Raw genomic sequence first — 72,089 nt, 5'->3', positions numbered from 1 at the left:
TAATTGACCGCTCGCGGACATTCTAGGTAAAAGCTGACTCTTTTCTGGACATGAATATTTTCCACCCAAAAAAGTTCATTTTCAGATTATTGTCTCCAAAATATTAAGAGTCGAAAAATCTCAGCATTATTGGTCGTAAAATAACGGAATGGTACACGAAATATAAACGCAACCGGTCAATTTACCGCCAAAACGGTCATTATAGTGCTAAAAAATAAAATAACTCGCAATGGTAGCGACTGAAAAAATGAGTATTACGTTCGATGTGATTCAATTTCCAAAGATTCTAGAATTTGAGATAGAAGAAATTCAATGAAAAGCTAACTCCAAGTAACGCGAAGCTACGCAAAACAATTGAATGGGATTGTAAACAATAAAACGCTAAGGAAATGTGACAACCGTAACTGGTGACCATTATTTCATCTTTTGATGGCTGTACTGCGGACATCATTTTTTTCTGCCGAGACGTTATTCATGAAGTACGTCGTTCTACAAATAAAATTTGCATTTTTCATAGAATCTCAAAAAGTTCTATTGATTTCAATTAGCATTAACATCTCATTAATTTCCCGACCTCTCACTAAATTTCTTCAAACTGTACTCACAAAAAAAGAATATTTGTTAATTAAACGAAAAATATCCTTTTTCAATGAGTGGTCGCCCGCCTTTATTTAGCTGTTGGAGCACGGTGGTTCGTAAAACCATCGATGAGATAAAAGTTCGTTTTAAATAAAAAAATTACGACGAATTCCACGCTGAAATCTTGAATCTTCGGGTCATATTATTGGTCTCTACTACACGTTAACCACGACATTTTGTCATTTTTTGCGCGGAAAACGCAAGGACTGCATCCTCTAGAAGGGATAATTCAATGAATTATTAACGGTAGGGAGCGCTCAATAATAGAATGCAAGGGACAGCGCCCTTGAAATCTACGCTTGACGAGGTCAAGGGTAGCCCGGAATGACTCATAATAAATGAGCGCTCGGCAACAGTTGGCAACCATCATCTCCTTCAAGCAATGCGCTCCTTTTTTGCAAGGTAAAATTGATGAAAAACTATCAAAAACTAATAGACGCCAACCTACATTGCGATTCATAGAGGGAATACAACACACTCCACATATTTATTTAGAAAACTCGGCGGAATTACGGATGACTATTAGAAATAGAGATATGTAATTCTTCCTCCGCGTAATCGCTGACGCCAAAGATAATGAAAACTTTAGGTAAAAATATGTAGTAATTCATAAAATCTTAAATCACATATTGGAGCTTATTTCTTCATTTAATTTCGTTTTATCTCAAATTTTAGAATATTCGAAATTTGAAGCTCATTGAGCGTAATACATGTTTTATTGATGATTCTCCTTTTACGGATTATTTTCTTTTCCAAACGCATAGGCTGTACCGTGATTTATCTGTTTTTCACACATTTTAGGTACAATATTTGGTATAGACAAGAAAAATTACCATCCTATAAATTACTTTTTTTAATTACGCGCTCCTTCGCTAGTAAAAGAACAGCTTTTAAATTATGACATTTCCAAAACTAGTGAAGGAACCCGAAGAGAATAAACAGACAGTGAAATAAAAAACTTAAAGTTTTCAAGCTATGGGTGGTCTTTATTACATTTCGTTCTATCTCAAGCTTTAAAACATGTGAAAATGGAATCTCATTGAGCGTAATTTATACATTTCTTAGTTGCTTTCACAATTTTCAATTTCTTCATCATTCGCATCGTCTATGCCGTGGTATACCTGTCGTTCATACTTTGAACACACATCTTTTGATCGATATTGGTAATACTTTGAAGAGACAAACAGATGCGGTGAATAGTAGTTTAATTAGCTCATTAAATTCAAAAAAGTTGGACCGGTATTCGAAAAATCGGCTCTCCTCAAGTTTTGCGATATTTTGTCGAACATATGAAATGACGCAGCCATGACAAAACTAGCCAATTAAAAAATAAATGTGAAATTTCACTATAAGATGACGTCCAGACTATTCTCTTCACCGACCCAACGACAGCCGTCATCCCGTATTTCGTACCTATTCCCTTTTGTTCCACTTTTTCCGCCGTAGATGCAGATAGAAATACTTCGGCAATGAGTAGTTAAATGGAAAGCGAGAATATTGATACGGCAATTTTACCTCCTCACATTTTATTGCAACACTTTGCCCTTTTTGGAGAAAATTTAATTTTTAATAAAATTTCTCATTTGCTTAAAAATTGGATTACGCGCCGTTATCAATGTATCTAAACGCAATTTTCTTGTTATTTCTGAGGGAACTTCACTACCGTTAATTTCATACGCAGAAACAGATAAAGCCCTAATTGCAAAAGCTAGCCCAATAGTAAAGCCCTGGAAATAGTAAATAAACTACGTGAGCATCTTACCGTTTGAAGACGTCTCTCCGTCCGAATAGCATGAAGGACCATAGCGTTCCCGATGATCGTCAACAGGCTCAGCAGGTACATCCCGATTCCCATCGGCACGGCAAGTGACAGTGCTAGACCCTGAACCTTGTCTGCTGGACACTGTCGCAGGACGTTGATAGCTGGAGTCTGGTTGGACCAGGAGCATGGCGACCACGTGGAAGCGTCCAGACCTTCAAGAGCGTCAGGGAATATATCACCGGTTAGGCTGTCGTTGGACCAAGCCGTCTCTTTAGGGACTGGGGGCTTGCAAAGGCCCGGGCCCGCATGCCAGCTCATTATCGGAGCCAGCTTGCTTGATTTACTCTAGGGCCCTTCGGTCAAGCGGCGTACGAACGCCGCCAAGTTGACCACGCGCACCGCCCAGCAGCTATCGATGGATAGGAAAAGGTCGTGATGGGAGGCCTGGGAGGCAAGAGGTATGGGCCGCCAAAGAACTAGGGAATGGGGCAAGGGCGTGGGCATAGTCGTGAACGGATGATGGTGGATCAATCGGATTGGTACGAAAAAAGACGGGGTGTGCGAGAAAGTTGCGATTAAGGGCTCGCCTTGCGGCCCGAAGAAAACGACGTTGGCCTCGCTGAGGCCCCGTGGGTCTAGCCCACGGGGCTTGTGTTTGTCCGGATGTCTTAGTCGAAGACAAGGAAAGAAAATCAAGACGACGTCTTCCACAAGGCATTTCCCCCGATGGTCCAGGCTGCCCCCTCTTCTTCCGCCTCAGACGAAATGGACAGCAGGAGGTGTTTAGGAGAAAGAAGATTGATGAAGGCTAGTAGATCTCTGCTTCGATACTTCAAAGAACTCTCCAGAAGAAGAAGAGTTCAGCAGCGGCACGAAGACCGCAGGTGGATTTAGGGAAAATTTAGAAAGTGTCCATGATGCGGAAAGGAATGGTGATAATTCAGAAACGGTCCAAGAAAATGGGTTCAGATAGTAAGGATTGAGGAAAATTGGGGTGGTGGTCGCCAATGGCTGAGGGTACACTGCTCTTAAAAAACCAAGTAGGTGCCCTAAAACTTTAGCGGTCTGGGAGCGTCCAAGCTCGTCAGAAGGGTTGAAGGCACCCGCGTCGATCAGAGAAAGGTGAGGAGACGAGTGAGTGGAGAAGGGAGATGAGGACTTGTTGAATCTTCAGACTGGTGCAAAAGGGAGGAGAGAGAGGCTCTCGGCTAGGGGACTGGTCCCCTCGACCGGTCGCTCTAGACTGAGGAAAGCCGCGGAGGGTCGGCCGTTACCACTTGGGTTAACAGGAAAAGTAGGGGAAGAAGGTGGCTAGGTCGCGTGCGGATCGGGATGCGAGAGCGGCGGCGGCCTAGGCGCCACTGGAGGAGAGCGGCCTCGCTTCGGGAGTAAATACTCGACTGAGGGGCGCGGGGAGCGGCGCTTAGCGCGCAAGCCCGGGTATGGCCAATGGGAAACGCGCTGCAACGGGGAGAAGTATTCTTGACGGTGCAGTGGTGGGAGCGCAATGTTCCGCGGGAAGTTGAGAAGTGGGTGCGTAAGGCCTTCGGGACATTTTCATGGGTGGGAAGGTGTATATCAGGGGGTGGGTAATTAAGCAAGAAAAAAGTGTTGGACGATGGAAGGAGCTGTAGGGGAGGTAAATATGGGTGGGACTAAATGATGGAGGTGGGCAGTGCCATAAATATCCAGCACCCCATCCACTCTCCCACTGATGACTGCCTCGTGTCGCGTTTTCTGCGCTTGAATTCATATTGAATATATTGAAAAAAGGTAAAAAAAAAGTACACGTCGCACCACCCCCAGCCTCCCCTCGTGTGAGCTATAATACCAATCCTATCAGGGTACTAGTCAATATCAAATACTTAGAAATCCCTTCATTTTCAGGAGGAGCAGAATACTGCAAAAGACTTCCATTGGATGATTGGAGAGGAAAAGGGAAATGGAGAATAGTTGAACTGCGTTTCCAGGTATAGGCCGAAACAATGAGACTGATTGAGAGTTATGTTCCAATTTGATGATGAGGGAATAGAGGAGGAAATGCATCACTATAAATTAAGGAGTAATCTTCTCAAATGATTAGGCAAAGACTAGTTACTGAAATTATGTCAAGGAAAATCACTGCCTACTACTCCATCAGTACTTAGTCTAATTAATTTTTTTCCATGGCTCCTTTAGGAGATATTGACGCGCACGGGAAAGAGGAAATCTCACAAAGAGGCTTCAAGCATCAAATTTAGGGCAACTCAGTCATTGAGAAAAGTAATGCAATAACTATGCAATATAAATTAACTCTCTATCCATGAATTGCAGCGAAAATAAAATAATTAATAATTGATGTCTACCCATTCCTCTTTTGCTGAGATGACAATTTACATGTTGTCATTATGGTGTTTTAATAAAAGTTTTGGAATGTATTAAGCTTTTCATTCGAATTTTTCACGCAAAACGTGTATGAGATAGATGCACCTTGAGTCTCCTATAGATAGTCAGCCTGTATATCATGACCTCATTTCCTATGGAACCTGTGAAAAGATATTGATTAAAATTTCTCCTTTTTAGGGCATAGGTTACATCAGATTGTTTGGAAGGCAATTTAAACGACTTACTGCGAGAAAAGGTTACACTGAAATGGATGGATATACTATCGATGGCTTTCCACTGAGCATAAGGTATGCATTCATAATAGAAAAATACCGTAATTTCATTGGATTCACTGAGGGAGGAAAACAGTTGGATTCAATTCGTCGTTCACTCCCATTGGTTATTCGACGGTAGGACCTTCTCGTAAAGTTCGTAGAATTGTAGCTGTTGAAAATTTATTGGCTCAAGTTTTAGTGAAATTTTAAACAAGAAAATACTTTTTTTTAATTGTTATTTGAATTTTTAAGAGATTTAAAGTTACTACATATTCTTTCAGATACCTTTCAAACAACACTCAGTCTGTCATTTAGATAATTAGAAGTAAAAAACGGCTTACCGTTATTGAAATAACATTTATTTCTGGAAAATTCGTTCCGCAGCATTAGCGATAATACTCATGGTAGTTGAAGAAAAATATCGAACTGTGTTTACAAAATCTACCTAGAAAATTTTAAGGTAGTAACGTGAGTAATCCGTTCGCAAACGTAACAGGCCTTGAGGGAGGTACTTAAAATGCTCTCAACATCGACGCAAGCGCAAAGAACTAACGGCCTGGTTAATCATCGCCGATTAACTGGGCCATTTCACGCAACAATAGGTGTAGACACGAGGAAATAATATGTATATGATTAATTCTCCATAGTTCGACGCATGACCGCATAAATGACAAGCTTTCTGTACATGCTTGACTCTAATTGAAAACGATAAGAAGCTAAAATTTCAATGCAACGTGCGATGAACGGAGAAAACCTTTTCCAGCCTTTTAGCATTGAAATGTAGACTACTCTTTTGAAAACACTTGCATACTCCTCTGCAAGATTATCAAAAACATACATGTGATAATAACTGAAAACTCTGCTAGGGTTATGTGTGGTGTGGGAAAGGATGTCCGAAAAAGATCATTTTTAAACCTTAATGGAAGATATCGAAACTGAAGCAAGTGTCAGGGATGATATTCGCATAAGTAGCCGAGAGGACGAGATGGACTTGTCAGCGATGAAGGTCTACGTAACAGCATGATTTCATTATTCGCTAATTTCCGGACCTGCGGCTCACTCTTTTCCTTGAACAACCTCACGTACGACACGACGATAGTTTTTTTTACAGGTTCCTGAGAATCCCGACAACGAGGTGGAGCCTTTAGAGGCAAGAGGACGGTTTGATATTTCCAGGATAGGGTGCAGTCGTAAATGAAGTGAGATGAAGAACCTTGGTGACATATCGTCCGCATCTCTCGGGATTTCACCGATGGCGCCATTGAGATTATGGTAAATTGTATAATTGGATAAAGGGACACGTTTCCAAACCCGGAACGTGGAAGTGAAGGCACGGGTCTTTTAGGCTTAAGCCTCTGATCCAACTGCTCTTAAAAGGACAGATTCACCGGCTTTTCAGACGGTCACTAATGTGCTCATGTCACGTTAGGCCCTATCTCTCAGGCTTTTACACCAGGAAATGGTCGCTACCACAGTGAGGAGAGACCACGTCTTCAATGGAATTGAGTGAGATAATTCGCCTCAGCGGGAATATTGCAAGTTACGTGAAACAGATCAGAGAAAGGAACTATTCCCGGATTATAATTTTTGACGCCTTATACACTATTCTTACAGTTTAGATCACTCGTAATTAGCTGACAGTTTTTTGCCTTTTTGGCTTGAAACAGGATTCGATATATTGACAAGAGAATAGCTGTCCCCACCATTGAAATTGCCCTTATTCGCGATGATTTCCATGGCCTTACACATTACTTGGGAAAAATATTTTTTTGTTGCGAAAACCTGCTGCAATTATTAAATCATTAAATAGGAATATGACCAATTGCATAACGACAATTATATAAGTAGGAGATGTCAGGGTGAACATCAGTAATGATTTTTCATTCAATAACCACCCCATAGTATTATTTTTTATAATAATATTGCCAATTAGATCGTGGTTTATCGTATAATGTGAGAAGCGGACACGTTTCCAAACCCAGCACGTGGAAATGAAGGTACTGGTACCCAAGTTTAAGCTTCTTATGCACCTTTTTTTAAAAAAGGCACATTCGCCGGCTTTGCAGACGGTCACTGATGTGCTCATGTCACGTGAAGTCCCCATCTCCCAACATTCACACCGAGAAAAGGTCGCTACCACGAGGAGAATCCACTGCAGCGGAGTTCTTTGTCCTAATTCGCCTCAAGGGGAATATTACGAATGACGTGTGAAAGATCAGATTACCGGACCTTCCCAAGGTAATCCTCTATTCCGTCTCATATACCATACCTTTCGGTTTAGATCATTCGTAATTGGCCGTTACTTTCAGCCTCATTCCTTAAAATCAGGCTTAAATGAATTGTGAAGAGAATAGCCTTATTCACCATTGAGATGACCTTCATACTCATCGGTCAGCACGCCCATATGTATTGCTCGGAGGGAAATATAATTTTGTTTGAAAAAAACGGCAGCATCACAAACTTATAGTCAATCGCAGAAAAGTTATTAGGATGTTTGGAGAGGATAAAGTGTATAAAAAAGGCAGAGACCTACCAGTTGTTTTTAGAAAAGGCAGCAGATAAGAAAGACACGGATAAAGTCTAAAACTCCATACATTTTATAGATATTGGGTTGAGTTATAAGAACTCCAGCCAAGAAAGCTTTGTTTGATGAAAAATAAACATGCTAGCACTTAAAATTATTTTACATTCTTTCATATTTATTTTCGAAAACAAAACATTAATTTACTGTAAAAGTCGTGGCCATCCTTGTTAAAGGGCACTAAAAGACATGAGTTACATTATAGTGGTTAAATCAAGTGATCAATATTATTAATATCTGTACTCTACACTACATTAACAAAATTATAAAACAAGTTAACCGTGACACCTCTTTTCATGTATCAGGTTCATTTTCGGCTCACACGGCAGATGGAAAATGTCAAAATCATCTTAGGTTACCATTTTATACTTTATGTGAGATATTTGTATGCATTTTAGTGTGGCACATAATTCGTTGTTCCATCCGAAGATTATTACATAATTACGGGTGGACCGGCCACAGAGATTTCCGTGTTTTCACATACGATTGTAAAACCTACTCTGCTTCTTTTATTACAAGTAACTTTTGCTCGCATTTGTTCATGGTGTATTTGAGAATGTGCTTTCATTGTTTTAAAGTAGCTTTATACCATTTAAACTATAAATATATTAGTATTTTTTTAAATGAACGTTTAGAGATTATTAATGCGCAGGAATAAAATTTCACTAAGCCGTAGCGTGTGAAAAAACTTGATTAAACATTTACTTTTCTAAAGCAGCAATTTTATAAATTCTACAATGTTCTGAAATTTCTAATATTTTAGCTAATGAGAAAGAGTTTTGGTAGGATTTTTTCGGTTTTTTTCAATTGGCTCCACCACAAAATCTATTGTCAATAATTCTCTCATCGCCTAATGTATGGTGGCGCGAAGTGAATAATGTATATTTCACCTCTGGGTGCATATTTTCGGCTTTCCTTCACACGCGCCATGGTCTGGATTCTCACAAGACATCCTATCTTCAGCACTCAACCTAAACATATCAACGAGTCTCAAGGGCCAAGGAGGTCATTTCAGCGGGACCATATCTTTCGGTCCTCGATAGGAAAGGGCAAGATGGCCACAACGCTTATCTGGGTAAGTCTTTAATGTTTTACTTTGCTTAGAATGCATATTAATGTCTTTTGGGACGTTCTTGAGTTCTTTCCTCTCTTTGTTAGAGATCAGAAGTCACGTAGTTACGTAAGGAATCATTTACTTTGATGAAAATTAGCGTTTACTCTATGAGAGAGCATGTATACGTAGTCTACGTAAATTTCAATAATTTTCAGCAGTAATTCCTGCGTATATTGTCTACTGAAAAATTACTCCAATATCAATAGGACCTTATGTATAGTAATTGCGTCAACTAGCGGTGGTGCTTCCGGAATGACGGAGAAGGATATATACGAAGAACTTTGTGTTGATGCATTATCAGACTTGTCAGATGATTGTGTAGACGAGTGTAAGAGCTCAGATAGTGAAATTGGTTTTCATATTGGTGGAAGACAACCTATAAGAAAAGCTGCACAGTGAGTTTGCACTGATGATAGTGACGCGAATGCAAGTGATAGCGACGGATGCTTAGTAAAAGACACCTTGGTGACATGAAACTGAAGCAAGTGTCAGGAATGATATTCGCAGAAGTAGCCGAGAGGACAAGATGGACTTGTCAGCGATGAAGGTCTACGTAATAGCTTGAATTCATTATTCGTTGATTTCCGGACCTGCGACTCACTCTTTTCCCTTAACAACCTCACGTACGGCACCACTATGGCTTTTTTACAGGTTCCTGAGAATCTCGACAACGAGGTGGAGCCTTTAGAGGCAAGAGGACCGTTTGATATGTCTCGGATAGGGCGGAGTCGTAAATGAAGTGAGATGGAGAACCTTGGCGAAATATCGTCCGCATCTCTCGGGATTTCACCGATGGCGCCATTGAGATTATGGTAAATTGTATAATTTGATAAAGGGAGACGTTTCCAAACCCGGAACGTGGAAGTGAAGGCACGGGTCTTCCAGGCTTAAGCCTCTGATCCAACAGCTCTTAAAAGGACAGATTCACCGGCTTGATATAGAATAAAATTGATCTTCCAAGAATGTTGGAAGATGTTCAGGGAGTAACAGGAGTCATCAATGCCCCTGATAATTGTAAATGTGTTTTAGAAGTGGAAGAAATTTTTTGGGGGATGACCTTCTCGAAATGATGTGCAAGAGACCAATTTGGATGGAGTTTAGAGCGCAGGCTGATACAAGTCTTCGCAGAAAACTGGGAAGTGGAAAAATGTAACGGTGGAAGAGATGAAAATTTTCTTTGCAATTATTATTTTGATGGGAAAAGTCAGGAAAGATTCAACCTAGGAATATTATTGCACTGTTGAATTTATCAATACACCCATTTTTAGTAATTTTCTCAGCAGGAACAGATTTGAGCAAAGTTGGAATTCATGGCATTTCAGTGTTGACGAATCAAATTCTGAATCTTCCGATAGGTTACATAAAATTAGAACAATACTATTATATTTCTTAGAAAGATTTTAAATGGTGTATATGCCTAAACGTGATCTCTCCCTAAATGAAGGAGTAATACCTTGGAGGGGAAGATTGAGATTTAGAACATACAATCCAGGGAAATTAGTGAAGTACGGATTATTTGTGCGAATGGTGTGGGAGAGTCGAAGCGGTTATATTTGCAGCATAGGAATATACACAGCAGAAGCAAAAAAATAGAGGAAACCATACTAACGCTATTAGATTCGTATTTACTCCATTGGCATAGTGTGTTTCAAGATAATTATTGCAATAGCGTACACATTACTAAAAATATTCTAGCGAGAAAAAACTCGAGTTTGTGAAACTCTCCGTGTCAATAGGGGACCTCCCACTGAAATTAGTCATGAAATTAAAAGTATTAAGAAAGGTGACTAAACGTTCTGTAGAAGGGGGGGGATGTTCTGCTAATTACGTAGAAGGACAAGAAGGAGGTGAGGATGGTTTCCACAATCCATAACTCCAGTTAGGCCGAAGGAAAGCGAAACAGGTGGACGGGAGAGATGCAGAAAAAACCGAAATGTATTTTGGAGTACAATAAGTACACGAGAGGAGTAAATAAAGCAGATATGTACTTGACTTACTTTTCAGTACTAAGAAAACTATATAATAGAACCAGAAGAAAAACTAAGTAAGTGAAAAAAAAGTTGTGTTGTGCTAGATCAACTGTGCCCTATTTAAATCTTTTTTGGTATACAAAACGTTGAGCACATCTACCCGTGTGACCATCAAAAAAATACTTTGGAGTGAGCCAAGGGTTGGGCTTTAAGTGAGGAATGGAGAAGTGCGTCTTCAAACGATGATGACACGGACGGCGAGATAGAAAGGCAGACTCAACGAGCGCCTAAGCAGGATAACCCGCCAAGGCTAGCTGGGGGACTGATGAAACACACTCTAGAGAAGATAGTGGGGTATTGGAAGAAGAAATATCCATCATGGATGTGTCGAGTTTGTTCTACTAATGAAATTAGGAAGGAAACTCGGTATATCTGTGGATTCTATAAGGTTCCCCTGCACAAAGGAGCATGTTTAAACAAATAACATACAAAAACTACATGTACCAACATCTCGGGTGAGTAAAACGCTTTAAATTTTATTAAAACACGTTAAAAAGTAAACATACTATGAGGATTTTCGTGTCTCAGGCCCAGTTTCACCAACACGGATAATATTCTCTATTATCTCAGTTTTCAAAAACTCGGTTAAAATCATTATCTCAGAAATGTGAGGGCCGTGTTTCACCAACGACGTTTTATCCTAGTTTTCAAAAACCGAGATAATCAGAATAAATGATTTGGCTTGTACGTTTTTCATAACTCTGACGTGGGAAAAACAAATGACGGTAAGCAACCGTATGACATGGAATCAGCTTTAATAAGCCGGTAAGTGTACAATCAAGTACAGAGTGATAAAATGAACAGCAACAGTATTAATATAGACAATGAGAGTTCGAAAAGCTCAAATATTAAGTTTTCGTGTAAGGATTTATTAATTTGCCTTACGAAATACCACGCACGGGTAGTAAAAAATAAATAAAAAACAAATAGGGGAACCGCGTTTAGCAAGAGCAAGGAATGCGAGAATATTGCGGTAAAAAAACTTGTAGGCACCTTTGTTTAATGCATCGTTATTTAAAAATGAAAATTTTTAATTTACCGAGACTCCCACATTTAAACAAACACAGTTCTTGGTTATTTTGTGCTACAATAATTAATTACGTCTCACATTGGTAAAATTGCGATTTCGAAGATAACGATGCTGTTACATAGGTATTAATTCAGGAAGAGGACAGAGATAAAAGGTTTTTGTACATATATGTAAGAAAATTCAAAGAAAGGCTTATGACATTTATGAATACGAACATATTTTGGCAAGAGTTGTCGGAAATATTGGCTCAAGGGGAGCATAGGCATGGGAAAGCTCAAGTTTAAGAGAAAGAAACGTGAAATTTCTTTGACAAGGGGAGATCACGTACCCCATTATGATGATAAAAATTTTTCCTCATGTCTATGCTTGCTACAATTAAAATTATTCATATACTTGTCGCCGTATGATCAAAACGAAGACGAAAAAAAAGCTATTCAAAAGTTGCCACGGCGAAGGATCGAACCCTGGTCCCCTGGGTGAGAGTCGACGACGGTAATACTACAACAACTACCCGAGATATGAGATACCGCGCTATTTTAGCATTATAAATCATTATTAAATAAGGCTTGTTAAAAGTACCGCATGAAAATTAATTAATTACAGCCAAACAAAGGCCCATTCATTAGAATCACCACCAGTTTATAGATGTGTTCGCCATTCCGAATGCTATAAAATATACGGCATTGGAAACCTCCACTTCCCCTTGTTAGTAAAATTCGTCTTCTTCAATGAGATCGAGAACTGCCTTTGCAGTTTCATATGCCATTTTGGGATGAGTAAATAAATGTACTTCACCATATATATTAAAATAATCTGCACGCTCATTTATCTATAATGAACGTGGTCGCCGAATAGAATGTCGATATTCTTCATCGCTGTCATTCGTATTTTCCGAGAGCTGATGAAGCTGCATGCGCGCCATGCCATCTGCCCTCAGATTAACTCGGATAATAAGCTTTGAACTGCGGAATATCGTCAGTAAAAGTATAAACCGAGATAACAGCCCAAAACCGAGTTAATGCATCTGGTGAAACACGATTGTTGTAATATCTCGGTTTTTGAGAATATTATCCGAGTTAATTCAATTATCCTCGTTGGTGAAACTGGCCCTCAGTGTCATTTAGGTTATATCTCCTTCACATGCCCGGTCCTACCCGATGGGATTGGAATTTAATACCCGATCGGCAATGTGTTTGCAGGAAACTGGGTCACGTCGAACACGACACTGTTGCCGAAACCTTTCTCTAAGGCTCTCTAAACTCAATTACAATTACGGACCACGAAAGTTTCGGGTTTAAGGCTAGATGGGATGAGGGTTGACGCTAAATAAATGAATTAAACAGCGTCGTCGGGATGATTCGAGGATATTTCATTCTTTGGCTACCGCGGACGATGCCAAACAATCAATTTCCTCCCCTCAGACACTTCAGGAGCGTTCAGTGAATTCCCTCGGAAAATGAAATGAATATTCAAGTGAACAAACGTTGGTTGAATGAAAAGAGTTACGAAGGGCCGTACTAACTAGTGCTACATACGTAGTGAGTTTCATGTCAATAGAAAAATGTTCTTGTTGAAAATAAAGTGAGCTCGGATAAAAAAAACGTGAAGAAAAAAGTTACGGTAACACAGAAGTGATCATTTTCCTTTTAGGAAAGGAATAAAGTATCGAACTGTAAAATAGAGCACCAAACCACTAGAGTCATATCCAACCTTTTCTCGTGGATCATCTTCATTGTTCTATTCTTAAAATTATTTGGGTTTTTCTCTGACAGGCAGGGTCGCCTTTTGTTCAACGCTCTGAAGCATCTTTTCACCTTTCTAGCCATCATATGTTCATTATCAGAGCCATGCAATACGCTTCGCATTTTTGGCCTCAAACTTAACAGATGTAGCTTTCAAATTATAGAAAGTTACGTATGTTAAATTCTCCTTTTGTACAATAACATCCAGGTCATAATTTTTATAAATTACGCCCTACATAATTTAAAATGGAGTTTTTCGCAGAAAACGCTTTCGGACAGCATTATATTTAAATATTTTGCGGATAATTGGTTTGCAACATTGGCTAGAGTATAGGATTCAAATTCAAATAGCCCAGAACCGTACCCCGAAGGTGGGAGAAAGTTTCCGGAGAAAGCCAAATCCATACTTTAGTAATGTGAATTATTTTAATGAATTAGTTAAGTAATCCACCCGTTAGATATCGCATTTAATCGTGCCAAAAATTCGAACAGTTATTTTCTCCACCATTCCAACTATCACTTTTCTGCTTGGTCCTAAATATCTGACTACAAAAATGTGGGTGGTACAGCTCTGTTTTAAGTTCGTAAGATCAATTATCTGCTCAAAATCCCGTCATGCAGCCCCGTCAAGTCCATTCTGACAAATTGCAAGTTGAAAGGGGTGCGAATGAAAGTGATCCATCTCTTCCTAGAATTTCATGAGAAGGATTACACCCTCTGCTAACCATCCGGAATTTACTTCCTTAAGATGAATGGCTTAAAGTTACCTCCTTGTATTGTTCACCATAAAGACCTTACCTTCCAAAAAATATTTCCCCCATTTTCACTTTCCACACTTCTCTGTACTATTCTACGCTCCAGATGCCAGGAACTTCAAACACAGTTACATCCCTGATTTTTCATATCTTATCAACAACGTGTGAGTGACGGTATAAGCATTTTACTTTCGTCGATAATATCTTTACCCATCTAACTTATTCGAGGATCAATCTAATGAATGACATGATTTACACTTTATTAATCTTCAAGGATCATTCTTCCAATATAATTGGTAACAATTTTGGAAGGCAGTATGTGACGTATTTTGGTATATCTTTGAGTGATGCAGGCCTGGATTGGAATCACCCCGTATCAAATACCTTTGTGGTAGCGTGCACGGGACCTCGTAGATGATATCTTGATATCTAGGGCTCTTGCGGCGTCAAATTAGCACGTCTTGGAATTCTCGTCGCACCTCTCTCCCAGGTCTTCAATGTAGGCGTAGATTGGTCTTGAATGCACCCCTTCTGGTTCCATTTTTGCAGAAAATTTAGGATTCCTATCTCGCCTGTCACAGCAGGAATTCAACTCTATTTACCACAAACCCAGAAATTACTTTTTAATTATTTAGCGTTCTTGGGAAACAAAATTTTAAGTTAATAAAGCTAAATGAAGATACAGTATCTATTGAAGGCACTGTGCCAACTCTCATTTTGTCTCTTTTTAGTGTCACTTCTGTCTTATCTTTTCCTACTGTTCGTCGATTGAGCAGTTCTTCTTTCAAACTAGTAGCGATGGTTGAGGCTAACAAAGTTAATTAATTCTTTGGATATGTATTTTTTTTAAAATTCGCTTTTATTTTGCTTAGAACGATTTATTCTCTTAAGTTATTGTTTAACCCTTTTCTAACTAGAAGATCCTTCTTGAAGAAGTAATATTCAAGACTTCTTTTATTTAATTATAAAATCTTCTACTCAATCATAATTATTGTGGCAGCTGACTATTTCGCCATTAAATTTTACAAAGCGAAAGAATACGTAACTTAAATCTTTCATGAATAAAGCTGAAATTGTATGCATTTTTGATGTTACTTAAAGGTAACATTGGATCATAATGGGTTAACCGAACGCTTTTAGCATTTTTGCCAAAATGTGCTCATAACTATTTTCTTAAAGTTAAGGATGTGACGCCTACCCTTGGACAATGAGGTGTGATCTTTTCCAAAATGAAATTAGCTGAGTGCTTGTCTTTCCTTGAGTTGAACGAAAAAACCGTGGCCTTAGCATTGCACTTCTTATAAAAGACGCAAGCCGATCTATTTAGCCTATCATAAAATGAGAAGTTACAAGTAGCTCAAATTTCCTCGTCATTTCCGAATATAGACATATACTGCTCCTTAATGAGGAATAGAGACATCTTGCCTAAAGAACGAATCGAAGTTTCCCCTTCTAAATTTGCTTGAACTTTCTAAGTTTGAAAGTTGGCATTTAAAACAACAGAAATCCCTCTGGAAGCAATAATTCAATAGAGTCAAGGCAAGAATGTATTTAATAGTTAAATTATTTATTGCAAAATTGAAAGGCAAGAAATTTTTTTGCCTAATTTAGGGTGTTAAAGCAAAAAAGCCACGGTAAAAAAATAGTTAACAAAACTAAGGGATGGCTTTGCGTTGTAAAAACTATGATACGAAACATCGCAATCACAATACTAGGATCGGAGATAAAAAGGCCCGAATTAATATTAATATTCCATCTATTGACTAACCTCTTTTACGTATTTTAATTATATTCTACGAGATGTATCTCTAAGAAAAGGAATTTCGTAACTATTCCAATGTTTTTGTTAAAACTCATAGTATTCAAAGCATAAACTTAAGTTATTTTCAGTGCTGTTATTGAGTGGTAGTTAAAAACTAATAGATTGAGATTTTCAGGAAGTTATCCAAATAAATAGCAGTCGGATATATTATCGAGGAATTATGCTTCTGGTTTAGTAGATTTAAGTATTCGACATCTACATACCTGGTTAATGAATGAATCAGAGGGCTGTGTTTGTTTTTGCCTATGCCATCGTATCTAACTACGGCGAAAAAAAATACGGTCGTCTTTATTGATATCGGCCTAAATAGGAGTCTCAAAAACGTACAAATATTCAGAACGCTGAAAAACATTATTCAGAAAAGTTGCCTTTTATATTAATATTAATCATCAATGGATCATTGATGTCAAACAAACCAATCAGTAATATAATCGCAAATTGTGGAATACGTAGGGGATTATTGTTTCGTAAATGTTGTTAAATTAAATTTTTGTAAAGTATTGTTTCGTGACTTATGGCCAGAAATTGCAAAAGGGACTCAATTTATCTCTGAGACATGAATTTCTGATAAAATATGGTCCATCAAGAGGGTAAAGGTCACACTTGGTTCGGGGTGATGAAGAATAATGTTTGGGGGCGTAAAGACGTCTTCATGGTCAGAAAAACAGGAGTTTAAGGGCGAGGGGATCCAACCTATATCGGGGGTTTCAGGTCCACAAAAAGCGGAAGTAGGAGAAACAGTAAATGTTTCCACCGTGGCTTAATAATATGAGGTACACAAGCCCCCCCAATCTCCCGAATTGTCGATTGTCATTTTTCTTTCATTACCGGAGTTTTCTCCCACTTCACCCTCCCCCCTTCTCATCATGCACCCACCCCTCTTTTTCCACCTCCTCCGCCGGCACCTTGCCCTTCTCCGCCTCCACATCCTCCTTCGCCTTCCGCGTCTGTCTCCCACTCCTCTAATTCCTGTGGCAGGTCATTTTGTACCGTGGTGGTGGTGTCTGCCAAGAGTACAGGTAACGAGGGCGGGTTAGCTGCGGGAATTATAGTGGTTTGGGAGTCCGAGACACGTGGCCGTTTCCTGGACTTCTCCTCCACTTCCTGAAGGCACCGTTTGATTAGCTGGGCCTCCAACGTCTCCTTCGCATCTATGCTTGCCGTCGTGACCTACATCTGGGCGAGGACCCTGGCCCGTAGTCCAATAATTTTTTCATCAACTTCGACGTTGTCTAGAGTATTTGTGGCGTCTGTATGGCTTCGTGGTGCGTAGTTCCGGGGGCAATGGGGCCGCTCATGAGCTTCCTGATGAAAGCGAACCTCGCACATCACGATCTCTACGTACAGTTGCGGAAAAAAGTAACGCAAAACTCATTGGTGTCTGAAAGCGGCCAGTTCAGGGACTAGTTGTCTTTCAATATTTTGTCCTCGTAATACTCTCATACAACCGAGAGGACCCTGGCCCGTGGTCCCATAATTTTTTCATCAACTTCGACGTTGTCTAGAGTATTTGTGGCGTCTGTATGGCTTCGTGGTGCGTTTTTCCTGGGGCAATGGGGCCGCTCATGAACTTCCTGATGAAAATGAACCTCGCACATCACGATCTCCATGTACAGTGGTGGAAAATAATTAACGCAAAGCTCATTGGCGTCTGAAAGCGGCCAGTTCAGGGACTAGTTGTCTACAAATATTTTGTCCTCGTAATACTCTCATGCAACCGGGAATTTTAAAGCTATATACCCCTTATACCGGGGAAATTATCATATCCGCCGCATTATGACAACGTGCAAGAGATCCAGCTATGCTTCCTTCTCCATATTCACCAAAGTATGCTTCGCCCACGACTCAACTAGTTTACTCTCGTCGGGACCTGTGTGGACGAAGCCGACATATTGGGCATTGGGACTGCCTCAGAGCGCAATCGTTCCGGTAGTATAGTGGGTAATGTATCATTCAACGACTCAGAGGTTTCTCGGGTCAAGTCTCGGTGACGGATGATTTGATGCTGCACGCACACTGTGAACATTTTTCTGATCTTAAAAATTCGCAGAACCTATCAAAAGGTCCATAGGATGTTGCATGGATGTTGAATTCTTACGCCCTTATTTATTTGTTGAAATTGAAGGAAAAATTCCTGGGAAGTTCTGCAGAGCTGAGCGAAGGGAGAACATCGAGCACCCCAAACTCAGTAGTTCTCAATCGGGAAATTTTGGGCGTCTGCGTGTGTATTTCATCAGAAACATGGAGCAAATGATTAATTTAACAGAGGTTAGACTTTCCTTACATTTTCCAACAAAATGAGCACTACGCATACATTTTTTTAATATTCCATTATTATCATGGAACTAATGTTATATCGAAGTCATAGAAATATTTGACTGTTTGCGTTTTCCACGGTTCATAGTCCCTACTTGGAACCTTTAGAACACTAAATGCTGAGAAAAATTTATCATAACACACCGCCACGCGGAAAAAATATTTTGCAATAATATCAGATATTATGTCTTCCTTAATCGCATACAATCATACATAGTTCAAAATTATTAAAATTTGCCCTATTAATAAAGAAAATATTAAATATTATAATATAATTATAATAAATATATTATAATAAAAAGAAGGTAAAAAATCTACTGCAAGCAAACGACTTGTATCCAGTCACAAGAGAAGACACACTGAGACGCTGGGCACAATTGCAGGGTCTAGTAGAAGACGCGGAGGCAGATGGCGGGCCGAGAAACCTAACGGGACCGATGTCTTGTATTCAAGGCATCCGCGTCCTAGGCTAGCGCGGGATGCCTTGAATTCAAGGCATCCGCTTTGAGTGTGTTAATTAATTTTAGCACTCAACATAGGTTTAGGAATAGAATAGATCTCACAATTCGTGGTAATTTTGCGTCAGAAATGTGGTTGTAAGACATTTACGTTAATTTGCATACTAATTTTTAAAATCCCCTAATCCGATACTGATTTTTGTCGCTTTTAGTTCAAAAGACTTACTTACAAACATAAGCTGTATTTGCAATTTATCACGGCCTACATCTCTTCCCTGTGCAACGGATAATTCCTCGGAAGTTTCTCTGAGCTTATTGAAGGCAGAATATTGAGCCGCCCAAACTCAGTAGTTCTCAATCGGAAATTTTTGAGCGTCTGCGTATGTAATTCATCACATACTTTGAGGAAATGATTGGGATAACAATGTTAGGCTTGCCTATAATATTCTAACATAATGTACATAGTCACAAAGTCGAAATGATATGACTGATGGCGGAGTGTTTCTAGCTAAATCACATTCTCACTGTACCGCCCAAGAAATAACTGGCATTGATAGAAAAAGTATATGATGCACAACGAAACAAAAGGAGAATACATGTTTCCTTTTTTATAGAGCTCAAAACTCCGAAGTTGATATTATTTACCGATAAGGAAATCAAAGTGTTCATTTACATTGAGGAACAGCAAAAGCGTGGTCATTATTGCGGGAGATTTTAATTTCCCATCTTAAAGTGGAATTCTTATTCTGTATATCGTATTCAAGGAGTTAGGAATTCATCGAGATGTGACTAAAATCACTACCCAATCACTTACATTCACAAGTAGTTGACTAGCCTACATACTAAAATGAAATATAGCCCTAACTTAAAGTGATAAGCTTTCCTAAGTTGATAGAAAATCAATATTATTGACGGTATAAGTGATCATAGCGTAATTTTTTGCATCCTTATAAATTGGAATAAATAATAATTGTAACGTTAAAAACAAAAACGGAATATTTATTTATTTGAAGTATAGATTCAATAAATCGTACACGGACTTTGTATCAAAACCAAAGAATAAAAGCGCTGACGCATAATGGGAATACTTCTTATAAATTATAAGCCAAGGAATCGATTAGTATGTTCCATAAATACTGAAAAGTGCTAGTTAAGAACTTCGCCGGTAAAACAAAGATATTGGGAGGATAATCAGGGAACACAAAACTGCAAATCGCTCAATAAGTCCGTTGCGGCAGGTGAAAAATCGAAGAAACTTTAAGCGAAAGAAAGTTACGCTGAACAATGCTTAAAAAACAAAAAAAATCCATGCGCACTGCACTGAGAGTTCAAGAATAAAGTACTTGATTGATTTCTCGAAGAAAATCCGAAATTGTTTTGAACACATATGAGAGAGCTTTAGGTAAAATCTTCAACCGTAGATACTTCATTTGATAAAGATGGGAAACTTGTCACCGAAAATATTGACAAAGCTGACTCATTAAATTCCCACTTCAAAATAGTGTGCACTACCGACGATATTGAAAGTTATTTAGCCATTCCATTCACTGAGGAAATGATGAATGAAAATACTATTCATTTCGATGGCATGGCTAAATAACGGATTTTTATTGATAAAAATTGTAAATATTTGGGCAGGGAAGAAATATCCGCGCGTGTCCTCAAGGAGTTAGCACTACAGAGTTCACCGTTCCAAGAGATAATATTCTAGGAGTCATTGTCCAAAAGAAAGATGCCAATATACTGGGAAATTTATAACGTTACACCTATATTCAAAAAAGGAAAACAAACATGACCCAGGGAACTATCGAAGAATTTCATTAACATGATAGTTTATTTTTCCCCAGCACAGTAAAGGACGTTACTAAATTCTAGGTGTTATTTAATTAGAGCATATCCTTAATTATTCGTTAAAACTTTCGCGAGTACTCGTCATATTGCATACAAACTCTAGAACTACGTCTCCGCGTCAATTTTTGGGCGGCCCCAACATTTCCCGGCTGATGCTGGTCGCTTTCTCAAGGAAATCTTGGAATCTGATTCTTGGAAACCATGGGGCTACCCAAAAATTGAGGCGGCGACATGCCCCAAAAATTTTTATTTAACATGAGCATATCCTTTTTTGTGTAAACGATTGGTGTTCTAACACTCCCCGCCATACGCCCATTGCGGTGGCTTAGGTGCGGGATATTATGTAGATATATTAAAATGATGATATACTAAAAAAGCCATACACTCATGACCGAAAAAGATGTCTCCTAAATCTTCAAACTTATTATCACATTCACCCGTGATTTATAGTGATATATTTGGTCGGGTATTTTTGGGAGGGGTGAACGAGCCGGTCATGGTGTTTTCCCTTCGTTGCCATAGTTGCAATCATATGATCCCAATTTATCTCCACCTGGTCCTTAGAGATTATTGCAGTCTGCACAACCACTGAGAGGAAAGAACTGGTGCTTTAACAACGTAAATTTTCGTCATTATGTACTACTAAAAATTTGACAACAATGGCTATCGATCAAATTAAATTTATATTTATTACTTTAGGGGTATCAAAACGATTTCAACGCTAGTTTACCTCGCTATTTAATGAGAGTTGTAGTTACCATGAGTAAGAATTTTACTCAACAAAGATAGGTGGTAATTATACGAAATGACACTAGGATTCAAACACTGCCATCTCTCCTACTTATTTCCTCTCCGTAAATGAATCTGATTGGAGAGAAACTTGTTAACTTAGATAGTGCCATCATTTTCATAACATAAGTCGTTTTAAAAAACAGCAAATAATTTTTCTTGAGTCATCTGCATAAATTATGTTGATGTTTGGAATGCCCCTTTAAAATAATTAAATAGTAAATTTTCTTAAAACCTCCCAGGGGCAAATATTTATGTTTCTATTGAATAAATACAGTGTCTGTGGCATTAATTTTAACATGCTGAATTTCGAAGAAAAATTCAATTAGGGCAATTTTTGCGAAAATCGTTCAACTTTGAGGCCAAGTAATTTGTTTAAAAAATTTGCCTATGAAAAACGGTTTGCGTCAACAAATGCACTAGTGTGTTGAAAATAACTGTGCAAAGTTTCAATTTCCGCACTCAAAAAAATCGTATTCGAGGTTTTGTCCAGCTTTTTTCGATTTCAGCCCACTGTGCGACGGCCCAAGGTTAGGGTGGATGTGAGTTACCCCAGTGCATTCTATCTGCTGATATTAATTCGAATTAGGCTTTTTTCTGTAGAGTTTGACCCCAGCTTCGGTGCCTCAGTCTCGTTGGCTCTCGGTGCAGTGAGGGCAAAGAATACGAGTCGCCTTATGTTGATATTTAGTGATTTTTCCGGGTATTCTTCCGCGTTTATCCATTTTGTAGGACAATATATCGCCAACGTTCCAGTTGGCTCCCTCAGGTCTACTGAAGTGTCGATGCAGAAAGTTGTTCACCTTATATACACCCCGTTTGCCGCCTTATGTGCCAACCTTCCCAGTTTTCACCGACCCAGCCCCATCAGTTAAGTGGGGCTCGTCGATATTCACATACTATTGAAAATAGTAGTACATACGAGGGGATTTTCTTCTCTAAAGTCATCTGGGATATCCTTTTCCCCATCATAACCCTCATAAATCTCTCTATGCTCCAATCGGCATCCAAGCTACGATGCATTTTTCAGTATTTGTCGTGCTCGGCTTCGATGGCCGCCATGGATTTTCCCGTGGAAGGCATACGAGCGGAAACCGAGTGGCCATATTCCCAGAAGCGATTTTGATGGTGCAGTCCATGATCTGGTCCTCCTTTTTGGGAAATGGCAGCTAACGGATCCACGACTGGTTGATTATTTCAAGTATTTTGGCGGAGGCCATATCTTTAGACACACGAGCGTCGTTCAAGGAGTCCTTAGAATCTCCGATAACTTGCTCCGTTAGTGTAAAAAAATGGATGTAAACCAGAAAGAAGCACTCCTGACTTTTGATCTGTATCCATCCCATTGTGTCATTGTTGCTATCAATTGTAGTGAGAAAATTTCATTTGTTTATAATAATGCATGAAAGAAAGTTTCGTGCGGTGATCGAGCACTTGTTTTTGAAAGGGTTGACGCTGTAGGAAATCAGAGCTGAGTTGCATAAAGTTCATGGCACATGAGGGTGGTCCTTATTTTTCAATTTTTGGAATTTCTTTCGGGACGCCCCCTCGTTTTATGCCAAATGGTGTAAAAACATATCCTGTAAAATATTATTGCAATTGGATAACGGGAAAACGTGTCGCATCGCACTCAAAGTTGAGAAATTTTGGTATTTGCGGCTGTTTTTCGGATATGAATTGCGATAAGAAGGCGCTGGTATTTTTCAACTGATTTTCTATAGTAGATAACGATACACTGGACATTTTGCATGCATTACCTAAAATATTTACCAATTGTGACCAATGGTTCCCGCGATACGGCCACAAGAGTGAGCGCGCCCCACCCAAGGCAGACATTTTTGGTGGCACGCGGGTTGCATACGCTCAACATTTTTTGATCGTTCTCGCTCATCGTAAAACCACAAAATTCTTTAGATAAACTTTAAAATTCGTCAATATAACCTCTAATGATATATTTATCACTGTTTACAGCAAAAACGGGCTATTATTTGGACTTAGTGATATATTCTCCATAGGTTTTGAAATATTTAAAACAGAGGAACATTAGTATCCGACGATTTCCCGATCTAATGAATTATAAAATTGGGTTAATGAATTTAAATTCTGCCGTACATCTTTAAAAAATGAGCATTCTTCCGAATGCCCTGTGGAAGTGTCTACCACCGAAATGATTGACAAAATTCAAAATATAGAGGTAATTGATAGACGAATCAAAGCGCGCGATATAGGTAAGGCTATAGGCATATTGCAATGCACAACTACTTTAGTTTTGCACAAAAATATCGGTGTGAGGAAATTCTTGGCAGGATCACTGCCACGCTTGCTCAATGTGGAGAATAAACGCAATCTTGGGGTAAACTCAGAGGCTGCTTTGGCACTTTTCCTTCGCCATCCTGTAGATTTTCCGCATCGACATAACTATTAATGAAACATGGATTCATAACTAGGCAATAACGACCAAAATAGGGTAAAAGAATGGAATTTTGAAGATGAACTGGCTCCAATGCAGCCAAAGATGGTGAAATGGGCTGGTCAGGTCATGGAAACGGTATTTTGGGATGTATGCGGAATACTCTGAATCAATTACTTGGAAAAGGGAAAAACGATAACAGGCGAGTGTAACGCATCGATATTGGACTGGGTTATGACAGAAACCAAGAAAAACGTCTTTATTTGAAGCAGAAAATGTTCTTCCTTCAGCAAGAAAATGCACGGTCGCACAAATTTTCAGTTGCAATAGACAAAAACTGCAAAATTAAAGCTTAAATCATAACAAAAATCATCCTATTCACCATATTTGGCCTCCATTGATCTTTTATAATTTAAGAAATTGAATTAATGGCTTCACAGCCAAATTTTTGTGTCAAAGAAGGTGGTTATCACCCAAACTAATTCCTATTTTGAGGAGACCCAGAAATTCTTATTTTAGGACGGCTTAAAATATTTGGAAATATGCTCACAAATTTCATACCACTGAAAAGAGATCGTAATGAAAAGTTTAAAAACTTAACTCCGTAAAATACGTTTTTATACCTTTTTATAAAGAACAACCCATGCATTTTCTAATTCGTGTAACCAAACTGTATCATTATCATCTCATATTCGGTTACTCCCAATGTTTCCCATGTGAACCTTTGGCAATATAACGAATTAGGAACGTGATCATATTAGCCAGTGGTGACTATTAAGGTGTTCACCCTTTGCTATATAATTGTTAAACTCATTTACCATGGAGAACATGAAAAATATCCACTTGAAATCTCAAAATAAAAGTTCCTATTGCACACCATGGGTCAGATCGCACGAGTCACAAATAACTAAATAAATACTTTCATAAAGTAAAAAAAGTTATAACGATATGGGGTGCTGATAAAATGATAAAGGGGGGGGGGGGGGGTGCCCTAAAACAGGGCACAAGGATCGACCGCCTCTTGGCCAGCTGCCGCTAGGCTACCGCTATCCGACCGCTACGCTTTCCAAAACTGTTCAGCGAGACTGCATAATGAAGTGATGCCGAGGCACATCCGACCGCTAGGTAGCTATCCAAGTTCCTAGTTTCCCACGGCAAATACATCGAGCCTCATGCCACTAGATGTTAAGCCCTCTTGGTCCATCCAAGAAAGTGCAAGACGCTAAATGAACAGGGTTCGTCGAGGGGTCATCAGGGTCATTAAGATGCCAACAAAAGTCTTTTATTACTCTCGTTTTTTTCCATTCTGTACAACATACCAACCAAGACTCTCCCAAGTTCTTGAGCGCGCTCCACTGCTGCTCGGCGTCACCACGTGACTTCCCCGTTGGCCATCGCTCATTCGTCGTCTCCTAATAACCTCATACACAGGTGACTTGCGTTCACCGGCTGACCACGCGCTGACAACGTTTGGTGGGTAGATAGAACTGTGGGTAAGAGCTGATAAAGCGGTATGGGACAGGAAAGGAATGGGATAGATGTAATGGCAAATGAGACGAAAGATGCCAAGTTATTGGGAGCACTTACAATAGTAACGGGAGGGAGAAAGTACTTCAATGAAGCCATATGCAAATATGTGTAATATTTCAATCCGGCCGCGAGAATGGCGGTGAAATATACATTACTTCCATCAGTAAAAATTCGTCTGGACTGGTAATTGAACCATTTATTTGCTGCCGTTTCATTTAAAGCTTAATTCATTCAGTTTCTTAACTTTCCCGGGGATTGAAGCTGACTTAAAAGCAAATACGATAGCAAGACTACACGTCAACAGGGAGGAACGTTAGACGTGATTAGTCGTTAACTGTTTAAATAATTTAATTATTATATATTTATGTAATTAAAATTATCTATATAAATCTATTAAACACTTTCTTAGAATGAGAGAAAGTAATTTTAAACATTATTAGCGCATCCACTTGATAAAATTAAATGGTAAACGCTAAAATGGAAGCAAAAGTTTTATCGAAGTTAGATGTAACTAGAAGGAAACTTTCAGGACGGTGCAATTAAAATTTTTAACGATAAAATACTCTTTTTCCTCTCGGTTCAGCCTTTGATTATTTGATTGCTGCGCATAGTTGTTGAAGTCCATGAAATACCTCACCAGCCGGTCTGATCATTATTTAAAATTCGTCGGCTTTGCGAATGACATTTTCCAGGGATACGGAAAATTATTCACAAAGTCAAAGTGTTTGCGAAGGAATTGTGCAATGGTCTTTTTTACCACTTGAAGTGAGTGGGATCAGTGGGAGGAGCTGGTAGAGCAATGCTGACTCAACAAGAATACGACAGTGCTTCCGATGAAGAACATTGAGGGAGGTGAGACGTGTGTAATAATTTGCCTCGTTGTCGAGGCACCCTTAACGAAGGGAGAGAGATTTGTTGTCAGAGGGCGACATCTAACGATTTGATCGTTGGATTATTCTTCCTCATAGGATAATCCTCCAAAATTGTTAGAATAGCAACGGCTGATGCCTGGTTTCGCTGATGGTAGGACCCGCCCGCCTCTGTGACGGTGCGGGATTCCTCGTCCCTTCCCTTCCTTCCCTATCCCCTCCCAGGAGGTGTCGTCGGGCTCCTATCGCGGCGGCGCCTCCTTCCTTTCTCCTTCCCGTCCTCCCCCTTCTGGGTGCAGAGGTGAAAAGCTCGCGCTGACAGACCCTGCCCCGGGGAGTGTATCCTTGCGAGCCCGCCCTAGGAGCCTCGTTTCCACTGTCAGAGGGCGACGGTGCATTGCGGCGGAAAGAGTGTTGGAAGCGGGGATACTTAACACATTGCGGACCGATCACGGAGATCTCCGTGTTTTGCGTGCCAAACGCTGAGGACCGGCCACGGAGATTTCCGTGTTTCCACTCGTGATAGTAAAACTTACTCTGCTTCTTTAAATATTAGCTACTTATCTTCGCATTTGCTTCCGGTGTATTTCAGAGTGTGCTTTCATTGATTTAGATTAGTTTTGTACCATTCAAATTATAAATTTATTAATATTTTTTCAATGAACGCAATCCACTTTTAGAGATTACTAATGTATAGGAACAAAATGTCACTAAGCCGTAACGTGTGAAAAAAACTCGATTAAACATTCATTTTTTCTGTAACCGCAACTCTCTAAATTCTACAATGTTCTGAAATTACGAATTATTATATTTTGGATGATAAGGAATGATTTTGGTCGGATGGCAGTACACCGCCTGCAGCCGTCGTTTCCAATTCATTATTCCTCGTGGGGGCCAGTGTCACTGAAGCGGGAGCCATTCATCAATGCACACTTGTCGACGCCGTTACAAGCTCTCCTCCCACACCCAATCTCCCAAAGCTCACTTGCTCATTCTCTATGGACTCAGTCAAAGATTTACCCGGAAAAAAATCCCTTTCCATGCTGGTTTTACGCTTGCACCACAGGAGATAACTTGTGATGGATAGGAAAATTTTATTTTCCTACCCATCTTGCGTCCCAAACAAAAGCGCGGCAAAGTCACAAAGCAAAAGGTGAAAAAAAGGAAGGAAAATAAATATAAATTTACGACTTTCTCGAATTGGACCAGGCACGACGCCACAAAGGGCTGAAATTTAAAAAAAGCTGGCCAAAAATCGCTGTAATCGTAAGTATTGGTTACTGAATGAAACTTTTCATGAATCGGGTATTTTATGGACACAATGAAACTTATTTAGGATGATTCGGCCCAGAGTATCGTTTAGGAGGGCAATAAAATTTAAAAATAGGGAAAGGTTATGCTGGAACCATAGTTACCAGGGGCAAGTCGAAATTTTTATATGGGAATATCAAGAGAAAAACAGAATTTATTCCGTTCTCAAATATGTTTAAGCTATCTAGTAGCTTCTAATAAGGTATCTGATGGTTGAAAATCGCTATTGAGTCTTTGAAACCTGAAATTTTAGTAATTGAAGAGTAATAATAAAAATGAGTACCATTGACAAATATTTTTATTGCAAATTTCTCAAAACAAAGGTGCGCCATATTAAATTCTATTCAAAGTCAGAGGATAAAGACTCTTCATGTTCTAAAATAATTTCGCTATTCACCAGAAGATTTTTCACCCCTCCGGTATTTTTTTTACTTTTCGGGTTACCCCCGCAGAACAAGAAATAAAAGGATGTGACGTAAGCAGAAGCCTATGGAAAAGGTCATAGTTAGTGGAAATTCCAAAAATTTTTCCTGATGTATTTTTCGCAAATTCCATGGAAGTTGCTACACTTGATTCCTCCAGTGAATTAAAACTTATCAGTTTTACCACTTTTCTACGTTTAGACCTCTCATTTGCACTGTCGAATTACAGTGACGGTCTTCCACGAGAAGTGCTTTCAGTTAAGCCTAAAAAATGACAAATTTCGAAATAATTACAATTCACAGACTAAGGCAACAAGGAATGAAATATCGTGTTGTAGTTGTATATACGTGTAGTACATATTATCATTTATCCGTAAACGTTAGCATTCACCTGAAGGAGACGAACATGGGAGATATTTTAACACAGCGTCAGGAAGTGTTATTGGCTGTTAAAAAAAAAAAATTATTCAATTAAAGGAATCTACTATTCACTCTGGTGCACGCATCCCACTTTTGAAAGTTTCGACGAAAAAACACTTTTTGAATGAAGGCCGCATGTAAAGTTTTTTTTAATTTCTCATCTCCTCCCAAAAATGTTTTTAGTTTAAAAACTCCCGTACTAACGATTTCTTCTGCTTGATGGCCCCCCTTCTATTTGCCAATATCACACTGTGTAAATTTTGGCGAGTCACTAATGCTGTATCCATAACTGAGGAATTAAACTGTGAACGTCCTTCGGCACACACTTCAACAGGGAATACTGAAGGGAGACTGATGCTGAGCACTCGGCTAGAAATGAGCGTGCCAATCGCATGGACGGCATATTTTGGGAAAACCCAATTTGTAGAATGAAAATACTTGCTCGTGTTCATAGTTAAAGAAAAAATGTGTGTGCATAAAGGGGTAGCCTCCGAGGACAGAGGGCTTGGAGAGCGCGCGAACCGTTAGGTTTTTATCATCCGCACGCGGCTCCCGCGGAAAGACCTAGGGGTATAATTGTCAGTAGAGGGTACAAACCATAAATAACAGCAAATAACAAGTAGTTGAGTACAACGCACTCACAATTAAGGGATAGTCCAGTCTCTCAAACGGACTACCACGCATGTCATCCTAAGTTCCCGAGTGCCTACGCCGTGTATTGCGGGTCATGGGGCGCGACAACCGCCAGACATCATTTTGCTTTACCACGAAAAAATCGGAGGGGAGCAAGTTGCAGCAAGATTTTTCTTTTTCGTCTAATAGACTTCAGTCTTACTCTTGGTGTAAATATCTTAGGAGCGAAGGGCGGCGGTAACTACTTTTATCCTAGCACTAAGTAAAAAATTAACGAAAAACAGTGATATTTTTAACAATTCATTCATTTTTCAAAAGTTAATAAATAACAATTGACTACAACAAAAGTTCGCTCTTAATTAACTAAAAGAGTGGTAACATCAATAATTATCCTCAAAAGTCCCGAATTATCAACTGTATTCTATTTCTTGGGGAACAAACGTTGAACTTTTACGTATAAATCGCGCGCTTACGATTTCATAGATTTTTATTGATTTTTGGCGAGCTATAAAAATTAAACAAAACATTTTGACAGAAAAGTAACTTCAGTTTTAAATGCCCTGGACCATCTTAAATGATAATATAGTATTCCCGGTTCGAAATGAAAAAGTCGATATTTTGATTTTTGGCCAGCTTTATTCGATTTCAGCTCACGTCACGACGTGAGCTGATGACTGGCCGGCAACATTTACGGACGAAACGAATCGCCTAATTTCATTTTTAATTTACTTTTTATTTCATTGCCTTTATTTTTCAGGAATGTGGACGGACCGGAAAGGAAGAAAAAAGGCACGTGGGGCACTATCGAATCTTTGTAGCATTTAATAGACCTCCCGAGAGGATGTGGATTGTATCGCCACGGTCTCTGAGAATAGGGCGAGCTCTCACATCAACTGGGCTACCAGTGGTGCGATTTATGTGAGGCCAACGGAGCGCGACATTGGTTCCGTCGAGGGCTGCCCACAGGCACTATAATGTGATAATGAAAAATGCTTCTACCTCTGAAGAGACGTGAGCTCAATAAGTGGAATTTTGTTCCAGAAAATCGCGCGAGAAAAAAATCACTCATCAAATTGCTCGTATACGAACGGAAGGGATTATTCTACCATGTGGCACCAACCAGGTTCCGTTTAAATTTTTTTCACTATTTTTGATACCCATGCGATAAATTACTTGTAGAAAGTTTTCTGACGCGAGATATAGTTGTTAACAGCTTTATTTTTCCCTTGGAAGCTGCCTGATGATTAGAGAAATTCTTTTATTAGAGGAATTCACACAAATTAGGGGAATTGGAGGAATTTCTTCAAATGACGGAAATTTGTTTTACGAGTAGGGTAATATGCTAGTTTGAACTTTATGAAAATATTTTCCCTGGCTCCCAGGTTTCATATAAAAATTACAAATTATGCTTTAAATAACATATTTTATAATAATCAATTTAAAATAAATAATCACTGAAAATGATTATTTACCATATTGATGGCATTACACCTTTTGCCGGCGTATGGTTGGTTGCATATTTTTTTTCGCAGGATGAACATCCTAATATATCATTGATTCACGAGAGATTGAAACTAGCATCATAATTCTTCCTATATTCATAGTGCCAATTCGAAAATTTACAAGGAAACCATTATATATTGCTGGCATTTATATGTCAGCATGACCCTATGTAAGTGATGGTAGCCATAAAACAGGTTGTCCTTAATGGGTACCTAAAGTTACTCTGTTTTATGTAATTAATTATATTCTGCACTTTTTATTTTTTTGGAGTTATAAACAATTTATTATTATATTATTATTATTATATTTGGGCGGATAAGGTTTACTACTTTTTAGCAAACCTTTTGAAGTTGGGCAGTTTTAAGTGCATTGTACTACTTATACAGATCATTGGGCATCGTACAGACTGACAAATATGAATTACAATATGCACCGGACCCAGAATGAGAACAAAGGGGCTAGCTGGGGGACTTGGAGAATGAACTCCCAGCAGTATCGGAGTCCGAACAAAATTACCATTTACCCAGTGCGAATTCGATACCGAGATAATGTAAATTATCTCCTCTTTCGATCCACCACCGATGAAAATGGAATATATTAGACATTACTTATGATGACGAAAGAAATTTGAATAACTTTTCCTAATTCGATTATTTAAGAATCAATCTAGCCAATGATACCACAATGGTGACTAAATCCAGAATTACTTACAAGTAAATGAAAATTAATTAATTCATTGATTTTCGCTTGAAAACGCTCCCATTAGGAGGAGTGAAACTTCGAGCAGATAATGTTACCTACGAAGCATTTGCCGAAAGCCACCACCAACATTGATAAAAGAAGCTGTGAAAATTTTCATACGAAAATTAAATGGAGTTCAAATCATTGAAAATGAATAGATGAAGACCATTTTTCCATGGTTTCTATGGATGGATGCAGCAAGTGCGTGGGAATACAGCAAAGTGTTTATCATAATAATTTTTATCCCGGATACCGATAATGGTATTGAGAAGAGGCAAAGGATATTATCTTGTCTGTTACATAAAATTATGGTAACAACAAAACAAACGATGCTTTGACTGCCATCAATTAATTTATTTACAATTTCTTTCTTTCAAGCCATTGCCTTCACCACAGCTGCAGCACTGCCATGCTGCGCATCCGCAGCATTCTGTGTTTACTGAGTATAGTGTAGGAATTTAAGCCAGCTGAATTAAATTCTTATATTTAAAAAAAAAACTCAATTTTCGAGAGATCGGTCAGGAAAGTCATGGCGATGGTGTCCGTAAAACAGTAAAATTTTTCCTAAAACTGCCCATGTTCGTAAGCGGGAGAATCCGTGTACTACAGTGATCGTAGAATTTCTGTGCACTAGAGGGTTTTCCCTAGCCAAACTGCCCACGGTAGAGGCACTCCAATTGGCTACCGGCGACCAATACCGTTTCCCGGTTTTTAACTCAGTGCGCTGGGTACGAACCTTCGAAACTGGCGATGCAAAATAATCGCCTAAAGCGCCAGCCTCGTTATCTGTGTTTATCTCGTTATCTGTGCACCAGCTTTTGACACAGAAATTCTGTAGACGAGTAGCTACAATGGATATCGAGCATAAACTTAAAGTGATTTCAATATTCATCGTTGAGAGCTGAGAAAAATCGAGAAAGCCAGCTGAATTTAGGCGCCGGAGAAGGAATTAGAATTAACCACAAAAGAGTCAATTTTAACAAAATGGCTTGCTTCAAGTAACATGGTCAACAGCAGAAAAGTTATATTGCAGCATAATTTTTTTTTCGTTTAAATCCCATTATATACCTTTGTTTGGTGGCTCAGATCATAATGTAGGAGGAATTATTGTGCGTGGACAGCAGGTTATAGCATATATTTTCTGACACTTGTTGCACTACTTTTCAGTCGTTATCACTTATTCCATCACTTGATTCATCACTAAGGGGAATAGAAACGTCAAAAACGGGATAAAAATCGATTCAAAGGATTTTATTATCTTCGCTACTCGACACTTCATCTAAACACAGTTTTCACGATACACGATAGGGTTTTCGCTCCAAAAATATGGGCGAGTTACCTTCACTATTTCCTCGCAGATGCATTGGTAAATTCTAATAACGCGTTCTCTTAGCTACGCAGAAAATTGTTTAGACGTGTTAACACAAGAGAATAACATGGTACCACTGATGACGAGATATGCTCGGAAGGTTTTGATGGACTGACGCCGGCAACGGTTAAGCCATAGGCCGTGTCCAAATGCTCTTTCAACCCTCCGTGCTCTTTCAACCGACGCCAGCCCGAGAATGGAATTGGTCATTTTGTGAATCATTAATAATGAGCTTCAGTTTCCACAAATGCTTATTTTATGCTAACACAACCATAACAAATGTTTTTGATCATTTTATTAGTTGCAAAATGGTCCATGTCAAAGTAAAAAGATAAATATTAAACAAAAAACAGCATGAAGCATGCGTATGCTGTTTCATTAGTTACATGATTAAGTCATAAATATAAAATAATTGCTAATTAATATCACGTGAAAAGGATTCCTTAGTGTAATAAAAGGCTTCTTTAGGTGTTAGGAAGGTTAAATACGTCTAATTTTGTGGAGCATGAAGAGGTCCAAGGGTACAACAACTTAATTACGGCGAGAAGGTTATCCGGTGATACTATATCGATATAACTTTTCACAAACCGGCACCGCAATGTATATTTCCGTTAAAACCGCGTCTTCATTGTCACAGAAGTTTTTATACCCATCCCCTTTGGAAAGGCAGAATGTGAAGTAGGCTGTGAAACTTTTTGGCGGAAAAACTAGAGCTTCCCTTGAACAATTTCAACCGTGTTGTGGAAAGATTTGTTGGACACGAAATGTTTCATGGAGGTGATTTTGAAGTGGTGGAAATAAATGAATGTAAATTATCCGATATGAACTTGAGAGATGAGTTCTCATGTCCTATTCAAGGTGCAGACGAAGCAAGTCTGGATTTCGTAAAACAATTTTGCAACTGGCTAGATGAGTGGAATCTATCGCACAAAGGGTCAGGAACTGGGCGGTGATTCTCGTTCTCCTTTCGCCCGGGTTTTCACTTTGCCACGGCAAATCGATGCGAAGCGAAAATTTTCTCCGCGATTATTCACGTTCTTTTTGCCCCGCCTATCGCCTCAGTTCGGGTAACTTCGTTCTCTTGGCGAAATACTGTGACGTAAGCAATGACGAATACCCATATATCAATGGGCGCAAGATAATTTCAGAAATCAACACACTGCCTCCGCAGTCCTTAACATTTGAAGAGCGCGAAGCACGTTGTTAAGTTCAAAATATATTCCTAAAATATATTGTGCCACGTTTTGTTTACTACGTAACGCTATCAAATTTCTATTTTTAGCATTGTTGCATAATATTACTAATTCATTAGGGTTTTCTTTAGTTGAATATAAAACCGTTCTCTTTGCTTTTCATATTTTTTGTAGTTGTAAACGATGAGTCCAAAAGTCACTCCAGTGAAACTTATGGGTTAATATTTTCCATTTTAACCCAACTCATATGGCACAAAATAAGAGAATTTTTAATTTTCTTATGGTTTGTTTTTATGGAAGAAAATGATAAGCAGCTTATGAATAGACCTTGATGCACAAGTACACTTATGAAAAGTTTTTCCCACAATCCTGATGAACTTGTACTACTTACCAAGGAGTTACCTTTTTTAAAAAGGAATTATATTAAGGTTCTATTTAAGAAGCACCAAAACGCGTGAAAAAACAGAATTAGGTCAAATTAAAAAGCAAAAAAAGAGTATGCCGCTCTTTTAAGCAATGAAGATTTTTTTTAAAGAAAACCCAAAAGAGGGCATGATGTGAGGAAATCGTAAATGAATGAGATATTAATACATCTTTGACAGTAGCTGTCCCAGACCGTACAATCGTTTCTTTACCAGTTGAATATCTCTTGCAGTGTTAAAAATTGCATATTTTTTTGTAAAACCATTGTATTACGGTTGTATCCCTAAACCTTGAAAACAAATCAACAGTAATCCTATTATAATACTCCGAAAAAGGCGAGTGAGATACACATTTTAAAAGCAATTCCTTCGTAAAACAAGTGAAACACGATCGTACTTACTTTTTAACGAAGAATTGCGCCACTATTGCTTTTAGTTAGATCAGCAATTTCCAGTGCAACCTTAATTTAGTTCAAAGATTTTTGAGTTCTTTTGAGACGAATAGGAAGAGTTATTGGCGGCTCTCCGGTCTCTCTCCACCATAATGGAATCGTGAAATGTAACCTAATGAAAGATTCATTGATATATAAATGACATAAGTTTTATTCAAAGCCAAATTATGAATCAAGAGGCAATTTCCCCGTGATTAAGCTCGAGAGACTTAATGGAAAGATTAGTAGCAATGATGTTAATCCCAGATCCAATGTCAACAGTTGCCCATTAATGGGTGCTGCTTCTGGAGGTAACACCTGATGACTCTTATATTGCCACTGTTATACATTTATATCACAAAATAAATAAAATTTGTAATACATCCGTAATTCAGCTTTTTATTGAAATGGTAACACCATTGATTTGAGGATATTTGAATCTGTATTAGCACTGTTGGACAAAATACTCTATATTGTAAAACCTTTGTAGCATGACTGTATTACAGATGAATTATCACATTCGTCCTGATTTGATGTGAAGCTGGTGTATGAGAAATTAGCTATAGACTCGATCAATAACAATCGGAATCAAAGTCATTATAAACTAAGAATTAACTGAAGACATTTCCTACAAGGCTATTGCATTATTTCTAAACTTGTACAATAATTATTGCCGAATTCACAATACTTCACTGTGCTAAAAGATGAAGGTAAATATTTGATTAAATCTCTCATGATTTATAAACGTCTTAGAAAAATACACACCGTGAACATCGAAGTTTACATCTAAATTATAATTACCGATGCTATCTATTTATGCCAAGTAAAGTTATTACTTTTAAAAATTGGTTATGAGCCGATTTCTTAATGGTCATTCTTTATTGCAAAATAATTAAATTAATTACATAAAACATAGTGATACTATTCCATGAAATAGCAGCCTTCGTGAACTTAGAGAATAAAATTCTCAGAATACACTCAAGCCTTCATAAAACGTTTGCCTTCCCTTCGTCGAAGTTTTGGCTCCATGATTGATCTCTTGCACATCCACTATCTGCAATACACGCTATCGTGAAAAATACATTCATGTATTCATTATGAATGAAAGCGAGTTGATCTTCCATAACTTCTTCGCGCGGAAAATTTTCACACAGCTACCTACTTCAGTTTCAGAATGATAGACTGCAAAATCTACGAATCGCTTTTCCTGCTTTGATTAAAACAGTCAACTCCCAACTCCGAGCCCATATGGTCTCATTGAAAATTTTAACTGTTGACGGATAACTTTGGAGGAAAGGCAGCCGTTGATTTGGCGGAAACGAGAGTTTCCAAGACTTTACCTTGCACTTCTCCCTAAGATTTTGCAAGCCTCTTCGAGCGATGTGATCATAAAAACCATAAAAAAGATTACTAACCATAACAATTACTTTACTATTCCTACACAGACTCAAAGGCCATTAATAATAATCATGAAAATATAAACGTGAAATATCGTGGGGGAATTTAAAGGGGTGAAAAAAGTCGCTATATATTTGATACATTATTTTTACTTTGAGATGTTTTTAGCACAGAAAAAGGACAAATAAAAATGTTTTACTCGTTAAACAATTGCTGGCTAGTAGATAATTTGAAAGTAACAGAGGTGGAGTGCATATTTATGCTGTTTTAGATTCACTGAGGAATGCTGTTTTCCATTGCCATTAAACAGTAGCTAAAATATTCAGCCCCCACTTTGTGAAGCAATCATGTTAAGTTACGATTTAATACGATTCTGTATTTCCATATTTCCACTCTATTAATCTTCGCTTCTTGATTATAGCCGGTATTTGAGTAGATATTTGAAAACAACATCAAGTTTCTAAAACACATCTGCCTGGTATCATAAACATCTGCATATCAGCAACTTGAATTCACTTATTCTAAAGAGGGATATGTTAAGCATTATTATTTTTTCCATTCATACGGTTTATATGGACTCAAAGCAAAGAATAGGCTCAACAAATTATGATTTCCTAAGCAATGCTAGATGAATATGGAAGTCTAGGGACGACGAAATCTTTCAAATTTGATACATGTTATTTCGACATAAATTTTCTCGACTAAACAAGATAATTATAATCTGATACTCTGGCAAGAATAAAAATAAATGTATTAATGCATTTTTAACCGAAATTATGTACACTAACTGCAGTGAATTTCAAATTATTTTTCGTGGTATTGCCTAGATTTCTCCTTTAAAGTCGGTATGACAACTCACATAGGTATGAATGGCATTTTTAGGGTCGGATTTCGATATCAACCCTGAATTTTGGAAATAAAGGGCATAAGCAGGTGCATAAGAGGGTGAAAAGTCCCCCCTCCGGGATTTTTTCCGAATATAAGGCATGCAATTTGGAATCAAATAGGACTAACCTCTCCACACTTCCAGCATGCTAGAGACCCACCAGGGCCGGCTAGCTCAAAAATACGATTTTCACTGTTTTTTAGTTATCTCGGTGAAGAAAGCATATTTTTTAAATTAGTTTGCGGCATTTGAAAGCCTATTTAATGAAGGAAATGGCTCATCATTTTAAAGAATCTTCAGCCGGAAAAAGAAAATTGGCGTCGATTTTGTTTTGATATTTTCATATAACATTTTTTAGAGGGCCACGAAGGAAAAACATTTTCCGGGGACGTTTTTGAATACCTCTCGGTTAGAGTAACAGAAAATCTTTTGTTGGAGGTTGAACATCGCGATAAAAGAAGAATATGCGATTTTGGCCAATTTTTCCTGCTTTCTCTGTGCTCTGGTTCTCCATAACACTTTCTACAGATCATTATACAAACATTTCGTCCTCTTGAGAAGGCAAACGCTCATACGGATTGTAATACCCACCACAGGGACGGATTTTTGTGGAAACTGGTCCCGAAAGTGGCTCGAAAAACTGCTGGAATGTGAAAATTTAGATTATAAAAATGAGCTCGATTTGAGTTTGCCTCGCGTTCTATCTACGCACAAGTGTTGTTTCATTTTTGGATATACCGCTAAAAAATATCTCCGCCCCTTACCCGTGGAAGCTAGTCTTCACTGAGAGGAGGTTGATCATGTCTTTCCAATTTTTTATTTATTAATGCCATTTACTTCATATTGAAAATAGATATCGATTTATAATGAAAACCAAGGTTGGAATGGGGACTTAAAGAAACCAAATACTCACAGGACCAACCATGTATTGCTCTGCAAATTTTGCACAGCTACGGTGAATCGCACAAGATAAAATGAAACTTATCGATATATCTTCATAAGCATGTAATTCTGAGCAATATAATATATGCGTACCTAAAATGCATGGAAATGAAACGTTAGGATGAAGTACCGAGCATGGTGGGTGAGAAAAGATACCTGCTGAGGGCAGGTTGGATCCAGGAATATTTTCTGGGAGAGGGGTGAGCACAAGGGTCTGACAGCAAACGGTCTTTTCAAATTTTGATTAAAAACTGCATACAACATTTACTTTACAAAATGTTCTCTTTATGTCAATATAGAATATTTAATGTGAAAATGTATCTAAATATCAATTACTTTAAATTAAAATATGGTATTAACTATCACTTATGTTAAAAATTTCGTCTATTTTTAAACGCCTGGGGGGGAGGACACGTGTCCCCGTGGTTGCCCTGAAATGGCCTATGGCTGAGGATGTATCGTAAGAAACAAAGATTTATAATGTATTCAATTTAATATTATATGTTAATTTCTGTTTATGTAAAACGGAATTTATTTCTAAAACATTACCCTGGAGCCCTGCCGATTGTTGAGTTGCTGAATAAACAAGCTCGCGAATGGTTGACGGTTTTAGAGATTGTAATTATTCCTTTCGAAAAGTATCCGAGTAAAAATAGTAATAAGGTGGAGACATCACAATTGGCGACGAGGAAAAAAATAGTTTGCGTGTGTTAAACGCTAAAATCGCGTCATCAATATGGCGGACTTAATCGGGAACATGGGATCATTTGATCTCAGTGAAGAAACTGGAGTTCTTATATTGAAAGATTAGAAATTTTTATAGGACCTAATGGGACTTAAGACTTATAATTTGTTGAAGAATTTGTGTGCCCCGGTGAAGCCAGCTTCAAAGACATTTGAAGAACTCGTGAGTTTAGTGGAGAAACATTTAAGCCCGAAACTGTCTTTCATTTCGGAACGGTACAAATTTAGCTTAAGGAATCAGCGAGAATACGAATCTGTGGCTGAATACATTGTGCAACTCAAAGAACTTCCGGTGAACTGCGAGTTTAAGGACAGTTTGTCAGATTATTTGCGAGACCGGTTAGTGAGCGGATTGCGCAGTGGTGCTATTAAAAGGTGGTTGCTTGAGGAAGCCGATTTAAGCTACGAGACGGCGGTCAAGATAGCCATGAGTATGGAGATGACTGACAGAGAGGCGCGACGCTGACGTCCGAGGGGAGCAGAGGAGGCAACGCGCAAATAGCACAGGTGCGGAGCAGCGGCGGTGCCGTGACAGCGAAGTCTTCAGGAGTGTTGCAGCCAGCTTTCACCTACAGCCGAAGTCAACGACCAGTGTCGACTAATTATAAGAGGGAGGAAAGTGCTGTGTGTGGGGATATATGTTTTTGTTGTGGCGAAGTAGGCCACAGAGCTAATAAATGTAGATGTAGAAATTATAATTGCAACAAATGTGGTCGAAGTGGGCATCTAGCCAAGGTTTGTAGAGCATCTGAGCAGCATAGGGGTAAGCCCACACAAAATCAGTTTAATAGAAATAAAACTCATCGTCCTAAACAACATTATGTAGACATATCTGAATACACAGAAGGTGGGCCTCTTGATGATGAAATAGAAAGTTCTAATGATTTGATGAATATCTTTTCTTTAGAAGATGCTGTTGAGCCTGTTAGAGTAAACAATGCAAATAGAGTTAAGCCAGTCATGGTAGATGTACTAATTGAAGGCAAGGTAATTAATATTGAAGTTGATAGTGGAGCCTGTGTGTCAGTTATTAGTGACAAATGTTTTGAAGAACCTTTTTCAGATATAGAGTTGCAACCACAGATATATACAATAGATTGGCAGTGCCTATGCTTTCCTCACGGTGGCGCTGAAGCCGGCCGGCAGAAGAATTTTGCGCAACTAGCCATCTTGCTTTCACCGACCGTTGCTCATGTGCCATTAACACACCTGTATTTGAGAGGCTACTTTTCCTGCTTATGGAGCTTTTTAAAAGAAGAATGGTGAACCACTGCGTTATGTGGGGGTGCACATTTAAGTATACTACGAGGGAAAATTTTCCTGGGGGCGAAAATGTGTCTCTACACGCGTAAATAATAGATATAAGGAAAGCATGGTTTGCGTTCAGTAATGTCTCCGCTTCCATCTCACAGAGCATGAAAATATTTTCCAATGCCTTTTTTTGTACGTATCGCCACGAAATTTATATCACGTGAAGTGTAGGTTATGCTCTACCTTTTTAAATTTATTGTTGGCAAAATTCACATAGTTGTAGAAATAGCATCATGAAACTGTGACACGTTACTTTTGCTGAATTGCAAATTGTTCTCGAAAACAAATTCTAAAGGTGTGTGACGGAAGCGGATATTTACCGGAGTTTCTGAAAGCGATATCATTTCAAATTCAGTAGCTTCATATCTCTAGGATCGGTAATTAATAACATGTGCATTCTCTGTCTCGGTGTCTGTGTTTTGATGACGGAATCATCATGATGTTTTCAGTTGTGTTTTCTGTGTTTACCAAGAAAAGACTTTCTCCAGTTTCCATTATGTCATGTAATTTCCGCTGTTGCATCATTACATTGTATCGGAATTTTATTTCCGTTGTAGTATTATTATTTATTTAGATATGTAGAGCGTGTATTATGAACCTTTTACTCTATCTGGAAACTTAACGAATTTCTTTCAAAAGCATAAGTTTTGACTTTTTTAATATCTATTGAGTGAAATTCCGAGAAACTGAACGCCTAAATAATGGTTTGCATGTGCTCGCGGTGAAATGACGCGGTCACATTCATTATAATTCAACCTTTCCATGTAGTACTTATCAGGTATTTGATCATTTTGTGGCTTCTATGTAGAACATGGTGTCTGTTATAATCACTTATCCCGGTAAGATAGAAATTCTAATTAAAAACGTACTCCCTCATGATGTAAGATTTATATTATAGTCTACTTCCCCTTCGAATATTATAACAACATGAAACTGATTATTGATGATAATGGATCAAATCGTTGAGTTTTTTAAGCCAATAGCTTCTTTTCAAGTTCGAAATTGGGTGATCGTGAGGGGAAATCCAAAACACTGCCTATATAAAATAATGTAAATTATATTTCTGATGCTTAAGGATAGGAATTCAATCGCATTGACTATTTACGACCTCAGAAAAGCATTTTACAGCACCAAGCAGCATGCCTTGCTCAGAAAGTTAGATCATAATGGGTTTAAATAGGTTGAATCAAATTTAATTACGTAATATTTTTGGCCCGATTACTTATGGCAGTGAAAGGTTAGGTAGCATTGCTTCTACGTTTTTCGTCTAATTGACAACTCTAACTGAGCAACAACTCTTTGACAACAAAAATACAGTAAGTGGAAGCATCAAACCTTTGGAATTTTCGAATTATTTTGTTTGAATAGTATGACAATGTCGCTGGTAAATCTAAGGGTGAACAATACCATGTATTCACGATTGTAGGCTACCTTTCCTACACTAGCAGACGACGTAGTTAACCATTTTCCCTATCTGCTACGCCCCTTCTACATTTGGGACACAATATTTTTTTTCGAGATAACTCATGCATTTGGATTACAATTCCATAATATTGAGCAGGAACCGAATTAGTATTAATCTTAGCTCAGCTTATATTACCAATTTCATAACTTCGTCACGGTTATGTTCCGCTCAAAGATTGGTTAATTTACCACGTAAGTGTCACGATCGGTCCCTTTCTTTTTAATTGGATACATCTTAAACGAAAATGACAACGTTTTCTATAGTTCATAGCCTTAATCAATGCGCCATTATCTTTCACAATGTAATTTTCCCCCAGTTCCCTACTTACGCAAACACATAGGTCGGTGAAAGCAACATGGCCGCCAGCAGAAAGGCATGGCTTCACCCCCCCCACTCCCACTGCCAATCTATTGTATATATCTGTGGTTGCAACACACCAACTTGGTGTTGAGCTCATTCACTAATCACCCAATCAAACCTGTTGGGACATTATCTGTACAGGTAAAATATAAGAACAAAGAGATGTTGTTGCCGTTATATGTGATAGCAAATGGAGCTAATCCTTTGTTGGGCAGAGACTGGATACGTTATTTACAAATGGTGATTAGAATACCCGAATCTATTCAAGTAAAAGCTGTTCAGTCTAAGTGGGACTCTGAGGCAGAGTTTTTTGATGAGTTGTACCAAAGGTATCCAGGTGTGTGTACTGATAAGTTAGGGTGTTACAAGGGAGAGTCAGTCAGTCTAGAGCTAAAGGAAAATTCAATTCCTAGATTTTTCAGGCCAAGACCTATTCCGTTCGCCTTAAAAGATAAAGTAAAAGCTGAGATAAATCGATTGGTTAATGAAAATATTTTGACACCAGTAAATACTAGTGAGTGGGGTACGCCTATCGTACCAGTGATAAAAAAGAATGGTGATCTGAGGATTTGTGCTGACTTTCGAGCTTCCACTTTAAATGATTGTTTAATTGTAAATAGACATCCGATTCCGCGGATTGAAGATTTGTTAACTTCATTGCAAAAAGGCGAGAAGTACTTAAGTCTCGATCTATCACAGGCGTACCAACAATTGCCTTTAGAAGAAAAGTCTAAATCGTTATGTACCATAAGTACTCCTTTTGGGTTGTATCGTTACAACAGGTTGTCTTACGGGGTATCGTCGGCTCCTGGTTTATTTCAGGGACTAATGGAAAAAATATTAGCGGGTATACCTGGGGTAGTTTGTTTTCTGGATGACATCTTAATAAGTGGGGAAAGTTCTCAAGTTCATTTTGAACGGTTAAATGAAGTCTTTAAAAGACTAAATGAAAACGGCCTTACGATTTGTAAAAATAAGTGTAAGTTTTTCCAAAAATCGATAGAATGTTTAGGGTTTGTTTTAAGTAAAGAAGGACTAAGTACAGCCAAAAACAAGGTTGAAGCCATTAATTGTGCGCCTACTCCAACTAATGTCAGTCAGTTAAAAGCTTTTTTGGGCATGGTTAATTATTATTGTAAATATGTTCCTCATCTATCAACCATTGCTACACCGTTGTATACGTTACTACGTAAGGATAGCGTATTTGAGTGGTCTTCTGATTGTAAACAAGCATTTGAACTGATAAAGAGTTAGCTAGTGAGCGCTCCTATTCCCGCTCACTATGACCCGAAGTTGCCATTACAGTTAGCAACCGATAGTTCAGCCAACGGACTAGGTTGTGTATTAAGTCAAGTCCAGAGGGACGGGTCTGAAAAACCAATTTGTTTAGCTTCCAGAACATTATCAAAAGAAGAATTAGAGTATTCAGTAATCGATAAGGAAGCTCTTGCTATTATTTACGGTATTAAAAGATTCAATCAGTATTTACTTGGTAGGAAGTTTACCCTGTTGACAGACCATAAACCAGTATTATCAATTTTTGGTCCAAAGAAAGGTGTGCCAGCTTATGCTGCGAGTACGTTACAGCGGTATGCTGCATTTGTATTTTGTGTGTGTGTGTTATTTTACTCTTTCTTTATTATTAATGTGTTTTGTTTATTTTCAAGTTAAGAGGGAGGAATGTAATGCATTCAATTTAAATATTTTATGTTAATTTCTGTTTATGTAAAACGGAATTTATTCCTAAAAGATTACCCTGGAGCCCTGCCGATTGTTGATTTGTTGAATAAACAGGCTCGCGAATGGTTGACGGTTTTAGAGATTGTAATTATTCCGTTCGAAAAGTATCTGAGTAAAAATAGTAGCAAGGTGGAGACATCACAAGATTGTAGATGTAAGGGGTAGTACGAGGTGAGAGAATGATGAAAGATATGAGTTAGACTTCATCACGAGTGTAAGTTTCATTGAAACGATATCAATGCATGAGAGAAGAGGGGGAGCACAATATTGGGCGGGGAAAGAAGGGGAAGATGGAGAAGACGTTTCGCAAATAGCATGAAGAGAGGAGATTTTATGCGTCCTTGAGACCACCGCTGGGGTTTTGCGACTCGCGTGCACTTGGAGGCAGCCCGCCGGGACTTCCTAGACGTCGCCGAAGGAGCCCTGAAGATACGTAGCAGTGCCAGGACGAGCAAAGAAGAGTGCAATAAAAACCTTTTTCGGCTGTTGTGAGTTTATTTTTAGGCATGATTTTTACTCCTGGCTTTTTTTGAGTAAAGAGAATGAACTACTATTTTAAAATAATTCACTAATGAGCCGAGATTATTTTCTCCCAAATTTCTCATGTTTCATGTCATTTATTCCTTGATAATCTCAGGGAGTTGGTAAAAGTAAATCACTATATCAAGTACACTATCGACGAATTCATTCAATGAAGTTCGTTCATTCAGGAATAGGGTGGTTTCCTATCATTTCTTTATTGCTTAAATCGAAAGATTATTACTCATGGAGTACGTATTTCACGCTTTTAGATTTTTACATGACGATATCTAATTTTCGCGATTAAATGAAAAGTGAAAATTTTCAAGCGCGCGAAAACGCGACGCGTAAGTATGAATGCCGGGAAATCTCTCCGTGTGACGTATTTCTGGTTCCCGCTGCCGCCCTGTGAGGTGACCTTGAGGCGAGTTGAGCGCTGATACGACGCAGGCTGCTAGCGAGTAGCTGAGTACCCTGCTAGCTGGTAGCGCTTGGCTTAAATAAGGATTATTAATACCTTATCAAATGAAGAAAACTTTCCGACCTTAGCCAGTTTTAATAAGTGATTATTAAGACATGTTTCCCTGAGCTCTGCGCCTCATGCATGCATTGGTAACCTCAGACGATGTATAACTCCTATCTTCTCCTATAGAAACTAGGTCCCTGTGACGTCACGTGGAGTGGCATCGCATGGGCGCCAATCTGGCCCTTTTCAAATGAGGATAAAAATGGACCATTGCCATTCGTCTAAATCGGTATTTCTAAAACGAAATAATTTGTATATTATGAATACAGTAATGGTGGGTAACGAATCGCAATCAATGCCTTTCGTTTTCTTTGATGAAGGAAACTACCCTATTCATGATTAGCCCCTCTTTCAACAAATTGCAGAGACTTTTATTGCTACTGATATTACACTAGTGAAGACATTTGAAATCGAAACTTTGAATTTGGTGTTAATCTTCATTCAAATTTTCCTCCATTCTTTCATTCCTTCTTAGCGCACGAATGCCTATTCATACTCCATGAAATTTGGTTTCAGACCGTGGCAGTAATCTCACTTCTTGAAAGCAACCGTTTTTATTTGGTGGAAATGGTCACCGTTCAAAATCCAACATCTTCAAGAGCGAAATATTTCTAATTTTTATTCAAATCAGGGATATGCTGGGAAACAATAAATTCAACGATGATGATCTTACTCCATACATAACAGCACTTAGCCTAAATGGAAGAGTTAATTTCTTCTCAGACTAAAGATATCCGTTACCTTATTTTGGATCCCTATTGATTTGCATTTTTAACTCCTTTGAACACATATTTACGATTACCATAGATTCGTGTGCAAGCTTTCATTTTTCATTTTTAATTTGAACAAAAGTAACCAACAATTGCAGAATGGGAGTTTTCCCAGTGATGATTCTGCACCTGCAAGCAATATGGCTATTTGGAGCTCAGACTACCTATTTAGTAATACCGTTGCACAAATTTAACGATTATATAGATTAATAAAGCACAAAATTCAGGTAAACAGCAATTCATTAACCAAATTTTGACTGAGAAACAAATTATTATTCATTGAGAAGACTGCATTTTATTAGAATACAACGTTCAGGTACACCCGTTATTTTTTTTATTAGTTGAAGTTTATTTAGCAAACACGAAAATCCATCCAAATCCTTTAAAAAATTCAACGAAGCAATTAAAAATTCAAATAAATTAATTATTTCTCAATCAAAATTTTCAACCCTTTTCCTATCGTTTTGTTCTGTTGCATTTTAATTAGCTTTTTCCTAAATAAACACTGACTCAAAGTCAAATTTCCAGTAATCAGACAATCGTTTACAAACAACTGAAATTGTGTACGTTGGCGTGCTTATGATTTATTTTTATCACGGTTCCTGGAAAAAATATATATTTAATCGGTTTTTCAAAACGAAGTGCATACAGTAGTTGAAATGCTTCGATTTAAATGAATAGCTCTCTATGCTTACACAAGATATCCCACAAGAGGCCATGCAATATATTTACTGTAAATTTAAATTTCCTGGAAACAGCATCAAATACCCATTTTTAAGCCAATCGATGAAGTTCAGCTAGGAAAGCTCAACTAATATTTTCAAATATTAGTTGAGCTTTATTTGTTTCTTGGCGGAACGTTCTCAGGTGTCCCATTCTTTTAAACTCAATTATTTTCGAGAAAGATGACACTAGAAATCACCCCTGATTGCACGTTAGATCTTAAGCTTTGCTTTTTTAGACACTAATTCGCAACTCTGTGATCATCAAAACATAGCATCAAATGCCCATTTTGTAAGCCATTCGGTGAAGTTCAGCTAGGATAGCATATTTTGAAATATTAATTTCATTTCAATTGCTACTCAGTGGAATATCCTTAGGTGCTTCATAGTTCGACACCAAAAGTCACCCAAGAATATATGTTATACCGTAGGCTTCGATTGGTTAGACACTGATTCACAACTTTGTACTCTTATACAGAATATACTAGCCCCCATAGTCTGAGATTTGAAATTTGACCCGTTTGTTTGAAGACCGATTCTCTTGTTATAAATCCATAAATATCTTTGGGTAACATAAAACCAAACAATTTTTTTCATAATAAATGCCGTGCAACACGTAGCATGTGTTGTCTATTATTTAGCTAATATTTCACATTAATGGCATGGAATTGATCGTGCTTTCGAAGTAAAATTTTAATGCCAAACTTATGCAAGAAAACCAGTACTATAAAATTTTAACCATTCTGGCGTAACCATTCTTTAGCAGCGTAAAGACAGACAGCGTAAATGTGGAAAGGGTGTATGCATTGTGAAGGCATCTCCCAATGAAAGTGGTTTTTTTATAGTAATGAAGCTTAGGTAGAGGTTATTGTGAAAATATCAATCTCTTCTGAAAAAAAATTCTTGGTTGAGGGTGGAATCCTGCGCCAAAATGAATAAAAGTACGTATAATTTTTTTAATCATGGAATTAAGATGAGCTCTGTCCTGAAAAAAACATTTTGATTTAAAATTTTCAATAGTGTTAGTAAGCATTATTTAAAATTCAAAGGAATATATTCGTCAGACTATAATATTTCCGTTACATGAGACAGATATTTAGCAATTTCATGTAAATAGGGGGCTAAAGTTTTTGCTTGGTTTGGGTCCATCATGAGAGGTCCAATTACTCATTGTATTGACATGTTACGATTTTCAGTCTGATGACAAAAAGTGATTCCGAAATTATTAAGCATTATGATTTTTACGGGACATACAATTCACTCAATTGAAATACAAAGTCGATTTAATTTTAGGGTGTGTATAGGAGACAATTAATTAGGTGAGTAAGTTACTTTGGAATATTCGACGATTAATTCTTATGAAAACAGTTAATTGTATAACTGTAGATTATACAGCAGCTGTGGTTTTAACGAATGGATATTAAAAGTTAGACAGGTGATTGATTGAACAAGTTTCATTTATTCCGCTCTGATAGAGGTTCCACGAAGCAAAAAATATATTGAAGCCTACCAATGGGCTGGAATCGTTCCATTTTGCAGTACATGTGGCTAAATTTCATTCCGCAGTTCCCCGTTTCTTTTAATTAAAAGAGATTATCAAATGTATGCGCAAAAAATTATCGAATTAAAAATATGAATCAGAAACATGATTTGATTAGCTTGGAGGGCTAGTATCTCAATTATTTTAAAGGTGAATATCAGTCTTATTAAAGAGATGGAATCAATTGATACCACAAAATGTTAACTGCGGAGCAAGGAACACACACTTTGTCAATGGCTGATAATAATGAACTTAATGCCGATTAGATAGAATATTTTTATAGTCAACCGGGAAAAAATATGAGACAAATTAAATGTGCCACACGTGAAAAAAAGGTATAATCAAAACAATGGATGCACCAAAAATTACCCGGTAAGACTTAAATATTAAGGCAGTCCTTCAACAGCCACAAGGTTTTGCTACCCTGTTTTGTAAAAAAAGGTGAATTCCTTGTTGATTTCATTCTGTCGGGGAAGACGATAAATGCAGCTGGTCAGTATGAAACATACTGCTACTTACACGGAGCCATTCAAAACAATTGAAGATACATGTCGAGTTCAGGAAGTGTTCTACTCCTTAGAAACGCCCTTCCTCTCAGTGCTTGTACAGACCAAATGCTCCTAAGGAATTTGCTGGGACACTTTTGACCCCGATCTAGCGCTGTATGACTTTCACCTTTTCACTAAAATGAGCATATTGTTCCATGAGTATCGAATACGGACAGAAGATGAACTTCAATACAAGGGTAAAATTCATTAAAATTCACTGGCGGAAACTTTCCATTAACGAGAATTCGTAGAGCCTATAAAAAGACCAATGATTCAATTACCGAGGCTTCTTTTTATCAAAAGGCAACCACAAATATCTAATACTAAGCAATTTAATAATTTTTAATCAATCACTTTGTCTTAAGCTCATGACCAAATGAAGGTTGAAAGTAACAGCCCGGACAGACGATGGACTTCAAAGCAATGGTAAAATTCATTGAAAGTAATTGGCGGAAACGTTCTACGAAGTACGTGTTGTAAAGCCTGTCTACAGACATGACCAATGCCTCAATTTCCGCGGCGCTTTTAATGAAAATCTCCCAAAAATACCTATTATTAAGCAATTTATTAACTTTAATATATCACTTTGCCTTAAATTCATGACCCATTGGATGTTGAGAGATACACCCTTGTACATTCCATTTTTATCGATTTCCTTTTATTGAATGCACTGATAAAGATGGCGAAAGGGAATAAGATCGCTATTTAAAAGTTCATCAGGAATTCCAACTCCCCAGTAAAAGCAGAAACTGGATGCGAGAGTTTTGTTTGGCAGTCATCATCTATTAGTTGATTAACCCATTACAGCCCAATGCTGCTTCTAAGCAGCATCAAAAATGCATTAATGATCTGAGATATTCAGGAAATATCTAAACTACGCATTATTTTGTGGTGTTAACAGTAATGACTAATAATTATAATTTAGCAACCACGATATTTAGGATTGAGTGCAAAATTTTCAAGTTTTCACGACGAAAAATCTTCAAATTTGAATTCTCCCTAAAGTAGCTTTGGGTTGGAAAGGGTTAAAAGTGACCCTTCCTTCCAAAATCTTTGACCATAGGTAATAGCTGGGATTTAACGTGGTAGACTTGAATAGAAATTGACTATTGCGTCTGCTGATGAGAGGCGTTAACTAATATTTTTATTTCCAGCAAACAAATCGCATCTCGATTTTATTAGCAATTGAGTTTAAAAAAGAATTTCATTGTTACCACATTCCGTCGCGCAATATCTATCATATAAATAATGGAATAAAAAACCAATAGAAACAAAATTAATTCTCCCTCTTTGATCGATTCTCCCTCTTTGACGAGAATAAATTATATGTTTAATATTACACGACTCTAAATCCATAATAATAATAGCAAAGCATTTTGTATCGAAAATGCATCCAAGTCCACGCGCCCTTCTTGTTATTCGTTTCCTCCACTCCAAAGGAGGAATCTATAATTTAAGGCAATAAATCAAGACACTCACTGGAACGAGGAATATCCTCGCGAATTATTGTTTGCATGAAACTGAGAGTAAATAGTGGTGCTTGAATACTATTCAATGTAAGCCTGCAAATGAAAAATACTTGGGGATTATTTTTGACCACTGAACCGCATTAATCATTGTAAATCACATGAAATTTGGAGAGAAGCCGACCTTCCAGATTTTTATAGTATCCTACATTCCCACGGGGTGTTATTTATAATTTTGGAAATAATTACTTATCGAATGGAACACTACAGGTACCTCTTTCGCCGACTCCAAGTGACATGTCATTTGCGAGTGAATGTGCTTCGGGTGTATTACTATTCGCTTTCTCTCTCTTGGAATTTAGCTGCATGTACCGAAAAGGCATTTCATCTAACCTAAGTGACCCTTGAAAAAGCATGAACTTACTCTTACTACATAAATTCCAAGAAGTACTACACCGATAGCATTGCATTTAGAGAAGTGCTGATATCTTAGCCTATAGAAGTACTTCATTAAGTCAGCATCAACTACTTTAACCGGTTTGAGAGACCGCTGCGTTTCTAAAATTATGAATATTTTCAAAATTAAGAATTCAAAATATCTAAAATTCTCGTTAGCTTCATATTTTTGCATAACAAGCACATCCCACTCTTACAATTTAACGTTCCTTTTATTAATTTCTGTAACTTTGCAATTGAACTCGATTAGCGGTCAGTGAGACCGCACGTCACTTACTGAGAATGCATCAAGAAAAGGAATAAGCGGGATAAATTTCATGGCTACTTACTACTTAGACATCCAACTTTAACATTTAAAGCCTTTTTTGAATCTGGCGAAATATTGATACATAAATATAATAATTATAACTCAAGTGTTTTTGGCATCAGTTTTTTGATCCTGCTTCAAATCACAATTTTTATGACTAATTGGTTCGTATTGGGAGTGTAAAATTTTAATATAAGTTTTAAAATAGTTAACCATTCAAAGAAAAATTAAACAAAGCAATAAAAATGGCGTAGCAATATTTTATGAATTTTTGATTTATTGCGGTCTCCCAGACCGCACGTCACTGGCAGTGTAACAAGAATTGCACGTCACTGGTTAAGGATTAACCCTTTATAAACCAGAGCTGCTTTTGGGAGGAATAAAATTTTAAGACTTCTCATTTGAAATGTGTGAAAAAATTTTACTGAATCATTATTAGTGTGGAAACGCCATGTTTAGTCATTAAAAGTTGTAGCACCTAGTTTATATATTTTACGAATGGTGCTGGAAATATATAAATTTTTGATGCTGCTTAGAAGCAACATTGGGCTATAATGGGTTCAAAACCTTTGATCGAGCTGTTTTTGCTGAGTTTTTCACAGGGATCCTCACTGAGGTCCACCAATATGTATTATATGCAATTTTCACGCAATCACTTTGAACGTGAAAAAGTTCTAACTTTCCGCTCCCAAAACCTCATTTCAAAACGTATGAGACTCCATTGGTGCTTTCAGCCCGTTTCCAAATTCTATTCTCTCCCAAATGTCTTCTTCCAATCTTCCTCATCCGCCTTATCGCTTGATACTCCTCAGCAATCTCGGAGCCGTATCCATTCCGTCCTGGCAAATTTGCACCTTCCGGAGACTCTCATCCCTGCTCCCCATCCTTACGGATTCCAAGGCACAAAACGGATGCATGCGATCTCATGCCTCGGTCAGATTACGAATGTGCCAGCAATCGTTGGACCTATCGTGCATTCACATGACGATGGTTAAAACCTCTGTAGCCCTCTACTGCTGACATCTAATGTGTACGGAAAATTGACGGTTAGCAAAGCTGTTGAGGTATGCAGGGACAAGATATTACTGTTTTCAACGTGTATTTACCGAATAATTTTTCTTCCGCCCATATTCTTCCATCCTAGGACAAATCTATGAAAAAAATAGAGCGAAGAGAGCTTTACGAGCTTTTCGTCTTTTTCTTGTCACTTCCTTTTCCGGTCTTTCCGCGCCTAACCATCGTAAAGTGGCAACGTTCGGAACTACCTGAAATATTGTCAAGACACGCATTCGAACGGCTAGTTTGGCCAACTATCGTTAGGACGATCGCTCCGACAATCGTAATGTGAACGAGGCATCACTCGCGTGTTCTGAATGGCTTTTGACATTCTTGAAGGACACACTGATGGTGCCTACTGTCCACCAATGGCGTCCGAATTGCGAGATTAAAGGCTGTTCTGTTGGAGTCACAAATATTGAAAAAGAGGATCCTCAAGTGTGCCTCCAAATGTGTTGCGACCCATTGCGCATTTAAATGGGCTTATGGAAGCCGCCACTCGCGTCGCTGACGGAGAAAGCGATTTTTACTGGTAAATAATGATGTCGTGTCTAATTGAACTACACAACTTTCTTTGAGCATGCAGTCTAAAAAGTTACAATATGAATTCTCCTTTTGGCCATTAGATATATTGTCACCCACCGAAGATTTAAATGGATTTACAAATGTCACCGCTCGCGCCTTCGATATTATTTTGTGCTGGCGTATTTTTTGAATTCTTTTCTTATGGCTCTAACTTCAGAATATTTCACCAACTTTCAATAATTGCAGGGAATAAAATTTGAAACGCGAAACACTAAATTTTTTATATCATTTTTTCGCTCCCTTGGAATTTTTATGCACTGAACCAATTCCGTGGTTCTTATTTCACGGTGAAATAAATAAAATTTCGGATTTCAACCGAAATTTAAATTTATGATAACATACTCATATTTATAACTTTTAATTTGCTTTTCCCGCGAGAGTAAACTATAATGTAAATTTTGAGAATCAATGGAACGTAATGCACTCGTAGCCGTGCTGCGGACGTTTTTGGTATTGGAATACGTGTGATCTTTGTAAGTTTTGACAGCTTTTGACACCATTTTTAGCCACATCGTGAGGCATGGTAACACAATGGATACAATCATGGAATGATTAGCCAATTGGAGAAGTCCCTCGGTTACACCCATAGACATTAACTATGCGTGTAACCGAAATTTTTATTCATAGTGATGTGATCACTCAAATTTTCAATGATATTCCTCGAAATTATAAAGACAATTCAAAATAACAAACGCAGCGGACGTTTTCGAAAACCGATAAAAATGCGACCGAAGTGGCAACAGAAATCAGGCTTCTATGGGGTGGCATTGGGCCTCCTCCTTGCAGTCCCCTTAGTTGAATTTATGAGGAGACAAGTGAGTATATGGCTAGAAGACGTATAGTGTTCATATGCAGACATTTCATTGATATTTAATTCATAGTTTTATAGTGACGTATTTCTTTTCTTCGACATACTTAATACCCTGTCCTATGTACAGTGACGGTGAAAATTAACGCAAAGCTTCTTGGCGTCTGAAAGCGGCCAGCTCAGGAGCTACTTGAAGACGTCCGTCTTCCAAAATTTTGCCCTGAAAATTTGCATGCAACCGGGCTTTAAAACACCGGATGCCCCTTAAGCTGGAGAAAAATCGTTCCCGTCGCAGTATAAATACGCTTAAAAGATCCAAGTCCTAATTCGTCCCCATATTGTCAAAATGCTGGCGTTTATGTTTCCTCCACTGTACCAGATTAACCTTCCGTTGGTCGTGTGGCGTGAGGCCAGGCCATTTTTTTTCTTTGAACACATCGTATTTTAATAGTTAAGAAACTCATGTTCCTTGCATCTTATTATTTCATGATTCTGAATTAATCAGAAATATGATTATATGTTCTGCCACATTTATGGAGTAAATTTTGATATTTTTTTTGTTTTTGGAGTGTGGGTATTGATTGGTAAAATACGATGTGGCCAAAGAAAAAAAATGGCCGTATTCTGTACCTCCAAACAGCTCGATTCGGCACCGATTCGTCGGGTGGGACATCACACCGACTCCCGCCTAGCAGTCGTGCGATTCTGTACGGACCCTATCGGTACGGCTACCGACTAATGAGTTTCATAAATTCCCGCGTGCGCATTATACGTTTTATTTTGTTTTCCCCTCATCGATGAGGTTTGTCGCAATGTTAATATTTTCACCTCCTTCGAGTAGGCGACTATGTTACACTGGGTCATCAACTATTTATCACCATTGACATAAATATAAGACGTTTGTACATAAATATAAGATGTTAGTAAATAAATATGAGGTTTGCCACCATGCTATGACTATCTCTCATTTCGAATGGGCAACGCTATCATCAATTATTGTCTCACTTGAAATATGAATAAGATATTTTTAATAAAATATGAGGTTTGCCGCAACTTTATCACTTTCACTCACTTGGAATAGGCAGCTTTATTTCACTCTGTTATCATTTATTTACTCCCTTGACATTAGAAAAAGATATTTTTGGTCAAATTTGAGAAAATACGATCTCAAGGATAATCAACGGAATTCATTCCAACAACAACAACAATCTCCATCCCATGCAAACTATACTCCGATGTTGTAATATTGTTTCCTTCTTTTCTGTAGGCAGAGTACTACTACCACACATTATATAAGCAATGATAACAAGTTATATAATTCCGATTATCTTAATCTAAATCACATCTTTCGCTAGTAAAAAGATTTTAAACAACCACAACAAACTGCATACCGATTGCTGCCATCCAAGGAATTTAGCGATAATTGTGCATTTACGGTCTCTACTTGTTCCTAAACTTCTTTTATTGGTGGTGACACGTCAAATAACTTCTAACTTCGGGTATATTCGGTTTTTCCCTATTTAGAAAGGTGGAGGAACCGTACGGACTGGTTTTGATACCAACTACCTTACAGAATCTGTGGAAGTGCCCTCATTGGTAGGGAAAGCGTTGTCGGTACGGAATAATTACCAGTAAATGGGCTTGAAAGGAAAGCGATCGGTGCGGTACCAACGAAATACAGAATACGGCCCCTGGTAGACGCCATATGACAACTTTGTTTACAATACGTTACATGCTAATAGCTTCATGATATTCATCGCAAAGTTTTTAAATACGTTTGTAAATTAAACTAAAGACTATTTAAAGCATTAAAATTTGTAGAAATATATATATTAAAATTTGGATATGCGTCTTATTATACAAATTTTTATTGTGATCAATTTAACACCTGCATAAAACTCTAATTGCGATGAATATGGTTCTCACATAATTTGAGTGAACTTCGGCATATAATACACCGTTTTCTCCTATATTAAATGCGTTCATGGTGGCTTATTACATTGATGTAGATGCAAAAAATTAGCCGTAAACATACACATAACAATTTTGTTGTTGCATAGAATAATGACTTTCCAATCTGATTTTTTGTTTCAAGTTCATCTGAACGCGCTCTCAATAGAATATGTCTGCAAAATCAATCAATCTCCCTTTAATTTAAATCATTTGTTACGTTATTAGCAATATCCGTACTGTGGAACTGTGTAAAATATATTTGCATTTACTGCCCATTTACTTTGTTCATATAATTTCGATGAATGAAAAACTGTAAGATACGTCAAAATAAGTAGCATATAGTATTTCATTAATACAAATATCTCCATCATAATCGTACATAAATTTGTTGTCCACGCATGAAATTAATTAATCCATCAATTATCTATTGTAGTCAAAACAGCAATTTCCATTTTAATGCATTCTGTTTAAACATTCCAAAATGGTGTCTGTGAGACGCCGCGTGAGTAATAGCGTTCCAAAATGTGACGCGACTGACGGTGGGTTGAGAGCGAATGGTAATATTAGGTGGAACTGTGTAATTTGAAACACGATCAAAGATACACTAATATTTTATGTTCCACATTTTTGTTCGGATATATTTTGTATTTTATTTTCCACTATCGAAACATCTTCACGCTCATTTTGATTAACTGATGAGTTTTGGATCATTTATAAATGAACAATTTCCGGTGTGGTTAATAACATTCATGATTGTAATTTTTTCATGGTATATGAAGTCTTTTTAAGGCCAAATTTGTGGAATATACAATATTAATGTATCTGAGATTATTTTTCCTGTTCTATAGAATTCAATCGAGGCCGTTCCGTTCCCCTCTTCCTAGCCACCTATCCACCACGATGACTTATCTTTCATTCTTAATGCAAGTTACTGTAATGAGACTGGGAGTCAAGACGTTTTCTGGAACATCGACCGATACGAGTAAATTAACCTGGTATAGAGCCCGGCAAGAATTCCTTAATATTATTCATAAGGAAAATATATAATCTTTTGAAATCCTTAGATTGGTTTGACGAAGCTCTCCTCTCTTCTGTCTATAGCCTATTTATAGCAAAGTATTGCAACTCTTTTATACCCATTTTAAGTTATCCTATACAACTTATTCAGGGCCTTCCCTTGCTCTTCCTGTCCACCTATGATTGTTGTCATCAGGCCATGATGCCTCATAATGTGGCAAGTTGTCCCGTCTAGCTAAGTTGTCCCGTCTTCTTAGAGGTTTAAGAAGATATGCCAATATTAATATGGGGAAAGAAAAATTTAGCAAATGGATTACCAAAAAAGATACATTAGATTAAAATTCTGATACTTCTATTACCTCGTAAGCACTAAATTTATCGGAAATTAAATTTTTCATGAAATACACAAGAAAAAAACGCTGTCGTCATTTTCAGCCATCAAACTCAACGGACGTAGGTGGAAAAGGCGAGCATCGCTCTTGTTTATATTTACACTGATTTTGAGAGAGAAGCGAAGAATATTCACGCTTTTGAGAGAACTGCCACGTTTGTTGACCGCCAGGCTTAAGTTCATATGCCACCGATGAAAATATAAATACATTTCTTCCCAAACTATTTTGACAGTAACATTGTATAACAGGTAGCATTGTACCCAAAACAACACTATTAGAATTTTACCATCTTTTAATAATTCCATTATCTGTCGTGATAAAAACCCGCCAAAAGATGTAAATCAACTTCAAAACACGAATATTGCCCTATTGTAGGATTTTGCAAACATTTAGCTGGCTAGTCCGTGTATTATCGTAAAAATGACTTGCTCCTGCGGGGACATTACTCACTTGCGAAGGAAACCAAAAGGTAAACTTAGCAAAACGCTTCCTCTCATTTTCTCATCGCCAGTCGATGCAGAAAAATTAAGAGAACTCCTAAAGAAAAGCTCATGATAATGAAACTTAGCTATTTCTCATTGGACTGTATCAACCTTGTTACACCGATGATAGATTTAGCTGAATTTTTGTAAAATTCATCAGGCATAAAAAATCGATTGTAATGGAGAGGTTACGAGTTGCCCGAAATGTTATGTGATGTATTTGCAGTTAATGCATTCATCGCAGTCGATATTAAAATAAGCTCCCTATAAGTGTAAGGCTGGCACACCAACACAATGACAACTCGATGGTTCAAGATTGAAAAAGTAAGTGCTTCACATAAGCTTTTGCATGAAGTACAGAGATTTGAATTTGTCATTTTGGTGTACATGTCATGAATTTATACATCTAAATTCAATTAAAAGCATCTGCAGCGCTTTTGGTGCGGCGAAAATTGTTAAAATTGCACTTCATCTCGTATCCTTATGTGCCTTGAGCTATTTTAACATCTTCACAGTCATTTTGATTAACTGATGAATTTCAGTTCATTTGTCAATTCACAAGTTCCACTAAGTGTATAGAAAATTTATGTTTTTAATCTTTTTTAACCAATATTTTAACTCTTTTTCGAGCCGAAAGAAGAATTGATCACGATAAATATCGAGATGAGGAAAAACATATTATGTTGCGTAATGACAAGACCACTCCATACATTGACATTTATGAGTTCCTATTGATCATCTTGCAAAGTTTTGAAAGAATACAACCGAGCAATGAATGTAGATGCCTAATTGAATTAGCTCTAATAATTCCGTATAACCTTTCTTCTAGCTATAACTAGCAATGGGAGAAGCAAGAAAGAATTTATCGGTGGAATAGTTCCACCAAAAGGACAATCAACTTAAAGCGCGAAAACGGAAAAGGAAGACCTTGACTGAATTATATGGAACAGTTAAAGAAGGTTGTGAAAGAGGAGAAATATATAGGTGTGAATACATTAGCTGATAGGAGAATGGAAGGGAGAGCTGCGTCAAAGAAACCACAGGATTGTTGAACAGAGATGATGGTGATGGCCTTTCTATCTACATGAATGGCTTCAAGATGCATTTTTGCATTCTCGTCTTTATGTTTTCGCCAATTATTTGATTGCTGTATGCAGTGGCGCAGCGAGGGTGCAGCGAGTTTTGGGAGTTAAACCCCCCCAGAGCTCACAGAAATTTTTAAGTTTAATCCATTTTACTTAACTGGATTGATATTAATTAGTAATTACTAATAGAATAGTGTAAGGATTAATGAAATATCCCTCAGATAGCCGTAAAAACTCACCATTTTGAAGCATTTATCTTAAAATTCCGCAAGTTATTAATCTGTCACCTACCGCTTATCCTGGTGGGTATTCCATACCCCCACACACCCCGGTATTAGTTGCACCTAAACCCCCCCAGACTGAACTCCTAGCTGCACCCCTGGCTGTATGCAACCATAACTTTACACACGAAAAATCACGGGGTAAAAATCCATACAAACGACTTCGTCACTGCCAAAATCCGAACCCTTAACCTACAAGGCTGGGCCAACCTTTTTGACCGCCACGCTCGGCCGATCCTTCGCGATTAGAAAATCACTGGTTCTATTTAGCCCACGAATAAGAGTCTAAAGCCCGTATGATACTCTCCAATTTATTGGGCAATAAATCGGCGCGCATATTACTTAAAATATTGGGCGTTGTGTACCGTACGACAGGCATTAATATTTGTACCAATATTGGCCATAATAGTGTTCTTGTGCCCCGCTAGAGAACGCCATTGTATTTCGATGTTTTTACATCGTATGTAAGCATTTGTGTGATTTGTACGCTTCAATCAATAGGGAAACAACTTCTTTCATCCACATTTTAGTAACTTCAACCTAATTTTCGAAGAAATAAACAATGCTTTACCGCCAAACCGGATATTTCGCGAAGAGGTTCTTGTTTTGGCCTCTAGAAGTCAACATAACTGACTTCTGATTGGAGATTGGCCGCGAGAAAATAGACCCTGTTCTAAATTCAAAATTGGGCAAATAATTGTGTCCAAAATGGTGGAAAGGATATTGGACTAGAAATTGGTGTGTGTCAGTTGGACGACAATCCAATATCCAATGGATTGGCCAATAAATTGGAACGTGTCATACGGGCTTAAGACTTGGATTTTGCCTTCTTGAAATCAAAATCCTCGGCAAATACAAGGTGATCTTTGGTTGGTGATCTTGCGAGATTAATGAAGAAGCCTCTCGTTATGACTTGGCCACTCGATGCACTGACATGTATGACTTAATATTGATTATCTTGGAAAGCTTTGAAAGAATATAATTGAACAACGAAGGTACGACCTTTCCGTATGACCTTTCTTGCCATACGGATGAACTACAAGATGAACTATCGCGTTCTCGTGCTAATGCATTCGCAAACTGATTTAGCATAGCGCGCAACCATTACTTTACACACGCATGATCACGATATAAACATCAATTTCAACTTCTCAGTCACTGCCCGAATCCAAACCTCTACTCGACCAACCAATTTGACCACCATACTCGGTGGAGCCTTCGCTATTAGAAAATCAATGGTTCGATTAAGCCTCCGAATAAGAGTGTAAGATTTCGATTTTTCCGCCTTAAAAGCGAAACCCTGGGCAGAAATAAGAGATAGTTGGCGATCTTGTGAGATTGATGAAGAGAGCTCTTTAATCTAGCTTGGACCCACAGGAAGGGATGAGTAGGGGAGGGGGTTAGAGGGCGGAGGGGAATGAGGGGAGGGGGATCTGTTGTGGAGGAGGAAGGGGTAAATTTCACGGCTTGGGGATGAGAGGTGAGGTTTTGGAATGCCTAGGGGAATGGTGGTGGGGGGAGAGATGAGCTTGGGTGAAAAACACTAAATTGTAACGAATGGATACAAATAGAGGGAGGAAGCGGAAGGTAATGAAGAGGAAATAAATTGCCATGTGATATAAATAAGGGGAAGTGGAGATAGGGAGGAATGGGGTTTAATATCTTTAAGCGCAATAAGACTCAGTTGACCATATATTTTTACCGAGAAGCGTAGAGGGATAATTGTCATTTTGATTTCCGCGAAATGAATAAGGAAAGAATTCGGTATCCTTGGACCAGCTTAAAAAGTATTCATCTTTCGTCCGTTTCATCTGATGTAAAAAACTTAATGTAACGCGAATGTATCATAACTTAATTTAAGCATTAGTTACATAGTTAGATCTAAGGTTTCCGTGGCGTTCCTCCATATGAGTCACGGCTTTTGGGCGTTTCTCCGCGTTGTGTTGTCGATAGGTTACGACAGTTTCTTCGGCCCTCTTACTGGAGTCTTCAGGTTAGAAGTGTAACAAGGAGGAACGCCGGAAAGCCGTGACTCATACATTATTTACATTAATTAATTAAGTTGTGCATGTTCCCCATGTGAAATCGATATTTATGTGAGGTTATATTAACACTAAGATTACCGGAATTGACACTCCTCCTAGAAATACCGAATGGAGTAATTTTGACTCCTAACTAAGAACTGTTTATTTTTGCAGTTTGTCTCTATTTTTATTGATAAATTTCATCATTTTTGTTTATTACCGCAATATTTCAGACGTGGTTTTTAAAATATTATAACTTTTTTATATGCGAGATTCGACAGTATTCGCGATTCCAGCCCGGTAGACGCCAACTACCGGTGAAAAATGTAAGCACCGCGATGGTGATGAAGTGAACTGTTTACGTGTAACTCATATGCCGAATATAGGCTGCGTTGTGTCTTATAGTAATCCCTGACGCCTGTTGGCTTCTTGCCTGACAATCATCCCTCTTTAATAGATCTTTCACTAATTGTCTCGCATTTCTGTGATACCTCCAAAACTGTATATTTTATGTAACTCTTAACTGTAACGTAACTGAATTTTCTTTTCTCACAGCTCAGCCTCTAACGTATTCGAACTTTGCTTGCAGTTGTTTCCATTATTTTGTCTCGGGAATTAATAAGTCTCGAGCATTTATAGTTTAATTTCTTTCATTCCTTCTTCTTTCTTTTTCTGTTTTAACTTCACCTCATAAAATCAAAGATTCCTTATAGTTTTCAGCACTTTATCAAGCAGGATCATTAAATTATCTACATTAAGGTTAATATCTCCATTGTACGATACATACAGATGACAACAATATATAAAGAAATAAACTTTACAATCGAAAATTCAAAAACATTATGCATGGAATTACATATCTACGACTAATTGATTGAAAAAAAAAACATTTCTAACTCATGCAAACGTTCCTCCATTTTTAATCTCAGTTCTGCAGAAGTAGCTTCCCACAAAAAAAAAACAAGTGATATTACTAGTTAACCCTACTTAAGGGCATTCATATTATATTCTTTGTAACTCCTCAGAGTATATTATATTTGAAGTAGAAATCGTTTATAAAAGTATCTAGTTAAAATATTTTCTATTTGTTACTCTCCCCACTGTGTGAGCAAAATAATAAACCACTACCTATGGTGATAATAATGTATTATAATTGTATGAAATTCTTTTTTCTAACACGTGATCTTGCTTTAATGCGAGTTTCACAAAGGAATTGAATAATACAGCATATGTAAACTTTTCACCATATTAGTTATCATGGTTGAATGATAAAAATGTTACGTAGGCTTCATGGAAGGTTTGCAAGCCGAAATTCGGAAATATAAGTCAGGGCAGAGAAATAAAAATCGCGAGTAAAAATGACTCCGTCGGTAGTTGTAGTGTTAAAGTGAAAAAGAAGATAATTGGAGTTGATGAAAATTTAGTTCCGAGGGAATTGACGTGCTATACATTAGCCAAGGTTAAAAGATACAGGAAAAACAATGTATTTCCACTGAGGTATTTAGTCACTTGACACAGTTTATCTTAAAATAGTAGGTTCAATGCGACATATGGGAAAAAAGGAGGCATAAAGTGTACTTCAGTGACGTAGTGCACAAAATTGTGTAAAAATATTCGTGATCAGTTACCTTCGAAATATAATTGCATTTACTTTACAATGCAACGGAATGCTTGAATAAACGTGTTCAAAGCAACCTATGCCTTAATTGCAAGAAATATTTTCAGATTTTGGAGTCTACATCCTCGAATACACGCATGCAAGTGAAACCAAAGCTAAGAATAACTGTGAGGGATGGAAATGTCTAATAAAGTATATCCTCAAAAGTCCCGCAATAATGGCTCTTTGACCCTAAAAATGGAGTAAATTTTGGACACTAGGGATTGTTACTTCTAATTATTGCCGTGGAAATGATTTTAATAGGTCAATTTGAGGAAATTAATTGTTATCGGATTTAGTTATCTCCAGAAGCCTTAACATTCGATCTGATTTTGTCTTATATTGATTCTCCTCCTTGGAGCATGTTTTGCGAGTATGAAATCATAGGAATATTTAAAAAATAAGCCACACCGTTATGAATCCCCTTTCTGTTCCCGTATTGTCGGCACAGAATAAGCTGAAATAATGTTTGGATCAGATATAATCTCTCATTGTGTTTTCTGATGAAATGCATTTTCATCAATATATCACTTATTTCCTAGGGACAAAGATGTGTTGATGCACTTAAAAACATGCTTCTATTCATTGAGCTCCAAAGAAACGTACGTAAAAGTAGGAATCATTTCCATTTCGACTGGTCCACTTTCATGACGTATTCCTTGTTTAACCCTCGACATTCCTTCTAAAAAATTTTACGGCTTATAGAGCTTATCCTTTTTTTTAATATCTCAAGTATTAAAAGTATACTTTAATCGCTCTGTCTGAGGTAACATTTACATGTATGCATTTAGAGATGGACAGTTAAATGACAAGAGTCCTGTCAACATTATGTTGAGGATGATAACGTTAATATTCCGGCTGATGCCTTCGGGCACCAGCAAACAAAAACCAAAGGGAAAGGATCTGTCCTATTCAAACTCTGTAAAATTCACATGTCTGTTTCTGAGTCAGGGGTGAGCTCTACTCTCACCTATCCAAACCAACCTCTTGTTTGAATCACTGAGAGAGTGAGCGTAAGTTTTAAATAAATAGGTATTGCGCGAGACAATGATAGAGACAACGTATGACCGGTCGAGTGATAAGGTATATAAGAAAGGTGTCTATATTGGCCTCGGATATCAAATGTTGAAGGCACACCTAGTCGTGAGCCACCGATAGAGCAAATTGACGTTCCTCCTGTCATTTCACTTTCACATCCGTAGTTCCGTTCACGGGGCTAAAATGTTACTTATTCGATGACGGAGCGCTCGGCCTGCGAATCGATTTCATGCATCCATTCACACCCATATCCCTTCTTTCTACTGCTCCCGTTTTATCCCTCATATCTCCTGCTTTTCCCTCAACCTTATGTCTCTCAGCATCCAGCCGTCCTGTATCTTGCACTACGGTCTCACGAGGAGAACTTCGACACCACTAAGCGGATGAGAGGTGTGTTAACACCGGTTTAGCCTTCAAACAAAAGGTTGAAGAGCTTAATAAAATATTTATATTTTCCAAAGACTGGCTTTTCTCCCAAGAAATGATCTAAAATTTATTTTATGTTATTTCTTTAACAACAGTTATGTAGTATTTACTACATTATTTTTTGGCATACATTTTTGTTAATTGATGGTGCAGCTCAATTTTGGTCTTATGACCTTGGAGACCACCTTAAGCTCCCTCTCTTTTGTTGTAATTAGCTGTGCAATTAAAGGAGTATATAAATCATTAACATTTAAGAGATGTATTGTTTGTGGAACATATGCTTGCAGCACCTTTATGATATTCTGCGATCAAACATGTATACAATTTAAATTTCTACACCCACATGTGTTATTACTGGGGCTAAGGATGGTTATAATATCGGTATTATTAGCATATTAAGAAAAGGAACTTCAATGCCATAAAATTTGGCACCACTTATCAAAACAACAAAAAATAAATAGAAAACCATCCTGCGGTAGTTCAAAAGAAATTACTTCCTCGCCAGGCACTTCCTCAGCCGCATGTGCACAAACTGATTAGAAACCTTTGCAAGGCTGTAGGGACCTTTCTATGGTAACCTTGGTTTGTAAACTTGGATCTTTCGTAGGGATGGGATACCACTGTGGATGTTAGGTTATTACCACAAAGACACTTCAGTGGCGGTTTGCGGGAATGTTACTTCCACGCCAGGGACCACCACAGACCACGCACGCCACCCAGAAGTTATTCTTTGCGATGCTGTAGTGACTTTGCTAAGGTAACCTCTTATTATATCATATCTTATTATATTATGTTATATTATGTTGTACCTTATATTATCTAGTAATATGTTTAATTTGATCAAATAAAATGAGAGAAAGGACACTTAAATGAAAATTCAAAAGTATGATCTTCTAATTGTAACTTCATTGAATGCAAAAAAACAATATTGCACTTTCCACAACACATTTTCTGGAAATCACTTTCAAAAATAAAATTTATATTTAGATTATTATACTGATTTTAGCTTGGTGATGAGCTACCTCTGAAAATTAGCAAAAATTATTCGAATAAAAACGACATTACATGGAGACTAAATACATGCAATGCCTTTCACTCTTACTTTATTTAGATTTTTATCCATCTCAATGAATATTCAGGGGAATATATATTATAAATAATATAAATGAACTTCTTCTTGCCCTAGGGTGGGCACATAGAAAAATTTAGCGATGGAGATAAACGAAAAATAAAAAAATAAAAGTAGGGAACTTACGGGGAAAGGTTGTTTCAAATTTTCGATGGGACGCGGCCCATCTTTCTCAAGTGAGAAGAGGAGGAAAAGTGGGGGTAGAAGGAAGGGTGCAAAGCAGAGGGTAAAGATGGAGGGAGGAAAAACGGTTGACGGGGATTGGTTGTGTTCTAGTGGGCGCGGTTGATTCCAGGTCCAGAAAACGCACGGAAAGCCCATATGCATTCCTGTTCCAAGTCCTTCAGTTCTAGGGAAAAAAATCATATGTCACGAAAAAACTAGGCGGGGACAATTCGTCGCAGTTTCTTTCTCTCTGTACGACCTTTTTTCCGGGCGTGGACGTACTGCGTAGGACCCTAAAAGACCTTTTCCCCATCCTCTCAGACAACACGACCACTTCCAGATTTTTCCCGCGATGCCCTTCACTCGTTTTTAAAAGACCACCAAATCTGGCCAGCATCTTAAAAACAACCAAACCACTGCCCAAACAAAGTACCTATATTAAACCACAGCCCTCGCCCTGCAACCGTGCAAGATGCAAAACTTGTCACATCCTCATCACCGAACCCCTTCCCGATCAATTCCTTGCCTTCCCTCTCCCCTCTGTGTCGGACATTTCTTGCACAACAAAAAACATTGTGTATATACTGTTGTGCCAGAAATGCCCCGCTTTTTATATCGGCTTATCCACCACTCCCCTTTGCATCCGAATGAACGGGCATCGCTCTTCATGCAATAGTGTTTCTTCTGTTTCTGCTTCCCTTCCAGCCGCCGTTCATGCTTCCTCCCACAAAGCTCTGTTTGACCAATGCTATAAAGTGGGAATATTAGCCTCCCTCCCCCCGTCTACCACCCCCCTAGAGCTGAAGGACTTGGAACAGGCATGCATATGGGCTTTCCGTGCGTTTTCTGGTCCAGGAATCAACCGCGCCCATTAGAAAGAACAACCAATCCCCGTCCACCGTTTTTCCTCCCACCATCTTTGCCCTCTGCCTTGCACCCTTCCTTATGCCCTTCCCTCACTTTCCCTCCTCTTCTCACTTGAGAAAGATGGGCTGCGTCCCATCGAAAATTTGTAAAAACAACCTTTCCCTGTAAGTTCCTCACTTTTATTTTATTTTTCTGTCAATTTCTAAGTTTTTTTTGTGTGCCCACCCCAGGGCAAGAAGAAGTTCCTTTACATTTTATATATTCCCTGAAATTTATATACTTAGGTATTTTCTTTTGGGCAAATAAGATTTCCATGAGTGAATCTCGCATTAGCGGATGTCACTAAAGGTTTCTCATGAACCAAGTGTAAAGCCAATTTTCCAGTGAAAAAGTAGCTCTAAACTATCATCGCTATTTCAGTGATGCAAATTAAAATTTTATCCTAGGAAATAATTTACCACGGAGATTAAAATTTTACACTAGTAAATTGCATGTAATTACAAAGTCTGTGACACAATTTCGAGTTTTACATGGTACCACAGAAAAGAAGTTTTATTATTGATTGACATACATCATGCCTCACTAGTGGTGTAAATAATAATGATGGATTTGAGTGTCCTCATTATGCAATAGGTGGAGAGTCTTTCAGTGGGCAGCGATTGTTCCTGTTTTCCATCCGCGTTTATCCAATTTACTGGGGTGGACCTGAGGCATCCATCTGGAACGTTGATAAAATACTGACCAGTAAAATGAATAAACGCGGAAGGAAACCTGGAAGAATCTCCGCCTATCGTCACAATATCCGCGGAAGCCCACTTAAAAGGAGAGTCTTTCAGTTTTAGGGATTCATACGACAAATGAATTCCCTTGCATTTAGTGAATTTGGTTTAACTCAACTTTTCCACCAGCTCGAAGTGATTCTTTGCTTCCGGATTCACCCACACTCATATAAAATTTACATACATGTATGATAGTATGTATTTCATAAACGTAGACCTGCGGCCTATGGGTTCAACATATGTCACAGCTATGACATAAATTTACTGTTATTCTAAAAAAAAAACACTACGGTTACACATTCAAATGGTACAGAAGACCATTACAGAAATAAAGAGTGATGTATGTGACATATTAGTTAATTGTAGGCCGGGGAGTCACAAAAATAAAAATTCCCGTCACTTTGTTTCAATCGTAACAACTGTATAAAAATTAATTTCTGGGTGCAATTTTTACGTTTACAAATTTTGCAGATATTTTATTGTACACTTGGTAATATGCCAGATGCGAAAAATACTTTTCTCATCACTTCACATGTGATAGTACAAACAAAATAGTAGGTATGACGAATAGTAAAGAAAAACAAATTCGCGGTGCGTCTTTGTATGAAAATTCATACGATTTAACTAATCACACATTTATACACAGCGTTACCGACAGCAATAGCTTCATAATTTTATGGCGCGCTTGACGCCAATCGGTTTTAATACTTATTCACAATCGAAATTAAAGCGGTAGGCTTATTTAAGTCATTATTTCCCTCAATTTAACAAGGTTTAATTTAATTCTCCCGGCGTTTGACGACGATCATTTTCGATGATAAGTTTGAATACAATACCTATTGACGACTTCAAATGTTGAGCTCAAACATTTTTCTTCTCGTGAACATACCCTTTCGAATATAATCAACTGACCTCATAATAGCCTCTACTGATTTGCAGCAATTTTCGAGCTAATCCTATAAATACTCTTAATTAGGCATAATCCCGGACCTATCATATAATTTACCCCCTATCATTTGCCGGATTAACTCAAATCTGTAATTTTTGATGCGGATGAAATGAGGCATTTAAAAAGATGATTTTGAAGAGGTCATGGAATTCAACGCAGTCATTTTTATCATTATTATCCACGCAGAGCTGGGAAACAAAAAATGTGCATAAATAATGTGTGAGGAATATCGAAATCGTTCTTCAAAAATCATGTTTTCAGCTCTTTATTTCTTGTTTGCTATTGAATTCCCGTGAAAAAATACGAATACGCTTTTCACTTTATTATAAAAATTGAGTTACTTCAATGAGTTGATAAGTATGAATAGGAATTGAATACGCTGATAGTTTAGTTGAGAAACTTCGAGGAGAGAAAAACCACATCAATATTGGCACTCATTGCATTAAAAAAAAACATTTATACCTTCCATTTGAAATGTTTCTGGTAGTGAAGTAAGGACGTTCTGGGATGCAGGATTTGAGGTCTTTCACCGTAAAGTGAGAGCTTGTAATTTTTCCTCACTGTGGCATTTGGTATGAAATTTGATTTCACGCTGTACAAGTCTCCGTCTGATGCGCTTAATAAAATAAAGCAAAAGCGTTCCAGAGGATAAATAAACAATCTGCATCTATTTGTGAGTGTAAGGATTCGACCCGATAAAAGAAATGCAAGACGGATGCAGGTTTATGAAAACAAATTATGACACATAAGAAAATCAACGGCTGCATTTGTCAGTGTACCCTACTTCAGCCCAATGGAAGCGATTCGTCAAGGTTTTTCATTTTCACTTATCAAAATTTTTGTACAGTAATATTCACTACTTAGGGATGGCAAATGCGAAAATTATTTATTTCAAAATAAAAATGTTTACTGTTTGCTTCAACACTTCACAATGCAGCCACACTTCCACCCTTTGGAAATAAAATTCAACTATCAAGGGCTCCACTTCTTACATTTTAGCCCTCCATAATAACACATTATCTAGTCTGAAATAAATAAAAATTTTGTCTCTGTCGTCCAAGGCTTTAACTTTGTGGAAGTTCATGTTAACGTTAATGTAATGAAAAGCTATGTTGTATTCCACCAATTTACTTTAAGGTATTCCGAATTTCGACGCAGAATGGTACCTGAAGATGAAACCGCTGCGTCGAAACTGGAGTGCCTCAGAATAAAATGGTGGAATACAACAAAGTTTTTCATTTCATCGACGTTAAAAAGCCGAAAATATTACGATGAAAGATTTATCCTTAGCATATAGTATAAATTCATTAGTAGCACTCATACACGCAAGAATGTCGGGTTATACTTGAAAATAAAGTTTTCATTTATGCATGCCTAGTCAACGCTTTTCTTTTGATATCATCTAATAGGTAATATTTCCTTCAACAGCTTTTTCTGTTAAAGTTTATGGGTAGTTCCTAAGAAGAATATGAAAGATAGCGACACAAATAATACAACAGTTGATGCTCATTTTTCGTGCTAAGGATCCCTGAAAAATATTTGCAAAAACATTCCATTCAAACATTACTGAGAATTAGTACTTTAAGTATAATCTGTACTCTCTGCATTGCCGCAATCTATGCTCGGGTGGTGAAAATCTTGGCAGAGGCTAATTGAAATTTACTCGTGGCTTTGAGTGAATACGGAGAAGTAGATGGTGGTAGAAGGCCGGTGCCATAGGATGCGTCAAACTGATGTTGAGGTTGGATGTACGACTGCTTGCGGGAAGAGAAATAGCTCGGAGAGAAGAAAAACAGGAAATGATATGGAGCTACTTACACCTGAAATTTCTTTCGTATTCACGTCGCTGCTATACTAATGAGAGAATGTTTCACAACGGAGGAAGAGGAGCAACACAAAGAGGAGCAACGTGACACTGTTAAATATGTCGCAAGAACAGCAAAGGCTACCGCCGCAGAGATATGCAAGGAATACAACTCGGCTGACTAATATTCATCAACGTCAATTTTTATGTGCGGATACTGCAAGGAATATCAAGGTTCTTTTGAGAGTAGAGACAATGATTTTAAAATACACTAAATACCATTTTTCCAAAAACAACATGAAATGCACTAAGAAGTAAAAAAATACGCTCTTCATTCCTTGTAGAAGAAAAAGTGGGTGCTTGATAGGTTAATTTGTAATAAGTTTAGAAGAGCCTGTTGGGTGAGTACAGATTGGCACTAAGTATATTGCCATATATACCTAATTACCACACGCGCTTGATTCTCCGAATGATGAAAAGCTTATATTTATTTTTTTGGTGCCTTTAATGATCATTTTTTTGTAAAAAGAGAGTTTATTTTATCAGAGTTTAAAGAGAGTTTATTAACAAATACCTGATTGTGAAACCATGAAAATATTAAAATTTGGAAAGCAAAATTTCTGAATGGATTGGGCTTGAATAAATATTTTCGAGAACTTTCTAATTCAAAAGTAATGGAGACAAGAGCAACTAACGCCATCTCTTGGGAACATAAAAAATGGAAATTTATTTAATTAGAGCCAAAGAGAACAAATTTTCGAGTGTCTGATTACTGAATATTGTATTGCCATTGCAAGTGCACAAAAATTTAGGGCGATCCAAAAGAAAGAAGTGTGTTAAAATTAATTATTAGATCCCATCTGTGAAAAAGGAAAACAGATGGACGAAGAAAATCAGGAAAAGCATGTATAAAGAATCAGTATATACTCGTAGATTGTAAGACCTCAGAGTGGGCTCACAGTGGGCCTGATATAGATGTAAAAACTTTTAATTGAGCGAGCACATGATTCCATTCTGTGGAGCATCAACTTGGTGAACTTGAGATGGGTAAGGCAAACAACAATGGGTTGGGTTTCGACAAAATGTGTGCTGAACTCTATGATTAATTTGAAAAGTCATCGTAATGTTGAACTGGCTTGGCGGTTCATTAATTATAAACTGGTGAATTGGGAAGCAGAACAAGTGTCTTTGACTATTGTGAGAGTAGTGTAAGGAATAAATGGACAGAAAAAACAACGGAATATTACCTAGATTGGCTTTTATGAAAGAAATGTTTTTACTCTGCCGGGCTACGGGAAGTATATTGATATCTACATCTACATCTATATAATACCCCGAAAGCCGCCTAAAAGATATGATTCGCCTCACCGTCATCAGATATGATGGACGCGTAAAAGCAATGAGATGGACCGTGGAAGATACTCGTTATGGGCTTGATAGGAAGAGTATTAGGAGTTTTATGGCGGACGTTCATGTTAAGAATTACTCCTTAATGTGACGGTTACGAGAGAAGCACGTCGTGATGGTGAAAACAAATGCAAAAAAAGCCTGTTTCCCTACCCAAACAGCTGTTATTTAGGCTTTTATGACTGCACCGTCACTCATCGGAAAATGATGGCATGATAGACATGTCGGTGTTTTTGTAAAAAATAAAACGAAGGCGCTCGATGTATTTTAAATTTCAACATTGTCCGCGTATCTAACTCAAGGAATGGACAGATCGAGGGGTATCGGGTATCGCAATTTCAAAACATCAAAGTTTTTGTTTCCACTAGGCCTTCAACTGGACAATACATGATCCTCTCATTTGCCTTCAGTCAATGTCATCCCCGTTAGAGTTATTTTTCCTACTACGGACCGCAGCAAATCTTACCAATCGCCTTCCTTTTCCCGTTCGAATATTCTCTTCTTCCTTCAGTCCTATTTTCCTGCTCCTGTCGGTAGACCTTGGCTTAGAATTTTCCTCGTGCAAAATTTCAATTCTGAGAAATCTCTTAGATAAGCGCGTTGAGCGTTGAAGCCATACATAAAATAAATGTGTGTGTGCTGTGCGTGAAATCGTAGACCATGATAGAGCAGCAAGAGAGTGAAGCCATTGAAATACAAAGCCGACGTTGAGAAATGAATCAGTTACTTAATTAATGCACCTATAACAGAGGAATCACTGAGAGAACTTTTGAAGCGCGATGATAGCTTTTCTCGATGAGCATAAGCCAAAGATGCAAAAAAGCCTCCTCGATTAAATCGTGATGCAGTAGAGTGCTCCAGGAAATATTAACCGCACATCATGTTTACAACTTCATTATTAGATTGCATTCATAGAATTTTGAATCTCATTTTTATTTCAAGCCGTCTGCTAGTTTTGAACGATTGAAGTAAATATATTTTACAGCTCACTAGAAAGTAGTACTTATCGCTGGACCAACCATTCCAAAGCTCATATATCAGTACTCTTAAAATATTTTTTATTTAATGCCATTCAAACGTTCAATTAAAATTCAAGATACGGACGAATAGTGACTATTTTCAAAACAGGGACCCTAAAATTTGCTGGCCTCCTGGCGCACAGTTACTCTCGTTTATCATGTTACTCCAGCATGATAGATCTATATTTCACCCTCTTTCAATTCTATGCATTCATAAACTTTTTCATCTGATTTTTCATTCAAGCCGTCTGCTAGTTTTGAATGATTGAAGTAAATATATTTTACAGCTCACTAGAAAGTAGTACTTATCGCTGGACCAACCATTCCAAAGCTCAAACATCAGTACTCTTAAAATATTTTTTATTTAATTCCATTCAAACTTTCAATTAAAATTCAAGATACGGACGAATAGTGACTATTTTCAAAACAGGGACCCTAAAATTTGCTGGCCTCCTGGCGCACAGTTACTCTCGTTTATCATGTTACTCCAGCATGATAGATCTATATTTCACCCTCTTTCAATTCTATGCATTCATAAACTTTTTCATCTGATTTTTCATTCAAGCCGTCTGCTAGTTTTGAATGATTGAAGTAAATATATTTTACAGCTCACTAGAAAGTAGTACTTATCGCTGGACCAACCATTCCAAAGCTCAAACATCAGTACTCTTAAAATATTTTTTA

Source organism: Ischnura elegans, chromosome X, assembly GCF_921293095.1.
Source record: "Ischnura elegans chromosome X, ioIscEleg1.1, whole genome shotgun sequence".
Taxonomy (NCBI): domain Eukaryota; kingdom Metazoa; phylum Arthropoda; class Insecta; order Odonata; family Coenagrionidae; genus Ischnura; species Ischnura elegans.
The sequence above is the reverse complement of the archived record's forward strand: the minus strand, read 5'-3'. Positions refer to the sequence as shown.